The following is a 64,952-nucleotide window of genomic DNA, read 5'->3' on the forward strand; positions in this document are numbered from 1 at the left end:
CCTGGTTGTTCTTGAGAAGGGAGAGCTGAGACTGGGATTCCCAAATGGTGACATGGTGGGGGAACCCAGGCTCTAAAACCATAGACCAGTATTAGGAGGAAGGTAGAGGGGGATGAGGAAGGAAAGAGGACCAAGCGAGCTTGAGATACTGGGCTCTTTTAATTCCCAAGAGTGCTGACCTAGGCTAGCACAGGGCACAAGTGCATCTCTCTCTGTGATGTGTTCCGAGGAGTCCTTCAAGGAATTCCCATCAAAATCTATTCAGGGGCATGCACACTGCCTTAGATTCCATCATCATTCCTTTCCTTCTATTAATTAGGACAGTGCTTCTTAAAATTTTCCACTGAAGCTCTCTCAATGGCATAGGCATATAAAGGCTATCCTGGGTAGATGGTGGTTTGGAACAGAGTTCCAAGTGGGAGCTGAAAGAGAGAATTTTCTGAATCTGGTTTTTTATCTTAAAAATTAAAGCAGATTTAACTTCTTTCCCCACAATAAAGGTGTGTATTTTCAAAATGCATGTATTTTATTATAAAAATAATAATTTTTTTTGCAAAGAGGTCTGTGTATGTGTGAGTGTGTGTGTGTGTGTGTGTGTGTGCGCAAGCGCCTGTGTGATGGCTGTCCTCTAGTTTCTGCATCCCCTTGGCAAACAGATTCATTTCTCACTTTGAAAAAACAAGACTTCAGGTATTAAAGACACAGGTTAAAATTTAAAATTAATTTTTACCTGCAAATGATATTACTTTAAGTTTCTGTCATTAATTAATTAATTAATTAATTAATATAATTCTGTTATCAGATTAACCTAAGGGGGAGCAGGACACTGGTTTAGGAAGCAGAGAGGCAACAGAAAGAAAAGTTAAAAATTCTGTGGAATTGCCAGAGGATTTGAGTCTTGTCTTGGGCTTCAGCATCACAGTGATAGGCATTGTGACAGGAATAATGATTCCCCAGACTGTGATCCCCATCTAGCCCCAGACTATGAGCTACAGCAATCCGAACCTGGATCTAAAAGTCTCCTGACTATTACAACAAAAATAATCTTGATTTTTCAATGTACTGTATTTTTCAGTCATTTATATTATTTTCGGCAATTCTGGGACTACTCTTGACAAATGCAAAGTTAAAACTTTCATTGGTCTTGCTCATATCTTCTGCAACTCACCTAGTGTGACAGGGAAATCTGTAACTATGGCTGAGACCAACAAATAAACAAGCAAGCAAACAAATAACATCCCTTTCTTACTGCCCTTGTCAATATGAAAATGATTGATGATCAGGATCCTGAACTCAAAGTTCTACTACTTGTCAGTTACAAGATATAGAGGAAAATTTACTTTGAATCCACCCTAAAACACAGGAAGAATTGCATGGCATTTGTGATTTTGATGAGAACTAAAATGCAGTCCAAGTTACCCTGAAAATTTGTAATATAGACTTAATCCATATTTAAACCTCTCTGTTTGACCTCCCATATTTATTTCTTCTTCTGGATCCAATAGATTGCTGGAGCCAGAGGAGGGTCTGAAGATCATCTGTTGTCATCCAGGTTTTTTACCCTATAAATGGGGAAATGATGTCTAGACTGGTGGGGTAGACCCAAGGGCCCTCAGCTGGTTTAGGGACAGAGCTAAGGCTGCAAGCTGGATCCCTAGACTTCTGGGCCAGGGGTCTTCCTGCCACAGCCTGCTTTGGTGACACTGAGGGAAAGCAAGCTGTTTTTGTGGAAGCTACATACATTTTGGCTTAAGGTCTCTTGTCGAGGTCATTCAGATGTTAGGGATGATTGGAGTCCTCACCCCTAGGACCAGGAACCACAACTAGAGAACTGTTATCTTGAAAAGTCTTAGAGGTAGACAACTGTTTGGGAGGTTGATGGAACTCAGGGGACTGGTCACAGGGCTTCATTTGTATAGCAAGAATACTTTCTTTTAAAAAGATGTATTTATTTTTGAGAGAGAGAGAGAGAGAGCAGGAAGGACAGAGGGAGAGGAAGAGAGAATCTCAAGCAGACTCCAGGCTAAGTGTGAGGCCTGAGTTCAGAGGCTGATGTGGGGCTCTATCCCATGACCCCAAGATCTCAACTTGAGCTGAAACCAAGATTCAGATGATTAACTGACTTCAACAAGGTGCCCCAAGGACATTTTTAAAAGAGATTTTATTTCTTCATTTAGAGAGACAGAGATGTGTGCCTGGGCGGCTCAGTTGGTTAAACAACTGCCTTTGGCTCAGGTCATGAACCCAAGATCCTGGGATCAAGTCCTACATCAGGATCCGTAATCACCATGAAGTCTGCTTCTTCTGTTGCCCCTCCCCACTGCTCATGCTCTCTCTCTCTCTCTCTCTCTCAAATAAATAAAATCTTAAAATAGTAGTAGTAGGAGGAGGAGGAGTAATAAAAATAATAATAATAATTTTTTTAAAACTAGAGAGAGATTGAGAGAGAGCATGAGCGGGAGGTGGCGGTGGGTGGGCTGAGGGAGAGGGAGAGAGAGAATGACAAGCAGACTCCATGCCAAGTGCACAGTCTGATGCCAGGCTTGATCCCATGACCCTGAGGTCATGAGCAGAGCCAAAATCAAGAGTCGGATGCTCAACAGACTGAGTCACCCAGATGCCACGAGAAAGGATGTTTTTTTGCATATAGATTATATTGTTACTTTGGGAAAACAGGGGGTCTGATGGAGATTATAGCAGATGACTCACCCCTCCAAGTTCCTCCTGGCACCATCAGTACAACCCACATGTACAGTCACTATTAGCACCCTTGGGAGGAGATGGGGAATCATTCATTCTGTAAATTACTTTTCAATGTCAAAATTTTCCTCAGACCCTTATATGATAGCATCCACACTTAACCGTTCATTGGGTTTTAGGTTATTAATTAAAAGTTAAGCTTTGGAATGCAACAAACCTGGGTGCAGACCTAGGCTATGCCCCTTACTACTGTTCTGCCAGGCCTACTATAGAAACTCAATGCATGTTATTGGTGAAGATATAAAGTGACAGCCTGTGAATTCAGCTGATTCATATTTGTATTTAAAAATTACAACAGCATCAGTGTGCCTGGGTGGCTTAGTTGGTGAAGCATCTGTTTTCAGCTTAGGTCATGATCTCAAGGTTGTGAGATAGAGCCCCATGTTGGGGCTGTGTGCTGGGCATGGAGACTACTTAAGATTCTCTTTCTTTCTCCAGCTGCCTTCCTTACCCTTCACTCTTTCTCTCTCCCCTCTCAAAAAAAAGAATTACTATAACATCTACAGACAAATGACTGCTAAATATCTGCAACTGGAGTGATTTATTCAGATCACAGACAATGTTTTGTGTGCAAATTGATTGATTTGAACCTGTTGTAACAATTACTCTGCAGGGTCATCAGTCCATAGCACTAGTATCTTGGACATAGTAGGAAAGCATGGATTTTGGAATCTTATAGACCTGGGCTCAAATCCCAGCTTTGCCATGTCCTGACTGTGCCATCTTTGACAAGTTGCTTAATTTCTCTGAGTCTCAGTTTCCTCATCTCTAAAATAGGGATAATATCTATCTTACAGAGTTGTTGGAGGATTGAATGATATATGTACATAGGAACCTGATGTATGGTGGGTGTCAAATAAGTTGAAGAAATTTGAAGAAAACTTAATAAGATCCACATCAGTTTGAAGGCATTTACTTAAATTACAGAGGGCCTGGACATTAAGAGCTTCATACCTAGAAGGACTTGTAGCCCCACTATGTGAAAACAGGGAGAGGAATAAAATAGGCTTCCAATGTTTTAACAGTACTTCCAATGTTTTGTTTTTACTTTTGTTCTATAGGAGCATCTACCTAGAATCTTTTACATACTTTTCATTCTTCCTTTATTCCTTCTTCTTCCCTTCTTCTTTCTCCCACCCTGTCCTGCAGGGGAGCAGGGGTGTGGGGGGGAGGGTGGGTGGGGAGACTCATGAGCACAACGTCAATGTAATGTTGCCACTGTAACTGGTGATGGCCCATGTGTTCCTGAGGACCATGCTGGAGAAGCTGGACTCATGTAAAACCCCTTATTAAAGAGTAGCCCTCACTGCAAGCATTGATGGTGGTAGAGCCAGACCCTGCCATGAATCATTTTCATGATAGTCAAGGCAGGAACCATCATTGGTTCAGAATATCCCCACCCTTCTTCCCTGGAATGGAAGGCTGGAGGACACTTAAAGGGAAATCTATTCTACAAACAGGAAGGCAGGCAGGGCAGAAGTGAATACAATGAGGTAGTGCAGAGATCAGCTTTATGAGGGCATGATCTCCTAGAAGCTGTGGTTTATTCATGGTCAGGGAGCCTAGCAAGTTGTTTACTTAGGGCCTTCATCTTCATCACCTCCTGCTCAGTCTCTCTCATACCTGTGTTCACCTGGTGGATTTATGGAAGGATTGTGTACAGTCTTAGAAACTTCTGACACTTGTAGTAGGATTTGTGTTAGATTTCTTCCCCTTTGGAAAATGTGCTTGCCTATTTCAAGAATATCCTTTCCATTTCTTATTCCCAGGACTGCACAATGTGCTTTATCTCTTCTTTCGGACATAAGTGTGAAGAGAGAGACATTCCATCCTTGAAAAAATGTTCATCCACCGCCGAATCTTTTTTTCCCATTTCCTCAGATAGTTTGGGAAACTAGTGCTACTCTCTGGCTTTGTACTGATCTCCCAGAGCAGGTGGGCACTCTTGGCTCTATTTGTCAGAGTATAATTGGAACAAGGAGCTATGTGACATATTGGTATGCAGATCATGTGACAATGGAATGAGGAACAAAGAGCAGGAGGCTCAGCCTTCAGGCGAACAACCAATCTGGGAATGAGAGCTGCTCATATTTTCTGTTTATCTTTTTAATGCTAATTATCTGTTTCTTGTTCTCAAATTTAGAAGCTGTTGACCCAGCTCAATTTTAGATACCCAGAAACTATCCACCAAATATATGCCTCCAATATAACTTGGGGGTTCATTAGATTAATTAATTAATAGTGGTTAATAAATGCTTTGAAATATTTTTATTAAAAGGGCCACCTAAGTACAAAGTGTCATTATAATCAGGTCTAATGAGGTCAGTGGTTTAAAGAGAGGGTTTTAAAACCATATATAAAGCTCCTCCAACCATCAGTGGTACAGGATGAAGGTAAGAAGAGGCAGGTAAGTCTACGTGCAGGGATTTAGAATCTCCTCCACAGGGGCAGAGCCACATTGAAGTTTACTTGGATTGAAGCAAGGTAATCATAAATCTACCAACTAATGGGTTCTCAAATTGTTTAACTCGTCTCTTAGGACAAAAGCCACTGCTTTGTTAAAGCCTGGCGTGCAGGGTAGTGCTGAAGACGGGGGACTTTCCTAAACAGAGGGGAGAGACTTTCTCTGCAAGGTCACAAACCAGGTTAGTGCTCACCTTCTTGTATTATGTAGAACAATTAAGTTGTCTTTTGAATGAAAACAAAGATAGAGTTGATGGAGGAAGCACAGGAGAGCACAGCAAACCTTTTCTGAGCCATAATCTCTGATGCTCCTCTCAGTGGCTTATCTTGGTTTTCTAAAAAGACTACAGTAGAAGAATGGGAACAAAATTGTGATATGAGCAAGACTGGAGAAAGGATGGGCATATGTGTTAGTCTAACATATTTAAGATATTTGTAGGCTCATGTCAATATGAAATTGGATTAAAATGAGTTGGAAGATTATACTTAGGAAAGAGTGATCCAATGAATCATAATACTGAGCCTATGAGACTAATATCTTGGAACTGGCAAAAAGGTATTATACTGGAAATGATTCTATACTTTCTTTTAGTTAAAACACATTTCCTTCAGGAAACTTTTAAGTTTTAAAATTAACCAGTTTCTCTTCCAAATTATAATAGGAGCTGTAGGATAAGATTCACAACCATGCTGTCCTCTATCCTGTTTTGGGGACTTATTGCCCTCATTGGTAAGTCATTGATTGACATTTAGCATCTTTTGCAGGGTGTCTACAAAAACGTGTAGCATAGTCATGAATCAGAAAAAGCAATGATTACATGTAATCATTAGGGCTCTCCTAATCAGCCTGGCCATCAAGCAGCTGCTGACATCTATAATTAACAGTGTATTCTGCTTGCCAAGCAGGTAAAGTCACTGCTATTGGGAATTTATGGAATAGTGCCTTTGGAGGCAAGACATTCGAAGATAAAATTATTAATACCAGGCAGTAAATAAGAGTTAAATGAGTATAGACAGAAAAAGACTCTAGTCTGGGAGGAGTTTAGGATAAAGAGTTCACATCTAGTCAGGATGTTGAGACCAGAAAGTGAGAATGTAATACCTGAAGAATGTTTGGTATTATTTGATAAGAGAAGAAGAGTCTGCTGGATGGGTAGAATGCCTTTTGTATAGGGAGGCAGAAATGCATGAAGAGTATTGGGAGGGGGAACCTGGGTGGCTCAGTGGGTTAAGCCTCTGCCTTCGGCTCAGGTCATGATCTCAGTGTCCTGGGATCAAGTCCTGCATCCGGCTCTCTGCTCAGCGGGGAGCCTGCTTCCTCCTCTCTCTCTCTGCCTGCCTCTCTGCCTACTTGTGATCTCTCTCTCTGTGTGAAATAAAGAAATAAAATCTTTTAAAAAAGAGTGTTGGGAGTACAGTAAATCAGTGCAACAATACAGAAGTGAGGATTTCTGAGGGTAAGGCTAGAAAAGTAGGCTGGTGAGATGCTGAGGGACTTTGAATAAGAAAAGATTGAAAATTTGGCTTAGGAAAAATGAAAAGCCATTGTAAACAATGTTCAAGTTGTCTTTATGAATATATTAAAGATTGAGAAGAAAGTGTTTCTATAATATTTAATTCTAAATTTGAAAAAGTGAGGTTACAGAAAACTGATAATTTCTGATTATTTATATGGTCAAAGGCAGAGGAACATAGTTTTAAATTTTTATTCCTTCTTTAATTTCCAGGTAGGAGCAGAGTTATATAGCAAGTAGGCTAATTATGAGCTACTCTACTACCTATGTTTAACTGAAAGGGGACTGTCATTAAGAAGGACCTGTGTGTTTATGATGTCAACACAAGTAGTGTAAAGTTCATGGTCATATTCTAATCCCCTTAAATCAAACTTAGGTACGTAAGCTGGGAATCCTGGTTAACCTATGCCTTATACCTAAAGACTCTGATTCAATAGACCTGGTATGAGGAGTCCAGAAATATGCATTTTAATAGGCATCCAGATCACATTGATAACTGTGGTCTGTGGGCTACACATGGAGCATAGCAAAGGCCATCTCTCCAGTAAAAAGAAATTGAAATTTTTTTTTCAAGATTTTACTTATTTATTTGTCAGAGAGAGACAGAGAGAGCATGAGCATGGGGGAGCAGACAGAGGGAGAAGCAGGGTCCTCGCCAAGCAAGGAGCCCAATGTGGCACTTGATCCCAGACCTGAGCCAAAGGTAGATGCTTAACTGACTGAGCCACCAGGTATCTCAAATGTAAACTTTTGACATATGGGCTTGATCCAGATAACTTAGATAATTCCTTTACCTCTCATTCATTCATCAATCTATCCATCCATCCATCCATCCATATCCATTCACAAATATTTATTGAATGTCCACTTTGTGGGATGCCTAGGTGGCTCAGTTGGTTGAATGTCTGCTTTCAGGTTGGGTCATGATTCTGGGGTCCTGGGATCAAGTCCCACATCAGGCTCCTCACTTGGTGGGGAGTCTGCCTCTCCCTCTCCCTCTCTCTCTCTCTCTCTCTAATAAATAAATAAAATCTTAAAAAAAAAAAAAAGAATGTCCACTTTGTCCCAGGCACTATTCTAGGTGCTGAGGAGGAGATAGGATAGGGAAAAAAGTATTCTAGTGAGAAGAATAGATAGAAAAAAAGAGAGGAAGAAATATAAGAAGGAAGGAAGACATGTCAGGTGGTGACAGGTGATGTAAATAAAATAATGTAAGGTAATGAATGATAAGGAATGAGGCATGAGTGTGTTGCCTTTTTAATGTAGGTAGAAAAAAAGACTCTTTAATAAGCTAATTAAAAAATTTGTTGTAGAATGTTTCAAACACATAAAATGGGGGAGGCAACAGTATAACTCCCATGTACCGTCATCAAACATCTATGGTTTTCAACATTTTGCTTTCTTATTTTATCTATCCCTCATCTCTGCATTTTTTGGGAGGGGAGGAGGTTAGAATATTGTAAAACAACCCAAAAGATCAAAACATCTTATCTACAAATGTTTTAGTATGTGTCTAAAATGTATAAGGACCAGCTCTGGTACAAGAAGATGTTCCTGGCTCACCTGAAACATTTCCTGCCCCAGACCAGAAATGAGACTTTTTCTGAAGTGCACTGATTCCTCTGAGTGGGAAATAGTATTTAGAGACCACAGTTATAAGTCCCAGGGGTGCTCCATTGCTATGGGGTGTAATTTCTTCCAAATCTTTTCAGTGGGGAGAACTTAGATAGTATATATATATTTTTAAAAGAGAAAAATAATTATGTATTCATACTGATATTCCATATTAATACCTATGAATACAAAGGATTTACTAAAAATCCTGGCTCCTAATAACATTAACATGATTAGTTATTTACATATATTAGTTTCAAAATAACTATGGCAGTATTACCAACCCACGATGATCTTGTGCATATAGTTTAAGATTTACTTATGATTCTTCATGTTTATAGGATGCATTCCACTAGTGGTATATATTTACACTGACTTGTTTTTAAGTAGCCAGAAATAATCCTCCTCTATGTGTTAATTAAATTTTTAATTTGATATAATGTTAGATTTGTCTTTTACTTTTTAGGATTTTTTCTATTCAATTTAAAATTTTAAATTATAGAAATATTTATATGGCTCCAAAATAAAAACTATAAAAAAGGTACATTTAGAGAAGTCTCGCCTCTATCCCTGTCCCTTTTACCTCTTCTTATCTTGCCCCACAACTAACAATATTTATTAGTTTTTGGTTCATCTTTGCATTATTTCTTTTGAATATATAGGGAAATTTCTCTCTCACACACACATACATAAACACATACAATCATATTTTCTCCTTTTTTCAAACAAAGAATATAATTCTAGAAATATTATTCTGTACCTGGAAATAATGTTATAGAATGTTATAGAATCATATATCTATACAGTTCTTCCTCTTTCCTTTCTGCAACTGCATAGTAATCGGTGTGTGGAAGTGGCTTAGCTTATTCACCCCGTATATGGATGACACGTGCATTGTTCCCAGACATTTCCTGCTATAAATAGTGCTGAAACAACAGCCTATTGCAAAATCTCCTTCCACAGGAATGTATAAGACTGCCACTTCCCCCACAGCCTCATTGTCACAATACATTGTCAAATTTTTGGATTCTTGACAATTAAATAGGCAAAATGTAGTGTCTTGGTGATGTTTTATTATGGTATTCTCTTTTGAATGTGGCTGAGCACATTTTTATACATTTAAGCATTCTTTTCTTTTTTTTTTTATGAACTGTTTATTCATATCTTTCACTGATAGGTGGTCCTTGAACAGAATCCTGAAGGCAGTGAGGCAGCAAATCATGTACATACCTGGAGAAATAGCATTCTAGGCAAAAGGGTCTATAAATGTAAAGGCCTTGAGGCAGAAACCTGCCTGGGATGTTGAAGGAGAAGCAAGAAAAATGTGACTGGAGAAGAGTGAAGAAAGGGAAGGAAAAGTCGAAAGTGAGCAGAGACCAGATCAGACAGGGCTTGAAGTCCACAAATGAATGATCAGAAAACCACTGGAAGGTTAAGAAAGAAGAATGATATGATTCCATGCATGTTTCCAGAAACCAGTCTGGGTGCTGGGGAACAGACTGCAAAGGTGGGGGAGGAAGATCGATTAGGGAGCTTTTATAATAATCAAGATGAGCAATGGTTGTAGTTTGGACCCTGGTGGTAGCAGGGGTGGTGAAAAGTGGTCATATTTTGGTTATATGTTGTCAGTCTGCACCCTCACTCACAGCTTCTACACCTCCATCTTACATATGATCTGTGTCATGGAAATCTATCTATTCATTCACTCATGTGTATCTCCTACACATATTGGATGCACAAAATTCTATGCTGAGGGCCATGGAGACTGCCAATGCTATGCTCTTTGCATCACATGGAAATCCACACTACTTAGAGAAATTTAATGGCTTTGCTGATTTCTACTGGTTTTATTATATAAATAGGCTTTTTAAGTATTCTGAGTTACTTGACAGTTTCACCATCTGACTTCCTGATGCATTTATAATAGCTTTTTTTTTTTTTTTTTGTCTGTTTGTAGTTGGGAGAAAGTTGATTATACCTGTCTTTTCATTTGTTTTGATGAGCTTTGTTTTTAAAAAGTTAATCTTTAGAGTTGCTTTGTTTTCCTTCTAAAATCCATATTTATATGGAGTAGTTCCAATGATTGTGTGCCTAATTCTAAGATAGTCTCTTTATACTGTCAAGTTAATAAGAACTAGACCTGCAGTGAATGGGTAAAATCCATCTCTCTGTTAAAGAGCACCATTTACAACACTAAGTGAAACGATGTATTTACATCAAATATTTTAACAAATATATTTCTTATAACAAGTATTTGTAGTCTTAAGATATAAGTCAACAGTTCCAGGAGCTATTAGAACAAATTTTTCAATTTACAGAAAAGTTCTTTATCTCCTTTAGTAAATAGAATTGGACAGTAAGTCACTTCATAAGGACAAAATAAAAAAAATAAGAATAGGATTTAACTTAAGTTTTTATGGTAGGTTGAATTTTATTTCCAATTTTACTAATTATACTTAGAAGCTCAACTTCACAGAAACATGATATAAAATGGACACTTTAAGTTAATGGCACCCTTCTTTTTTAACTTAAGTGGTATTAGTACCCTTCTTTCTTATTTTCTTAAGCAAAGGCAATTGTTAATCCAGATGTTTACATCCCCAGATGTGAAAGTGGTAGAAGTGTTTTAAAATTTCTCTCAGAGTTCCTGCTTAAAACTCTAGTGGCAATTTTAATTCTGATCAAGATTGCAGCAAATGTTTTTGAGACCTATAAAAATTGGTTTTCATAATACTTTTTACAATGTTTAGAATTAAGTGCTTCTTTAAAAATTTTGGGGGGGTTACTGGCTGGTTCAGTCAGTAGAACATGTGAGTCTTTTTTTTTTTTTACTGATACCTGATTTTTTAGTGTCTTTTTATTATTATTATTATTATTATTAATTTATTTGTCAGAGAGAGAGAGAGTGAGAGAGAGCATAGGCAGACAGAGTGGCAGGCAGAGGGAGAAGCAGGCTCCCTGTCAAGCAAGGAGCCCGATGTGGGACTCATCCCAGGATGCTGGGATCATGACCCACACTGAAGGCAGCTGCTTAACTGACTGAGCCACCCAGGCATCCCGAGCAGGTGACACTAGATCTCCAGGTCATGAGTTTAAGCCCCATGATGGGTATGGAGATTGCTTAAAAAAAATTTTTTTTAAGGTTGGAGAAAATGGGTTGGGGGAATCTTCTGTTCTGTGTTGTCTGATGAGCTATCCTAGGGGTCTTCAAGAGCATGTTAGGAAAGAGTAAGTATGACTTCACCTTGGTGAGCCTTCACCTTGGTTTAGTAATGCTCGTTATAGCAACTTGAGCAATATTTCTCACAAGTTTCCTGAGAATTATCATTCTCTCCCCCAGGCACTTCTAGGGGCTCGTACCCCTTCACTCACTCGATGAACCCTCACCTGCATCCCCGCTTGTACCATGGCTGCTATGGTGATATCATGACCATGGAGACCTCTGGTGCCACCTGTGATATAACCAGGTTGATGAACTGTGGTAAGTGAAAAGCAAAGCAAATATTTGGCTTTCCCCCTTTCATCATTTTCATATTCTTTTTTAGGAGGTAGCTTAATTTTTAAAAGGTATAATTGCTGTTATTGCAAAAGATCAAAGTTAAAAATTAGAAGTAAGGGGTGCCTGGGTGGCTCAGTGGATTAAAGCCTCTGCCTTCAGCTCAGGTCATGGTCCCAGGGTCCTGGGATCAAGCCCCGCATTGGGCTCTCTGCTCAGCAGGGAGCCCACTTCCCTCTCTCTCTCTCTGCCTGCCTCTCTGCCTACTTGTGATCTCTGTCAAATAAATAAATAAAATCTTTAAAAAAAATGAAATTAGAAGTAAGCAGAATCTTGACAAACCTAGCAAACTACTTCTACTCATTTGCCCTCAGTCTTTCCAAACCTTACCCAAATTTGTTTATTTCTACATAATTAAATGATTGCTTACATAAGATATTAAATTCTGCCTCTATTTTTTGTTTGTTGTGTTTACTTCATATTATAGCATGAGATTTTTAAGAGAGCCTCTTGCTCTTTGTACATCCTCTCTTTTGTAATCCTGTTCCAAAGTCGTCTTCATGTTATCCCAGTATTAGAACATCAGCGCTGGAAGCAACTACCAGGTCAATCTAATCCTACCTCCCCAATTTATAGATCTGAAAACTGAGGCTCAGCAAGAAGAGACTTCTCATGGGCCTGGAGCTAGGTAGTAGCAGAACCAGACTCAAATTTAGGTTGGCTGACTTCTAGTTCGAGAGTCTTCCCAAGGCACCAATCTGGCAGGTAACAGAAGAACAAGAAAGAGAGCAGAAGTGGTACTGCCTGGGGTTGTGGACCTTTCTGGGTTTGTGCAATTAGAGATTAAAAAAATGTCCTAGGATAGTTGTCCCAAGCTGTTGGCTGTGGTCGGGGGCTGTGATTGACTTACTAAACTTTGAAAAAGGGTTCTCTTCTGGAGTAAACAGTTTATTTTCTATTGACTTAGGGATCCGTGGTTCTGAAATGTTTGCTGAGATGGATTTGAGGGCCTTACAACCTTACCAGATTCTGATCAAAGAAGTTGGGCTGAGGTACTGTGTGGACCCTGCTCTCATTGCAGCCATCATCTCCAGAGAAAGCCATGGTGGAGCTGTCTTGCAAGATGGCTGGGACCACAGGGGACTTAAATTTGGCTTGATGCAGGTACTTGGCAAGAAAATTTCAGTCAGCCCCACTTCATCCTTCCTTATGGAAGCTCAAACCAAACTAGATGTCCATTGGTAGTACTTCCAGGCTTCAAAACACCCTTGTATTTCAGATAATTTGTACTTCTGTATTTCTGTAACATGTCTTTGGTATTTAATTCCAGATTTAGCAGTTTTTGGGTATCTTCAGAAAAAGTATTTTATCAGTTTTAAAACTACAATTTGTAATTAATAATATGCAATGCACTTAAATTGAGAAAATCTTACAGAGGGCACTGATTAGAGGTGTACATTTGGGGTTCATAAAGTAGTGATTTTATCTATGGATCAAAACACTATAATTAAGCTCTACTTGAATCAAAGGGTTCTTTAGGTAAATTGGAGGAAAGGGATCCAAATTATCTGGATGTTTGAATTTTTATTTTAAATTGTCTGTGGAGACCTAAGCTTTGAACTATCTCAATTAGAAAGGAATTTTTATTTTTGACTGAAAATGTCTAGTCATTGAATGCTAATTATTTGTTTTGAAACATTTTCATATATGTATATTCGAGAGTTTAATGAAAACTATGCCACACCCATATCTCCCAAATCATACTTTGTTTATCTGACTCTCTTTTCTGTAAAAGAAGGTAGAATTGATTCTGTGGATAAAGTAAGGGGGCCGAGGCCAGTGGCTCTGCACTTGAACACAAGGAATAGAAGTCAGGAATAGTAGAAAAATGTGCAGCTTCATCCCGATGCTGACATTATTATCTGATTTTTCTAGCTTGATAAAAAAATTCATCACCCTGTTGGTACCTGGGACAGCAAAGAACACCTTTTGCAGGGTGTTGGAATTCTAGCAGACAAAATTAAGGCAATCCAGAAAAAATTCCCCACGTGGAGTGTGGCTCAACACCTGAAAGGTAGGTCATGTTTGTGGAGCTTTGCTTAAAAGAGCAGTGCGTGAGACCCCTGAAGGCCAGATGTGCCCTGGGCCTCCCTGGGAGTATTCCCAAGGGGTCAGCAGTGGGGCTGGACAGAACTGCCAAAAGGCTGCACTAATGCTTTCTGAACAACTGAGTTACTTTGAGGGGTCTTCCTCCCCAACTTCCATTTCCCCTCCTGCCAGATGTTGGTGTTTATATCATATCTCTCATCAGTTAATGCAAAAACTATTGCAAAAAGAATGTTTGCCTTCCTCTGATAGTTTTTTTCCTAATGCAAGAAATCAACCACTTTCTTTGTTTGAACAAATGTTTACTCTGAGCTGTGATACCAGGGCTTTCAGTATCATATCTAAGTGGCAATCTCTGCTTGGCTGATCACAGACCTCAAGTTCAGCATCATCCAGATTGAATTAAGTTACTAGCCTCCCACCATAAACTTGCTCTTTCTTCTGTTTTTCTGTCTCTTCTCTTTTTTCTGTCTCTGTGAATTGCACCATATATGTCTAGTCATTCCAGCCAGAAAACCAGATTTTTTTTTAGGTTCTCTGGTTCATTCGGTATTCATATCCAACCACATCAAGTCCTATTAAGTGTACCTCTTACAGACCCATGGCGTGCATATAACATTTACTGTCCTTAATTTAGAATAAACAATTTCTGTTTTCAGTTTCAAGGTCCTTGAAATCAGGGATCAGGATAAGGGGTCTTTTTCTCTATATAGCAGAGCAAAGCACAGTCATGTAAACACATAAATAACTATTGAAGATTAAAATTTTGAGGTAAAAATCACATACACACAGGCATACACACACATATCCCTACAAAAAAATGATTATGTCTTGGGTACCATTATGTACCCTGCACTTGTGTGGCACCATCCTGGCACATAGTAGGTGCATAAAAACATTTATTGAATGACTGAATGAGGCAGTGAATAAATGAGTAAATTTTTAAAAAAATGAGTAAGTTATTTAATGACTGGGAGAATGCTATAACCATTCTCAGACTGAAGATTTGCTGGGGATCAAGTTTTGCCAGGCCTGGACTACACTAGAAGCAAATATGGATTTTGCAGGAAGAAAAACAAAAGTCTTTTAAAAGGAGAGAGAAGGAAAACAATCTGGAATTTTCCCAGAGATTCTTGAGGTGGTTGAACTCTTCAGGAAGGGAGGGAGGGGGAAGGAGAATTTGGAACTGCCTGCTTTGAAAAACTTGCCTGGAGGGCTGACATCCTGGGAATGCTCATTTCTTATTTCTGCTGAAAGTTAATATTTCAATCTGAATCTCTATTTCATTTCAGGTGGTCTCTCAGCCTTTAAGTCAGGAATCGATACCATTGTCACCCCAACGGACATAGACAATGACTTGGTCAATGATCTTCTTGCCCGAGCTAAATTCTATAAAAGACATGGCTTCTAAGCAAAGCTCTGTTGACAGGTGTTCGGATGGCCCCTCTTTGTGAGTTTGATATGGATGTGTTGTAGCCAACACAAAGAAATGGTTGCACTTATGACAGAAAATTCAGTTTTCTTAATGCAAATAAGCATCAAAAAGAGAAAAAGAAAAGGAAATACACCCAGTTCATAATATGATTTCCATAAAATGTTCACAGACATATATGCACAATTATTTTATAGTAAATGTGAATATCATGGTAAGTGACATCTACATATTTCAATGAGACCCTATTTTATTCCATGATTTCAATGCCTGCTGACTCCTGTTTTACCAAATTGTTAACAGGAGAGTCTGACCTGAGCCTTTGTCCTTTTCCAAGTATTTGTCCAAGCCACTAGGGCTTTGATTGTGAGATATGCTTAACTCATAAGCTAGTCAACCTGTGGGACAATGAAGAAACTAGAGATGGAATTCTAGCTTCACAAGTAACTGAGAGCTGACTGTGGTGAAACTGATCTTCCAAAAGTGAATGCCATGTCCCTGGCTCACACCAACCTTCTGTGTCATCTTCCTCTTGTTTGCTGAAGATCCAGGGAATTGCTTCTTCTATTTTCAGGAATTTCTGCCACACACTTGTTCAAGGAGTCCACTCCCCACAAAATATGGCTGAAGATAAGCATATCTGAATGAGTTTATGGTTCTTTAATTGCAAGCAAAAGTAACTAGTTCTGGAAAGTTGAAGGAATAAAAGGCAATTATGAGAAGGCTATCAAAAGACTCATAGAAACAACAAGGTCAAAGACATGAAGAGAGACCAGGCAACTCTGTGCAGCAGGAACCAGTTGATAGCATCTTCAAAGCATGAATGAATTAGCACTCTCCTTGCATAAATGTACTCCAGAGAGTTTTTCTTCCATCCTTTCATCATTCTGCTTCACTTTTGTAGTTCCAAGAGAGAGACTCTGATGGGCTTATCTTGGGTCAAATACATACCTACGCCTTGGCTACTCTGCTCTTTGGTCTTGCCCAGACTACTCACAATGGAAAAAAGTTCCCTAGAATGAAAAACCTGGTGCAGTTTGTGCCTTTACTACCATCCTCAGGAGAGGGCACAAATAATAATGTTGGAGCGTAAAACCCTCAAAGTCCCTGCCGACATTTGCTCCTGCTTGGCTTTTAGCTTTTGGGGGGAATATTTGATAAAAATTTCTACCCATTACTTTTCTTTCTGAGAAGGAATCAAAATCAAACCCACCTACCTCCGAGTGCCCACAGAGAAAGCTGGGCAAACCTTCTCTGCACAACAACCTTTTAACCTAGCCTGAAGATTTGACTCAGGCTGAACTGGAACCCTGTATTACACTGGGCAGAGTCAATGGTCAGCTAGTATGGCAGCCCTGCAGAATACAGTCCAACATCTCTTATACTTGGTTGAAGACCATACTGTACCAGTTGTTAAAGATTTTGACATCCTCCCTGCATGTCGCAATCCAGAATGTTTACTTTACTTAAAAGTGATTTTCTCCAGGCTTTCCACCACAAGCATGTATGTATTCCCCTTCAATTGCCAGCCCCTTCAATGTCACTACTAAAGCAATAAAGTACATTTAGGTGAGAAAATTTCCAAGTAACTTGAAAAACAAGAAATAGTATGCTGACTTAGATTCTGAATCAATTCCCCCAGTATTCTCTTTATGACTTGGATACCAAGAGATGTTCTATAGCAGAGTCCATATTTAAGGTGTCTAAGGTTGATTCCTACAGAAACAGACCCTGAGACAAGGAGTCAGGTCCAAGAAGCTTATTTGAGAGGTGCAGGGACTTGGTGATACAGGGAAGGGAAGAAAGACAGTAAAATGTGGTGATCGAACCAGCTACTGTGGTGGGCACTGGAGCTCAATCTTCCAAGCAAACATCAAGAAATGGTACAAAACATAGAGTTCAGAGTTATTTTACTAGGGGATAAGGAGCTGGGGTATTTATACATCTACTCTTAAGAGTCATTGATCAGGGGATCTCCCTTTTGGGGGCTAGGGGCAGGCATGTTACTTCTGTGCTCCTCTGCTCCACCATGCAAATAGGCAGCACACTTTTCTGCAATTCCAAGGAAAAGAGATTGTAAGCACAGAAATGCAGATAATGGCAATTGGAAATTACCTGAGAATCCAGGAATTCTTAGGGATATGGGAAAGGTACTGAAAGTATCTGCTTCACAAAGGTTAGATATAGCTGGAGGCTGGGGTACCTTCCAACACTGCTTGCTTTCCTCTGTGACCTAACAACGTAGTAAGAACAATATGGAAATAAATACAAGCCTCATTATGCCTCATGGTTTCCATGCCAAGCTTTTCCATAATCTATTAGAATTACTAATTAGATATGATAGAACTGTCCCAGTCTATTTTTCCAGTTGATACTAAGCACTATATTAAAGATGTTAGATTCAAATGTGGCTCCATTAAATATTCTTTCAATCATCCTCAACTTTCTTTATAATATTTTTTGCCTATGTCCTCTTCAGTGATAATGAATGGCTCTGTTTACATTCTAGTGTGTACAATGTCACTTCTTTTTGTTGTCTAAAAACTAAGCTCTCTCTGGAAAATGAAGAAAGATTGTCTTATAAATAGTTTTGAAAGCAACAACAACAAAAATTCTCATCCTTTCCTTTCTGGGCAATCAATACCTCACGGGACTTTAAACATCAGTGCTAAGAACATTATTAGAGGTCACAGATATGGAAGAACTTCCTTCCCTTACTTCCTCTGCATTATGCTAAAGGAACATACATGACTAAGGGTCCTAATAAGACTAACCTCGAGTATTGTGGAGACTGAAGGAAAAAGTATTTGAAAAATTACTAAGCAGTCATTGGTGGTGTTGTGATGGCAGCATCCCCAGAATGAAAGGCTTTGCAACAGGGTGGGGGTCATGAAGACACAGGATTCCTGGGAGAGAGGGAGCTCTGAAAGTTAAAAGACTCTAAAGGTAAAGTGACTGAGTGACTGACTGCAGTTTTCTTCTTTGCCAGCCCCACTGGGTGGGTATAGCCTGTGAGGCAGCCCTTAGTTTGTCTGCCTAGTGAATACAAAAGGGAGTGGAGTTATCTCTCAGTTACTTCTTTTTAGTTGTCATTTGGACGTTTATGTGTATTCAATTTAAAATCCACTTTTTTTTAAAGATTTATTTTAGAGGGAGAGAGCATGCATGCACACAAGTGGGAGGGGCAGAGGGAGAGGGAGAGAAAAATCTCAAGCAGACTCCATGCTGAGCGTGGAGCCCAACCTGGGGCTCAATCTCACAAACCCAGAGATCATAACCTGAACCAAAACAGTCAGACACTTAACCAACTGCACCACTCAGGCACCCCTAAAATCCTCTCTTTAAAAAAAAAAAGCTTTTTTAGGGGCACCTGGGTGGCTCAGTTGGTTAAGCAACTGCATTCAGCTCAGGTCATGGTCCTGGAGTTCCAGGATGGAGTCCCACATTGGTCTCCTTGCTGGCCAGGGAGTCTGCTTCTCCCACTGACATCTCTCCTCTTGTGCTTTCTCTCTTTCTCTCTCTCAAAATAAATAAATAAAAATCTTTTAAAAAAACTTTTTAAAATTGTGAATCAATATACATACAGAAGAGTTTATGTAATAACAAAACTGTTTAGCACAATAAATTATTAAAAAAAGACTAGCCACAGTGTCAAAAAAGACTAGCCACAGAACAGAAGAAGGTATTTCAACAAGTAAGTAAATATTTTATTGTAGTCTAATGAATCAATCTATTCCCTTTTTATGGGACCCAAAGTGATATTTTAATTGGTTTTTATAAAGTTTTTTTAAATGAAGTTTCATTAATATTTTATTCCAGGTCTCATGAAGGAAAAAAAAAAACCCCACTGGAAATTCAAATCCTACAATTCACATGTTAAATTATGCACTTATTGTCCTGCTTAATTTTTTTCTTGATTTTTTTTCAATTTTTAAATTTTGGTAAAATACATAACACAAAATTTACCATTGTAACCATTTTTAGGTGTACAGTTCAGAGGTATTAAATACATTCATAATGTTGTGCAATCATTACTACCATCCATTTCTGTAACTTACTTCATCTTATAAAATCCATACTCATTAAACAATAACCCCCAACCTGCCCAGCACCTGGCAATTACCATTCTGCTTTCTGTCTCCATGATTTTGACTATTCTAAGTACCTTATATAAATATTACCTTATTCTTAATACTTCTCATGTCCCATTTAAGGAGTATTTTCCATCATCAGATTATGAAGATATTCTCTTACCTTACTTCTGAATGCCTGCTTTGTATTTCACATGTGGGTTTACACAACACTGGATTTTTGGTGTGATTTAGAGATCCAATTTAAATATTTTTCTTTGTAGATATCTAAAATTGTCTCAAAAACACTTATTGAAAAGATCGTCTTTCCCTCACTGCCCTGCATTACCATCTCCATTTCTGATCTCTCTCTTCTGCTCATTGTTTACTTATTTCTACTAAGAAGAAACTGAGTTAGTATAGCTTAATTGTGAGTCTTGATTCCTGGTAACACAAGTCTTCTAACTTTGTTTTTCTTCTTAAATTTTTATATAAATTTTACAATTAGCTTGTCAATTTCCAGAAAAATAACTGTTAGGATTTTTTTTAATTAATAAATTTTGGTTTTTAGGGAAGTTTTAGATTCACAGAAAAACTGAGCAGAAAAAGTACCAGAGTTCTCTTCTACTCCCCAATCCCACATGTGCACAGCTTCCCCCAATATCAATATCCAACACCACAGTGGTATATTTGTTATAATCAAAGAACCTAAACTGACACATTATCATCTGAAGTCCATAGTCTATATTGGGTTCATTCTTGGTGTTGTACATTTTATGGGCTTTGGCAAATGTATAAGGACATGTGTCTGTCATTAGAGTATCATACAAAATAGTTTCACTGCCCCTAAAACTCCTATTCATCCTTCCCTCTGTCTTCCCCCAGCCATTGATTATTTTACTGTCTCAATAGTTTTACCTCTTCTAGAATGTCTTAGTGTGTACATACAGTGTGTAGTCTTTTCAGACTGGCTTCCTTCACTTAGTAATATGCGTTTAAGTTTCCTCCATATATTTTCAAGGCTTTATACCTCATTTCTTTTTAGCACTGAATAATATTGCATTATCTAAACGTACCACAATTTATTTTTCCATCACCTGCTGAAGACATCTTGGTGGCTCCCAATTTTGGGTAATTATGAATAAAGCTGCTATAAACATTTGTGTGCAGGTTTTTCTGTGGGCATAGTTTTCGGTTCATCTGGGTAAATACCAGGACCATGATGGCTGGATCACATGGGAAGGGTATGTTTTGTTCAGAAACTGCCACACTATCTTGTAAATTGGCTGTACCATTTTTTCCCCATTAACAATGAGTGAGAGCTTTTGTTGCTCCACATCTTTGTCAGGATTTCATATTGTTGGTGTTCTAGATTTCAGCCATTCTGGTAGGTATGTAGAGATCTTGTCATTTTAACTTGCAATTCCCTAATGATATATGATGTTGGACATCTTTTCAGATGCTCACTTCCCATCACATATCTTTTTGGTGAAGTGCCTATTAAGGTCTTTGACACATCTTTTAATTACATTGTTTATTTTCCTGTTGTTGACTTTTAAGAATTCTTTGTATGTTTTGAATAATAGTCCTTTATCAGATGTGTATTTTGCAAATATTTTCTCCCAGTCTGTGTTTTGTCTTGTCATTCTCTCGACACTATCTTTGACAGAACAGAAGGTTTTAGTTTTAATGAAATCCAGCATATCAATTTTTTCTTTCATGGATCATGTCTTTGGTGTTGTATCTAAAAAGTCATCAATATACCTGAGGTCACATGATATCTTCTCCTATGTTATCTTCTAAGAGTTTTAGTTTTGCACTTTGCATTGATGTATAGATTCATTTGGACTTAATTTTTGTGAAGAGTGTAAGGTCTGTGTCTAGATCTCTCTCTCTCTCTCTCTCTCTTTGGATGTGGATGTCCAATTGTTCCAGCACCATTTGTTGAATACATGATTTTTGCTCCCTTGTATTGCCTTTGCCTCTTTGTCAAAGATCGGTTAACTGTATTTATGTGTGTCTATTTCTGAGCTGTCTCTATCCTGTTCCATTGATCTATTTGTCCATTCTTTCTCAAATACCACTGTCTTGATTAATGTAGTTTTGTAGTAAGTCTTGAAGCCAGGTAATATCAGTCCCTCCAACTTTGTTCTTTAATATTGAGTTGGTCATTCCTGGGTCTTTGCCTGTCCATATAAACTTTAGAATCAGCTTGCTGATATTCAACAAATAACTTGCTGGGATTTTGATTAGGATTACTTTGAATCTATAAATGAAGTTGAGAAGAACTGACATCTTGACAAATTGAGTCTTCCCATTAATAAAAATGAAACATCTCTTTACTGATTTAGTTTCTCTTTGTTTTCTTTCACAAGAGTGTTGTAGTTTTTCCCATAAAGATATTATACATATTTTATTAGATTTATACCTAAGTATTTCATTTTTGTGTAGTGCCAATGTAAATGGCAATGTCTTTTTTTATAAGATTTTATTTATTTATTTGACAGAGAAAGAGAGATCACAAGTGGAGAGTCAGGCAGAGAGAGGGGGAAGCAGGCTCCCTGCTGAACAGAGAGCCCAATGTGGGACTCGATCCCAGGACCCCAAGATCATGACCTGAGTCGAAGGCAGAGGCTTAACCCACTGAGCCACCCAGGTGCCCCATGTCTTTTTAATTTCAAATTATACTTTATTCATTGCTGGCATATAGGAAATCAATTGACTTTGGTATATTAATCTTGTATGCTGAAACCTTGCCATAAATGCTGATTTATTTTAGGAAAATTTTAGTTGATTCTTTAGGATTTTCTACATAGACAACATGTCATCTGAGACAAAGACAGTTTTATTTCTTCCTTCACATTCTGTACACCTTTTATCTCTTTAGTGCATTAACTAGGACTTCCAGTACAATGTTGAAAAGCAATAGTGAAAGGGGACATCCTTGCTTGCTCCTGATCTTACTGGGAAAGTTTTGAGTTTCTCACCATTAAGTATGTATGTTTTTTGTGGCTGTTTTTTTAATCAAGTTGAGAAAGCTCCCCTCCATTCTTGGTTTGCCAAGAGTTTTTCCTGTGATGTGTATTGGATTTTTTGGATGATTTTTCTGCATCTATCAATATGATTGTGTGGTTTTTCTTCTTTAACTTGTTGATGTGACTAATTACATTAATTAATTTTCAAATGTTGAAAAGGAGAACGCTCTTACACTGTTGGTGGGAATGCAAGTTGGTGTAGCCACTTTGGAAAACAGTGTGGAGGTTCCTCAAAAAATTAAAATAGAACTACTCTATGACCCAGCAATTGCACTACTAGGTTATTTACCCCAAAGATACAGATGTAGTGAAAAGAAGGGCCATATGCTCCCCAATGTTCATAGCAGCAACCTCCACAATAGCCAAACTGTGACAAGAACAGAGATGTTCTTCAACAGACGAATGGATAAATAAGATATGGCCCATATACACATCAGAAAGGATGAATGCAGCTTTTGCATCAACATGGATGGGACTGGGGGAGATTGTGCTGAGTGAAATAAGCAAAGAAAGTCAAATAGCATATGGTTTCACTTACTTGTGGACCATAAGGAATAGCATGGAGGACATTAGGAAAAGGAAGGTAAAAATGAAGGGGGGGTCATCGGAGGGGTAGACGAACCATGAGAGACGATGGACTCCAAGAAACAAACTGAGGGTTTTAGAGGGGAGGAGGTTGGGGGAATGGGTTGGCCCAATGATGGGTATTAAGGAGGGCACATATTATATGCAAACAATGAATCTTGGAACATTACATCAAAAACTAATGATGTACTGTATGGTGACTAACATAATAGAATAATAATAATAATAATAATAAGTTTTTTTTTCAAATGTTGAACCAGCCTTGTGTATCTGTAAATCCCACTTGGTCATGGTGTACAATTCTTTTTATATGTTGTTGGATTTCACTTGCTAACATTTATCATTCTGAAAACTGAAATTCTTAGGGGTTCTTAGGAATTATGCTAAATCTACTCTCCTTATTCTTCATAAATGGAATGACAAGGTCTGGATGACAGTGCATTTGTTTACAATATATTTCACTGCATATTTTAGGCCCATGATTGAGACCTACTGCTCAGGAAAAAAAAAAAAAAGATTCCTTTCAAAATATTACTATGGGGATCGTGGCTGGCTCAGTTGGCAGAGCATGTGACTCTTGAGGTTGTGAGTGTGAGCCCCACATTGGCTGTAGTGATTACTTAAAAATAAAATCTTTTTAAAAATCCCAGAAAATATTACTATTCATTGACAATGAACCTCAAGAAATGGGAATGCAAATTGGTTCAGCTACTATGGAAAACAGTATGGAGGTTCCTTAAAATGTTAAAAATAAAACTACTATAAATCCCACTTCTGTATATATCCAAAGGAACTGAAAGCAGGATACCAGAAATATATGCACTCCTGTGTTCATTGCAGCATTAGTTGCAATAGTCAAGATATGGAAACAACCTAAATATTTATCAACAGATGAATGGATAAAGAAGTTGTGGTGTGTATATATAATGGAATATTCTTTAGCCATGAGGGGAAAAAAAAGAAATCCTGCCATTTGCAACAACAAGGATGGACCCTGAGGGTGTTATGCTAAGTGAGATAAGTCAGCAGAGAAAGACAAATACTGTCTTTTATATGTGAAATCTAAAAAAGCCAAACTCATAAAAGTAGAGTGTAACATGATGGTTACCAGAGACTTGGGAGTGGAGGAATTGGGGATACATTGTTTAAGGGTACAAATTGGGAATAGGTAGATAAGTAAATTCTGAAGAACAAATGCATAGCATAGGGATTAGAGTCAACAATATTGTATTTTAAACTTCAAACTTGCTTAGAGTTCTAGATCTTTATTGTTTCCACCACACACACAAACAATGATACTTAATGTGACATGACATAGGTGTTAGCTAATGTTCCAGTGGTAATCATATGACATTATACAATAGGCAACTGTATGACAATATATAAATGTATCAAGTCAACACATGGTACACCTTAAAGTTACACAATGTTATATGTCAATTATACTTCAATTTAAAAATTAAAAAAAAATTTAAAAACCTCAAGACAATCCATAAAATTTTACCCCTTACTTCACAGTAGTACCTAATGCAAATACCCTGTCATTACTTCTGCCTGAAGCCACTTTCTTTACTGTACTGGCTCTTGCTCTGCCTTTTTCAGAAAAGGCAGCTACCTAGATCAGAAAAGTCAATACCTTCTTGCCCTGACCTGCAGAGCTCAACAAAATACCTGGACAGCCATGTCCCAGAGGTTCATTGAAGCCTCCTTTGCTTTCTTCAGAAAACAAGTAAGTCTGTAAAAAACAAAAACAAAAACAAAAACACTCCATTTACTTCCTCTAAGAATTAAAAGGAAAGAGACATAAACTTTCAAAAGATAACTTACAATTTTGTGAAACCACAGTATGTGTGGACCACACACATGATCTACCTATTCAGGGGATAAAAAAAATTCTCTCCTGACTCACTAAAGACCATCTAAATGTACCTAGACCACTCATAAAATGACAGTGGAGAGGATTTCTGGCTTTAACCAGGCATTGCAAACCATGCATGCCAAACTTCTCTGATATTGTGATGCCCAAATATGAACCCAAATACGAACAGGTATTCTGCAACCTGAAGAGGACTCTTCACTAGTTTCCTTCCCTAACTATCCCTAACTACAAGAAACTCTTTTATTTGTGTTATCTGAACAAGCCCAAGAGGTTTTATCTCAATTTCATGGGAACTATCAAATCATCTCTTACTAAAGTCTGACCTCACCCTTAGTTTCAAAGCCTTGCTTTCTTTATCTTAGAGCAATAGCTGTCATTGAAAAACTTAATGCTTGATGAACTTATTCTAAACTGCCTGCTTAAGCTCACTGTCCTGCTTGCAGGGGATCTATACTAATAAACTAAAAGCTTATGTCTATAGCATTAAAACAGAATTTATCAGTATATTGAATATGTAATTAATATACCTTCTTTAAATTATTTATAAGAGATAAACAGTGTTAACATTATGTAATATTGTGGGGGGTTTTGGTTTTTGTTTTAGTTTCAAGTTTTTATTTAAATTCCAGTTAGTTAACATATGCTGTAATTTTTTTTTCATACAGTGTAATATTAGTTACAGGTGTAGAATTTAGTGATTTATCACTTATAAACCACACCCAGTGCTCATAAGTACCTTCCTTAATACCCATCACCCATTTAACCTATTCTCCTGCCTACCTCTCCTCCAGCAACCCTATTTGTTCTCTGTAATTATAAGTCTGTTTCCTAGTTTGCCTCTCTCTTTTCCCTCCCCCCATCTTCATCTGTTTTGTTTCTTAAATTCCACATATGAGTGAAGTCATATGTTGTATTTGTTTCTCTGATTAACTTATTTCGCTTAGCATAGTACTCTCTAGCTCCATCCACGTCATTGCAAATAGGAAGATTTCATTCCTGTTAATGGCTGAATAATATCATACCACCTTTTTTTAAATTTTTGCTTTTTAGTTTTTTAATTAACATATAGTGTATTATTAGCCCCAGGGGTACAGGTCTGTGAATCTCCAGGTTTACACACTTCACAGCACTCACCATAGCACATACCCTCCCCAATGTCCATAACCCCACACCCCTCTCCCTACCTCTTTTCCCCCAGCAGCCCTCAGTTTGTTTTGTGAGATTAAGAGTCTCTTATGGTTTGTCCCCTCCTGATCCCATCTTGTTTCATTTATTTTTTTCCTACCTCCCAAACCCCCCATGTTGCATCTCCACTTCCTCATATCAGGGAGATCATATGATAGTTGTCTTTCTCCGACTGACTTAGTTCGCTAAGCATAATACCCTCTAGTTCCCACATCGTTACCCATCCACATCGTGGCAAATGGCAAAATTTCATTTCTTTTGATGGCTGCATAGTATTCCACTATATATATATATATACCATCTCTTCTTTATCCATTCATCTGTTGATGGACATCTAGGTTTTTTTCCATAGTTTGGCTATTGTAGACATTGCTGCTATAAACATTCTGGTGCACATGCCCCTTCAGATCACTACATTTGTATCTTTAGGGGAAATACCCAGTGGTGCAATTGCTGGGTCATAGGGTAGCTCTATTTTCAACTTTTTGAGGAACCTCCATGCTGTTTTCCAGAGTGGTTGCACCAGCTTACATTCCCACCAACAGTGTAGGAGGGTTCCCCTTTCTCCGCATCCTCGCCAGCATCTGTCATTTCCTGACTTGTTCATTTTAGCCATTCTGACTGGTGTGAGGTGATATCTCATTGTGGTTTTGATTTGTATTTCCCTGATGCTGAGTGATGTGGAGCACTTTTTCATGCGTCTGTTGGCCATTGGGATGTCTTCTTTGCAGAAATATCTGTTCGTGTCCTCTGCCCATTTCTTGATTGGATTGTTCTTTGGGTGTTGAGTTTGATAAATTCTTTATAGATTTTGGATACTAGTCCTTTATCTGGTATGTCATTTTGATTTTGTTAACTGTTTCCTTTGCTGTGCAAAAGCTTTTGATCTTGATGAAGTCCCAATAGTTCATTTTTGCCCTTGCTTCCCTTGCCTTTGGCAATGTTCCTAGGAAGAAGTTGCTGCGGCCGAGGTTGAAGAGGTTGTTGCCTGTGTTCTCCTCTCATACCACCTTTTCTTTTCCGTTCATCAGCCAATGGGCATTTGGGCTCTCCCCATAGTTTGGCTATTTGTTGTGTTGATAATGTTGCTATAAACATTGGGGTGCATGTGTCCCTTTGAATCAATATTTTTGTATCCTCTCGATAAATATGTAGTAGTACAATTGCTGGGTTGTAAGGTATTTCTATTTTTAACTCTTTGAGGAACCTTGACACTGTTTTTCAGAGTGGCTGCACCAGTTTGCATTCCCAACTGTACACAAGGGTTCCCCTTTCTCTGCTTTTTTGCAACCATCTGTTGTTTCCTGTGTTGTTGATTTTATCCATTCTGATGGTGTGAGGTGATATCTCATTGTGGATTTGTATTTCCCCAATGCTGAGTGATGTTGATCATCTCTTCATGTGTCTATTAGCCATCTGGATGTCTTCTTTGGAAAAATGTCTATTCACGTCATCTGCCCATTTTTAACCTAGATTATTTGTTTTTTGGATGTTGAGTTTGATAAGTTCTTTATACAATTTGGATACTAACCCTTTATCAGATACATCATTTGCAAATAACTTCTCCCATTCTGAAAGTTATCTTTTAAGTTTTGTTTCCTTCACTGTGCAGAAGCTTTTCATCTTGATAAAATCTCTTCATTTTTGCTTTTGCTTCCCTTGCCTCAGGAGACCTATCCAGTAAGAATTTGCTATGGCTGATGTCAAACAGGTTACTGTCCGTGTTCTCCTCTAGGATTTTGATGGTTTCCTGTCTCACATTTAGGTCTTTCATCTATTGCAAATTTACTTTTGTATATGGTGTAAAAAAATGGTCCAGTTTCATTCTTTTGCATGTTGTTGTCCAGTTTTCCACACCATTTTTGAAGAAACAATCTTTTTTCCATTGGACATTCCTTTCTGCTTTGTTGATTAGTTGACCATATAGTTTTGTTTATCTCTGGGTTTTCTATTCTCTTCCATTGATCTATGTCTGTTTTTGTGCCAATACCATACAATAGTATTATAGTACTATAGTATAGTATTGATAACTATAGTTTTGTAATATAACTTGAAGTCCAGAATTGTGATACCTGCACCTCTGCTTTTCCTTTCTTCTGCTGACTTTAGCCTTCATTTGTTCTTTTTCTAGCTCCTCTAGATGTGAGGTTAGATTGTTTTTGAGATTTTTCTTGCTTTTTGAGGTAGGCCTATATTGCTCTCTTATGACTGCTTCTGCTGCATTATGACTGCTGCAGCCCAAAGGTTTTGGACTGTTGTGTTTTCATTTTCATTTATTTCCATGTGTTTTTTTTTAATTTCTTAATTTCCTAGTTGACTCATTCATTCTTCAGTAAGATGTTCTTTAGCCTCCGTGTATATGTGGTCTTTCCAAATTTTTTCTTGTGGATGACCCAAGTTTCATAGCATTGTGGTTGGAGAATATGCATGGTGTAAACTTAATCCTTTTGTATTAATTGAGGCCTGACCTGTGACCTAATATGTGATCTATTCTGAGGAAGGTACTATGTGCACTTGGAAAGAATGTGTATCCTATTGCTTTAGGGTGAAATGTTCTGAATAAAACTGTTAAGTCCATCTGGTCCAGTGTGTCATTCAGAGCCATTGTTTCCTTGTTGATTTTCTGCTTAGATGATCCATTCTTTGATGTAATTGGGGTGTTAAAGTCCCCTACTATTATTGTATCATCAATGAATTCTTTTATGTTATTGTTTTATATATTTGGGTGCTCCCAAGTTGGGGGCATAAATATTTACAATTGTTAGATCTTCTTGTTGGAATGACCCCTCTATTTTTTAAAAAGATTTTATTTATTTATTTGACAGAGAGAGACACAGAAAGAGAGGGAACAGAAGCAGGGGGAGTGGGAGGAGAAGGTTTCACGCTGAGCAAGGAGCCCGACACAGGGCTCAATCCCAGGACCCTGAGACCATGACTGAGCTGAAGGCAGACGCTTAACAACTGAGCCACCCAGGTGCCTGGGAATGACCCCTTTATTATGATACAGTGCTGTTCTTCATCTCTTGTTACAGTCTTTGGTTTAAAATCTAGTTTTTCTGCTATAAGTATTGTTACCCTGGCTTTCTTTTGACATCCATTGCCATGTAAACTGTTACTCCCTTCCCTCACTTTCAATTTGCAGGTGCCTTTGTCTAAAATGAGTCTTATCTGGCCTGCCAAGTTTCTGTGGAAAGATCTGCTGCTACCTTTGTCTTCCCTTGTAAGTTAGGGACTTCTTTTGTCTTGAAGCTTTTAGGATTTTTTCTTTATATTTTGGAAATTTATCTATAGGTCTTGGCGTTGGCCTACTTTTGATTCTGATGGGAGTTTTCTGTGCTTCCTGGATTTGGAAGCCTGTTTTCTCTCCCAGATAAGGGAAGTTTCCAGCTATAATTTCCTCAAATAAACATTCTGCTCCCTTTTTCTATTTTCTTCTTCTGGGACTCCTATGATAGGAATGTTACTATGTTTCATGGAATTACGGAGTTCCCCAATTCTACTTTCTGATCCAAGATTTTCCTTTCCCTTTTTTGATCAGTTTATTTTCCATCATTCTATCTTCTGTATCACTTATTCATCCCTCTGCTTCTTCCATCCTTGTGGTCATTATATCCAGTCAGTTTTGAATCTCAGTTATTGCATTTTTCAATTTGGCCTGATGGGTCTTAAGCTCTTTTATCTCTGTGTTAAAGGGGCCCCCTCATGTCTTCTATGCTTTTCTCAAGTCCAGCTTGTATCCTTATGATTGTTTTAAATTCTAGATCAGGTGTATTACTTATATCTGTTTCCATTAAAACCCTGGTCGTGACCTTTTCTTCTTCTTTTGGGATAAATTCCTCCACCTTGCCACTTTGTCTCAGTCTCTGTCTTCTACTGTGTGTTAGGAAGCCTATTATGTTTCCTGCTCCTGACAGTAATAGCTTTATGAAGAGGTCGTATAATGTTCAGGACCTGGTGCTTTAGGAAATGTCTGTGTGTATGCTGTGTGTACTCTGTTGCTGTGTTATGGCTCCTCTCTCCCTCAGGTCAGTCCTCTGCAGGGCTTTTGTCTGCAGTGGGGTGTTTGGACCTTGGCCAGAGTATGGCAAAATTTTAACTAGGTGTACTCTGGTCCGCTTGTTAAAAGAGACATGAAGCTATTCCCACTAGAGCTGAAGTTTCACAGTGCTCTATGATCAGTAGACTTGGTATATGCTGGTGTTTGTGCTGGTCTTCTGAGGGAAGGGCCAATGTGCTTGTTCTCAGACACACTTGCCTGAGGAAAGCAGTAACAGCAGAGTGCAGGGCAGCAGGTTTTTGTGTAAGCAATTTAAGCATCCAATATTGGTGCTGTGTTGTTAACCAAAGACGGTTTATGCTTAGATGTGGGGAAGCTAGCTCCTTTATTCCTGGAGAAGGGAGTACCTGCTCACTGCCATCAGGGAAGCTGTCCCTGAACAAATAATTTATCCTTGTATGTTGTAGGTGTTTTTCAGGTCGCTGTTTTCACTCTGTGTCTGGGTTGCTTGCCCACTTGAGCAGCATAGTGTACTTTGGGCTCTATTCCAGTCAGGCTGGCTAAGTTTAAAATTTTAAACTTTAGGGATCTGGCATGGTGGGGATCTGCACTGATCCTCTGGGGAAGGGTCTTGTGACACTAGGAACAGATGCAGGTTTGACCCTGAAGGGCAGTTGCATCAGAGTGCAGGAGCATGGGTTTGGAGCAAAATGCACTAAGGAGCCAGTGGCCAGGACACCTGCCCTCAGCAGGTATCTCTGTGCCTAAGCTGAGGGGTAGAGGAGAATGAGAGAACTGGTATGGTACTTAACGTTAGAGCCAGGGGTGCCTGGGTGACTCAGCTGGTTGAGCATCCAGCTCTTGATTTCAGCTCAGGTCATGATCTCAGGGTCCTAAGATCAAGCTCCACATTGGGCTCTGCACTCAGCGAGGAGACTGCTTAAGGATTCTCTCTCTTAAGGATTCTCTCTCTTCCTCTGCCCCTCCTGTGTTCTCTCAAATAAATAAATCTTTAAAAAAAAAAAAAAGGTAGTGCTAGTGCTTGGGTAACTTCATCTCCTTGAGCTTGATCAAATGCCAATGGTCACCAATGAGAGGTCAGACAAAATCTGAAACAAAGCAGATGAATTCTTGGAGACCCAAAGACATGAGCAAGCAAGAACTCCTTAAAAGGTTTTGAAAATGATATGAGGCCAAGGGAGGCCTCATATCAACCTGGGTAGAGCATGGGGATGGAACTTATCGTACTTCACAGGTAAACTTTAAGGAGGCCCCCCAAGATCCTTGCCTCCTGCCAGTTATACATTTGCAAAATTCCCCTTTCTTGAGTTTAGCCAGACTTATGACTTGCTTCTAACCAATGGAATGCAAAGGCGATGGGATATACATGACTGAATTTGCATGAATACCTAGGAGTGTAGCACCCATCTTGCTGGAGTTTCTCTCAATACTGGGTTTGAAGAAGCAACTTGCCATAAATCCTACAACTACAAGGAAATGAACTCTGCCAACAATCTGAGAGCTTGGAAGCAGATCCTTTCCGAATCAACACTCCGACAAGAACTCAGCCTTGTGAAACCCTAGGCAGACTAAGCCCTGCTAAGCCCAAACTTCTTCTTCTTTGTAATTTATTTTATTTAAATTTTTGTTAACTAACAGTACAATATTAGTTTCTGGAGTAGAATTCAGTGATTCATCCCTTACATACCACACCCAGTGCTCATCACAAGTGACCTCTTTAATAATCATCACCCATCTAGCCCATCCCCCACCTACCTCCCCCCATTAACCCTCCAATAACCCATGTTGTTGTTAAGATTCTCTTATGGTTTATTTCCCTATATACTTTTCCTCTTTTCCCCCTTCCCATATATTCATCTGTTTTCTTACATTTCACACATGAATGAAATCATATTTCATGGTATTTGTCTCTTTTTTCACTTAGCATAATACACTATAGCTCCACCCATGTCACTGCAAATATAAGCCCAAATTTCTGACCCAAAGAAATAGTGAGTTAACTATGTGTTGCTTTAAGCAACTGAGTTTGTTGTAATCTGTTACTCAGCCAAAGAAAATTAATGCACAGCTTATGCCCATGTTCGCCCTATAGACTTTTCTTCTTCTAGACAATTTTTACTTCTAAATATTCAACTTAACATTTAGGTCCTTTTTTCTAGTCATGGGCTGTTGAGGTTAAAATTACTTACCTAAATTTTATTAGACTCTTCGGGTAAAAATTAACCAATGTTCTTTTCCCCATTTTAAACAACATTAATATCAGTACAGTGAAAGAGATGGCAAAAAAAACTAGCAGTGATGAGCTTTTACTTACACAGCTACCCTCAACCTGCCTGCAGAAAGGACACATTTTGTTGTAGCACAGAGGTCTCTCTAATGAGAATAAGCTCCCTGAAGTTATTTAGTGTCCTTTGGCTTTATAGCCCCTCTAGGATTTACACATATGGGATATTCAGTAACTGTTGAATTAAAACTGTTTAAGCTTAGTAATTAATGATACCTGGGGTGCCTGGATGAAGCAGTTGGTTGAGCATCTGACTCTTGGTTTTGGCTCAGGTTATGATTTCGGGGTCACAGGATTGAGTACCTTGTTGGGCTCCACGCTCAGTGGGGAGTCTGCTTGAGATTCTCTCCCTCTCCCTCTGCCCTTCCTCCCTGTTCTAATAGATAAATAAATCTTTTTTTAAAATTTAAATTCCATTAGCCAACGTAAAGTACATCATTGATGTACAGATGCAGAGTTCAGTTATTCATCAGCTGCATATAACACCAATGCTCATTACATCACATGCCCTCCTTAATGCCCATTACCCACTTTCCCCATCCCCTACCCAGTTCCCTCCCAGCAACCCTCCATTTGTTTCTTAGAGTTAAGAGTCTCATGGTTTCTCTCCCTGATTTCTTTCCCTTCAGTTTCCCCTCCCTCCCTCCACAGTCCTCTGCACTGAATCTCAAGCCTATATAAGGAAGAATCACACCATGTTTAGCCAGTGAAAAGGACCAGTATTTAAAATATATTTTAATGAGAACACAATGATTTACATTTCTTAATACGAAACTGCTCTGGCCTTAGGACTTAACTTCTTCTTGGTCTATGGGGTTTAGATGCCACCGCACTAATTCCCCAGTGCTCTTGAGGCACATGTTGGACATGTCCTCCTCTGTTGGAAGTCCTTGGGGTAACTTCAGGGGCTTGATCCTGTAACATAAAAAAATGCTTTTAGAATTATACCAGGTAACACATTTTTTAAAATTGTTGAAGTAGCAAACAACAAACCTTATCAAATGTTTAACCACTTTCAGTTTTGCATTCACTGAAGGGATATTCTTGTGAACTTGAGGAGTATGTGCCTACAGAGAAAGGAAACCATGTAATGGATTGGATTCAGAACAGATGGTCCCATATTTCACCAAAATGTGAAAATGAAGGCCTGTTATGTCTAAATCAAAGTTTCAAATAAATTACACTAAATAATATATTTAAACAAAAGAAATAGTAAAAATACACCTTAAAGTTTAAGAATTATACAATTTAAAGCAAATTTAAACCTCTCATAAGATGACTTAAATAGTTGCATACTTTTTCTAGTCCAAGCATCTTTATTGTATCTTTTTCCCAATATGGACGTCTTTTTGTACTTTTTATTCTGGTAACAATATGCAGTTTATGAGGGTGCTGTGGATCCCCACCATATTTTTCATGATCTGCAGGTGAAGGCTGAAATACCTAAGAAGGAAAAATTATAAATGGTAAATTTTCAACTTCTATGTATCTATGTGTCTAAGTATCTTTTTTTTCTTAAAAAAAAAAAAAAATGACTACATAATGATCTCATCCCAAATCTTTCTGTAATCCTAGCCTCAAACTGAACATTTATACCCATCTGATTACTTAGATAGACAAAGTCTAATAATTTCATACTCTGAAAAAAGTATCACACAAAGATTGTTTTAAGACTGAAGCAGGAGCAATCAAAAGACACTAAAAAGTTCAAATGCCTGGAGACTGTATTAGCACTAAAAAAGCTCAGCACAGCTGCATCCTCCACCCCATTCAAGCAGGGGAACAAAGATAAGCTTACAATGACAGTAACACATGAGGATCATTAAAAAGTATGTACAAAGCACCAGAAGAGTACAAATGATTGCCTATGAAGGATTAGAAATGGGTCCACAGAACTGACTCTCTAAGAATCAAAAAGTTCCAGTAAGCTATCCCATGGAAAACTTCCCTACGTACATAAAATGTACTGAATAAGGATGTATATGGTAATACTATTTGTAATACTGAAAAATTTAAAGGTCACATCCGTGTTCCTCATAGGATAACTATATGAATTACAATGCATACATTCTAATAAAACTAAAATTAACAATAACAAAACCGAACAAAATATGATACGACTAAATAATGATGTATCCAATAGGATACAATGCTGCCATTAAAATAAGGTCTACTATCTTAGCAGCTACAAACTTTGAAGAATGGCCACAAAACATTCTTAAGCAAAAAATAATAATAATAATAAATAAAATCCATACAACCATGAGTAATAGGATTTTTTAAAAAAAGATTTTATTTATTTGAGAGAAAAAGGAGAGATAGAGAGCATGAGCAGGGAGAAAGGACAGAGGGAAAAAGAGATGCAGAGCCCCTGCCTGACACAGGACTCAAACCCAGGACCCTGGGATCATGACCTGAACCAAAGTCAGACACTTAACTAACTAAGCCACCCAGGCACCCCTGTAGTAGGCTCTTGGATTTGTTTCATCTGTACCAAAATACATAGGTTTGTATATATGATATATTACATAAATACTGATTCTAAGAAATCATATTATACACACACACACTTAGGTACCTATAAGGGTTTCAAAGATACTAGATTAAGAATCATACCTCCTGGGAATCACACACACAAAAGACGGCACTTTAATCAAAAAGCCTGTAATTCAGGGGCACCTGGGTGGCTCAGTTGTTAAGCATCTGCCTTCGGCTCAGGTCACGATCCCAGGGTCCTGGGATTAAGCCCCACATCGGGTTCCCCGATCAGCAGGAAGCCTGCTTCTCCCCCTTCCACTCCCCCTGCTTGTGTTTCCTCGCTCACTATGTCTCTCTCTGTCAAAAAAAGGGGCATATAATTCAATCATGAAAATAATATTGCAGAAACTTATCTGCTGAGAGGTTCCCACTATATTGCTAAATGAAGAAAGCAACTAGAAAAACATTATACATGAGATTATTCATATCTTTAAAAATATGAAACAGAAAACGATGTGGAAGATATTAACAGTAGCTGTGGTAGGTGGGATTAAGTATGCTTTTCAGTTGTTTTTGCTTGTTTGGATTTTCTAGGCGTTTTGAAGAGACCCAGGGTGAGAAGAATGGTGGAAGACAGAGGATGGGGCAGGCATCCCAAAGAAAAGGAGAGAAGAGAGAAAGAAACATTGTAAAGAGCATGGAATACTTGGGAAAATCAAGTGATTCTATGTGGCTAATGTAGGAAAAAAAACACGAAAAGCAATGTAGCTAGTATTTTCCGAAAGAATGGTATGTACAGATAAATCTAGCAGAGAAAACTCAAAGATCCCAAGTTGCAATATTCGATATAGAAGTGAACACAGAGCCACATGTCTGAGCAGGAAGAAGACTCACAGTTTTCTGAGGACAATGGTAATATGAAAACACAAAATATTAAGGCAAAAAACCATAAGCAGGAATAAAGAGATCCCAAGATGATAAAAACCTACTACTACAAAGGCCAGTAGTACATTTAAAAAGAAAAAAAAATCATTATTTAGATAAATTCCACCATGTTTTATTTAAACTCTACCCTGCCACCAACCTCCCCAAATTACTTAACATAAAAGTTATCAATATTACAAAAGCAGGTACCTTTTAAAACATCACATGCTTAAATAGTAACGTTAACCCCCCGTCTCCCAACACTTATTCTTACTTTATCTGGAATTCTTGACTTGGTAAATTTGTGACGAATCCAATCCATGTAAATAAGAGACTCCATACCTTTTGTCATCGTCTAAAACATGATATAAAACATTTTTTTAAAGAACTCTGTCTAGTGCAGAAATCCATACCTACCAATTTTTAGGTGACAAGTCTGTTTTTACTTAACCTATAATTATCAAACATTTATCTCAGCCCCTTAGCTGAAAGAATATATTTACCTTACCACTAACATTAGAAAGCAAAAAGCACATACAGAATTTGTTTTTTTCCCAAGATTTTATTTAAATTCCAGTTTGTTAACATAGTGTACTCTCAGTTTCAGGTGTAGAATTTAGTGATTCATCACTTACCTACAACAGCTGGTACTCATTGCAAGTGCCCTCCTTAATTCCCATCACCCATTTAGCCCATCCCCTCCCCTCCAGTAACCCTCAGTTTGTTCTCTAGAGTTAAGAGTCTGTTTTCTGGTTTGCCCCTCTTTTCTCATTTCCCCTATGTTCTTCTGTTTTGTAACTTAAATTCCACACAGGAGTGAAATAGAGACTTCTGACCAGGGGTTGCAATATTTTTCGGTAAAGGATCAAACAGCAAGTTATTTCCAGCTTTGGGGCTGCATGGTTTCCACTGCCAAATCTCAACTCTGATAATGGGGGAAAAAAAGCAACCCGGAACAGTATGTAAATAAGTGGGCGTGGCTACTTCCAATAAAGCCTGATTTACAGAAGTAGGTGGTGGACTGAATTTGACCTGCAGACGGTAGTTTGCCAACTCCTGCTCTATACAATGTGGAATAATAATCTTCAACAATACTCTGTAAAAAGAAATGAGTTTATGGTTTTCTTTCTAATCCCTATAATGCCATCACTCCTAGTTCCTATCTCTTTTTCCCCTTCAGCAATCTTCCGTCCTGTTGCTCTCAGTTGGCTAAAGTGAAAGGATTCACTGCCAATGCTTCATATCTGGAAACTCCTCTCTGGATGGGCAATATTCACTCCCTTCATGCCTTCTCTGTCCTGCAGAGACCCACACATAATTAAAGAGTAAAGTAGGAGTGAATGAGAAATGGAAAGGAAAAATATGGGCTTCTGATTCTGTGCTTATCATCTGTGAGAAATGAGACACTTATCCTCTCAGAGAGTCAATTGCCTCAGCTATTTCAAAAGGAAATAATACTAACACCACAGATTAATCTAAGGTTAAGGTAATGTATGTAGAGCACCTAACATTATTATCTATAGCCAGCAGCACACCTGTATCTAGACTCTGGTCCTCATGAACAGATTAGGCTGAGCTGCTTAATTTCTGTAAGAAAGACTAGAAGGAAATACATGAAAATACAAGCATAAATGGTTTCTGGAGAGTGCATTTCTTCTTTCTGCTCTTCCATAGTTTTTTATTTTTCTATGATTGAAAATATAATGTTTTCATAACTGAAGACAATAAACCCTTAAACTTTTAAAAAGATTAAAGGGAAATCAACATTGGACATTTTTTTACCAGCATGTTCTCTAGGAAAAGACCTTTTGTGATGTCAAATCCTTAGTGATAAAACAGCAGATAAATCATAAATAAAACTGACCCTCAACATTAAAAAAATACATATATAAAAAAAGGAACTTGTGCAGTTTAACTTGCCTGTTTTGTTAATTACAAAAGAGAAAGAAACAGTTCTTAAGGAATTTAAAAAAGAGAGAGAGAGAGAACTTGAAAAGAAACACTTACTTGGAGTCTGCCTGGGGGCCTCTGAACTATTGAGCGCAAAATCCCCGCCATGAGTGTGGTGACGGTTTTCTTCTGAGGCTACGACAAGCAGAAAATAGATCCATGGGTCAAATGTGTCTTGGAAATTGACAGTTAATTAAATTGGAAATCAAGTTAATTATAAACTTGATTTAAGTTTCACAGTGAAATCTTATTATTTTAATAAAATAAAGGTAAGAATTAAGTTAAAATAAATATGTTACTCGGAGTTCAGCAAAACCATAGGTAGTAACTATACATTAACCACATCCCATTTTTGCCAGATGAGTTAGAACCTAAGTTGACTCAACAAAAACGGGTAAAGGAGGTTATTATTATTTAAAAATTTTCTTCAACAATGAGCACAAAGAATGCTTTGTTATAGAATCAGAAAATGGAAGGGCTAGAAGGGACTGAAGAAATCCTGACTCCTAGAACTAGAGTGAACAACCTTCTTATGTGGAAAATGAATAATCAATCATTTACCCAAGGGCATCCAGCAATCCAAGGAGTATACGGTCTAGAGCCCAATTCTAGTTCCTAGACCAGTGCATTTTCACTAAATCATAACCCCTTTCTGATAAAAAGCAAACCATAACTTCCTTTTTTGCATATTTGTATTTTTAAACTATTCTTAAATTTCTATGATGTGAAGTCATGTTAATTTAGACACAAATAATTACAACTACTATACTGATATATACTGAAAACAGAAAAGATTAGGTTTATGAAGTACATGTATATTTTGGATAGGTTATTTAATTTGTGTGCTTCAATTTTTTCCCAAAAGAAAGAATATAATACCTAACTTGCAAATGAGTTATTCTAAAAACTCCTAAAACAGTATCTAGCACATAAGAAGCCCTCAATAAATGGTAGCTTTTACTATAACAAAAATATTAAATTATTACAAAACCGTAATAAGAATACTCTAACACACCAAAATAGGATATAATGCTGTATTTCAGTGAATCCACCAGATTGTGACTCATTCAAGCTCTGCAAGTCTTTCCTGTGATGTGGACAAAGCAATGAAGTTGTGGGAATCAATACAAGTGTCCCATTAAAAGAGCCAGACTTCAGAAAAATTTTTAGCTACTGAACCAGTCTCTCAAAATTAATTACATATTCAGTTTTAGAAGAGTTAACTACCAAATCCTTAGAACCATGAAAGCAGAATTTTGTCTTGTTCACTTTCTACTCTCAGCATCTAGCATAGTATCTGATCAACAGTAGGCACCCAGTGTTTGTTTCTGAATGTCTGAATCAAATAATGGGTTAGAGCTATGGTCTGTTCAACTCAGAATTCAGTACATCAAAATATCTTGACTGTCATTCCGACTTCAGACCTCAAACACTATCACACAGCATAACAATTTCTAGTTCAAATCAGCATCTAGTTCAAATCATCAGCCACTGCTTGGCTGGTGGTTTATATATATTTTGTATCAAGGCTCTTAGAAGAGATGCTTATTTAATCCTCCCACCCTTCAATCAAATAGGTTATGATAAAGTATTTACTTTACCATACTTCTTCCTCCCAAGTTAAACAATATACTAACCCAACTCATCTGGCTTCACACTTTGTTACTTTTTTATCACTTAAATTTCAACAAAAGCCTCCTCAATGGCCTTCTGGCTTCCATTCTAACTTCCCTAAGATCTCTTCTCCATGGCAGCAATCATCTAATTAAAATCCTAAATCAGATCATGTCAACTCCTTTTCTCAAAACCTTCCAGTGAGCCAGCCTTTCTCACCATTGGATTAAGAAGTAACATATAAGCAAGAGAAAAAGCCAGAATAAATCCATGTGATCCAATGACACAGATTAGAGTTTAAGCTCATGTTTAGCTAAATATAGTGATGGATAAAGAAATAATCACAGACACGTATGTACACATGGGTTAGCTCTGTTAGCTAAAAAGACCAAAAAGCAATGGCATCCCGGTAGCAGTAAGCGTACCCAGCACCCTGATCTTAGCATTGTCTAATAAAAGAAAAAATGGCTGATTGGAGGGCTACAGCAGGGAATATACAAACAAGAGCATCTTGTAGCATTAGAAAGGAACCCATCAAAAAATCAAAATGATGGGAGCATGTCAAAGGGACATAGGAAAAGAGCTCCCAGTGACTAAAGCTAGACCAATATAAGCAACAAAGTAAGTAACAAAGTATTGGCTTATAATCCAAACTATAAAATAACCATTTCCATACTCATATAAATGAAGAAGTAAATTAATGGGAGAGAACAAATCTCCCTTAGAGAATTCCAAATAACTTATGCAGATATTTCCCTCTCAAAAAGGTGGAGAAAAACCACTCATCTCTTAAGTATAAGCTATGCTTAATAACTTGCTCCCTGAGTACAGTATAGAAAGGGGGAAAATAACATTGTACTAGAGAAACCTCACAAACACTATGTCTGCCAGGTGATCATGGTTAATATCAACTGTTATAAAAGTCAAGCTAATAGCATGCACACTCGATAGGATGGAATGAGAATGGCACTTCTTGTCTGTGGTTTTCTTCCCCAAGACCCCTAACACAACACATCTGAGAGAAAAACATCAAACTTCATTTGAAGGACATTGTGAAAAATACTTGACCAGTACCTCGTCAAATACCTGAGTGCCTTAAAACTGTCAAGGTCACCAAAAACAAGGAAAGTGAGATACTACCATAGTCAAGAGGAGCCTAAGGAGCCATGACGACTAAATGGGATTCTGGAACAGTTAAAGGACATCTAGTAAACACTAAGAAATCTGAATGAAGTATGAACTTTGGTTAATGTTGTATCAATAGTAATTCATCAATTATAACACATATGTACCATACTAATGTAAGATACTAATAAAAGGGGAAATCAGGTGTGGAGTATATAGGAACTCTGTACTATCTTCATAACTTTCCCATAAACCTAAAATTCTTCTAAAATAAAAAAGTTAATTTATTAAATACCCAAAAGCTTTAATGCATGAGAGTGACAGCCAGTCCTTAACCCCCACCTCTAGGACTTCATCTCCAATCACTCTTAATCAATACACACATGGCCCCCTTACAGGTCCTCCAAGTTGCCAGGCAGCCAGGCTCCTTTGGACAGGCTGTTCTTTCTCCTGGAATGCTCCTGATATTCATACTTAAATCTCTTAGTTCCTTCAATTCTTGGCTCAAATCTTTTTCCAGTGGGGCCTACCTTGATTCCATTATTCAATATTTTGACGGACCCCCATATTGTCAGACTTCTTACTTCCCTTGATTTTCTTTCCATAGCACTTATCTTCTAACACAGTTTATTAGGTTTGTTGTTTACTGTCTGTCTCCACCCAGGAACATGTTAATGCCACAAGGACAATAGTTTTTATATTTTATTTTGTTTTTGGTCTGCTCTGTCTCTTCACAGAGGTATATCCCAAGTATATACCTAAAGCAGCACATGTCATGGACTATGCACACAATCGGTTTTTGTTGAACTAAGTTTAATTCACCGACTTCAAAAGGAGTAACAGTCAAAAGTTCTAAGTTCTAATAAAAAGTAAAGATTATTGTTAATAATAAGGCACACAACTCTTGGACCTTGAAGTAACTATACCATCTTCTACTGTACAATAACTTCTCTTGCACCGGTGCAAAAGAAGAATACATACGTCATGAGAAGTATGATCCCTTTTCCATTAAAAAAGGGAAAAAAAAATGTGTGTATATAGAGAAAACCTCTGGAAGGCTATCAGTAAGCAAAATGTTAACATACCCCTGCGGGGAAGGCTATCAAGGCGATTTTCCGCTCCCAGTTAATGTCTGAATAGTTTTAGACATCTATTTAACGACAAATGGAGGTTTGGAAACAAATGAAAATGCACAACACAGAATATCCCTTTCAATAAACCGAGATCTCTGAAGGCAATAAATGTCTCTTCTTGTAATTCCTCATGCCTATCAAATAATAGGCAGTCCTCCTCCTCATCCGCGCCTCCTGGCAAAAAGACACAGAACAGGCCGCTGTGGCTAGGTGGTGATCAAAACATGGTTGCAAAATTACAGGTTTTGGTAAAATGGTAAATTTTTTAACTGCCAACCCTGGAAGTTTTTGCCTTCTAAAATGCAATTAGGTAAGATTTTATCTTCATTAACAAAAATCAAGTTACGCTGACCCCCAGTGGGAAACCGAAATAATAAAACAGAAGCAAAGAACTGCTCAAACCAACCTGAATCCCCTGCCTCACTAAGCTATCCTGCCTAGGCGGCCCGGCCCTCGGGCTCCAAGAGTCGGGCTCAACAAACCGAGGGGCTCGGGAACTGGGAAACAGCATCCGGTCAACCACTGGCTTTTCGCGAGGCCGTGGGACAGTACATGGGCGCAGGGCCATTTAGGTTCCTGCGACCCGCAAACTCAGAATCCAACAGGAAAACCAATCGGCATCTCCATAGCGTTCCCACGTACCTACTCCAAGAAAAAATGCAAAATTTTCCGTCACTCATTCCCCTCTCACCAGCCACGGCTCAATCTGGTTCAAACCGAACCTACTCACCTAGTGTAAAGTGAACAGTGTTAAGAAGAGCAAGCGCTACACTCAACCCCTGCAGTCACAGCGCGCACCGATGCCGAAAACACGCACTTTTAGTTCCGGCTTTGTCCCGCCCACTCACGGGCCATAAAAAAGAGCGCAGGCGCACTGGTGTCACGTGCTCGCCCCCGGAAGCGCGACCGGCTGCCTGGGCTCTGGTTGGGTTTGGGGGCGAAGGAGAGTTTCGGAGCTATGGCGAAGTCCAGAAGGGAGGTGGATTCCCAGAGCGTGGCTGCGTTCACCGTGTTAAAGCGGGCGGTGGAGCTAGACTCGGAGTCCCAGTACCAGCAGGCTCTGGTTTGTTACCAAGAGGGGATAGACCTGCTCATGCAGGTTCTGAGAGGTGAGCAGGAAGCCGTGGAGAGAGGATTAGAAGAAAGGAACTGGATCCCCGTGGTATCTGGGGCGGAGTGAAAGTTGAAGATCCTTTCTGTGAAAGGAAATAAGTGCAGAAGGTTGATATTCTACAGAACAAGTGGACTGGTTTCTTTTATATCTTTAATAGATGTTATCAAATAAGAGGGACAGTACTCTCGATTTTTAAGAGACAGAATAAAATGTAATATATAAACTTTCATAGGACTAGTTTTGAGCAAAATGTAAAAGACATTTTTGGATCAGTTTGGAAAGTTTGAGTAACTTGGGTACTCAAGATTGGGTAACACTCAAATTACTGACTTTGTTAAGCAGTATGGTATTTTTGAAAGCTGTCTTTGGTTTTTAGAGATGTAGACTGAAGTGTCCTGGGAAGAATTTGTCATGATGGCTGAATTTAATTTTAAGGAAAAAAAAAAAAAAAACGGAGCAAATATGGCAAAATGTGGCAAATCTACATGATGGATAATAAGGGTGTTCATTACACTATGATTACTTTTCTGTTTAGACATTTTGGTTAGAAGTAAACAAAAATAAAATCATGTAGCAGTAAAAGAAAAGAAAAAACATTTGTAAGAAACGTGTGTACTGAATTTCAGCGGGAGAAATGCATAGGATTGTGGGTGGGGCAGCCAGACTTTATCTGTCCTGTAGTTACTCAATTTTGAGAAGTACCCAAACAACCATTAACAGCTAGTACAATTCCTGGCCTGTAGTAGACACCCAGTAATTAGGTATTAAACTGATTTTAGACTGGCCCCTGCTCCACACCCTCTGGGGCTCCCATTCTGGCCTAAGATCTCCCCATTGTGCCTTTTAGGGTAAGTGTTACAGAAGCTTTGAAAAGACAGCAGAGAGTGGGGTGATTTGGTCAGATCTGTAAAACTACAGGAGCATCTGGGTGACTCAGTTGGTTAAGCATCTGACTTCAGCTCAGGTCATGATACTGGAGTTCTGAGATAGAGCAGCCCACTGGGTTCCACACACAGCTAGCTGAGACTCTGCTTCTCCTTCTGCCCCTCCCCCATACTCATACCCCTCACCCATCCTGCGTGCCCATACTCTCTCAAAATCCAACCAAAAAAAAAAGAACTATAAAACTGCTTTGGGAAAGCTCATTTGATGATGATAATGATGGTGATGATAAGAGTAATTATCATTTATAAGTGCTGAGTGGTGGCACTGTGCGGAGTACATCAAAATCATGATCTTGTTTCATCCCTACAATTGCCCTATAAAGTAGGAGGTGATATCATTCTCATTTGCAGCATAACATTAAGCTTTTCAGTTCTACCACAATTAGTTGGGTCACAATTGGAGCCCAGAGTTTTAAAGACTCAGGTATACTGACTGCCAAAATGACAGTGTACCCTGTTGGTCAGGTGGAGCCCTGCTAAAGTTCTGGTGTTTTAGGATTTGTTTGTTGGAACACTGCTCAAGTTCTGGCACTCTGGGAATCTGAATCAGGAGAATCACAGTTTTGCTCCAGTGTGCTCTGCTGATTCTATGTGGAATTTAAGAAACAAACAAGCAAAAAAAAAAAAAAAAAAAAAAAAAGAGGGAGGCAAACCAAGAAACAGACTCATAACTATAGAGAATAAACTGATGGGAGTTTAAAAATGAAATTATTATGGAAAATATAAGCAATATCAAAAGGACGGAATGAAGAAACTAGAAGTGAGTTGGTGACTGGGTTTTGGGGGTGGGGCTTGGGGTAAGCTTTTATTGATAATGTATATTTAAAAAATACCTTACATTTTTGGGGTGGTTGGGAAAATGATTGAACATGAACTATAATGGGGAAGTCTGAAAGAGAAGCTGGTTTTGTGGAAGAAAGATAGATATTGTTTGCTGTGTTTTGATTATGCTAAGATTTCAGGCTTGTGGCTTATTAGACAAAATAGTTATCAGACTCAGGTTTGACATGTAATAAGCCCCCTTTGTCACCTCTCCAAATTTGGGGTCCCTGCCAGTGAGGCACAATTTCAGAATCTCGACTCCTATATAAAGCTGTTTCAGAGGCTTAGTGTAAAAAATGAAGGTCTTGTGTGATCAGGGCAAATTTGAGCCCATTTGTGCATTTTAGGACTGAGGCAAACCATGTCTAAGGATAGGAAATTTGTAGAAGACTTGAGAAACTGGAAATAATGCCTGTACTAACTAGAAAAATTCTTTGGAAATTTGAGAATGTATTTTTAAATTTGTAGGTACCAGAGATGACACAAAGAAATCTAATCTCAGAAAGCAAATTACTGGCTACATGGATAGAGCAGAAATAGTGAAGAAATACTTGGATCAAGAAAAAGAAGGTAAAGAGGCTGATTTACAGAATGTGTCTATAAGCTGTTGCAACAAAGCCCATTTCCTGCCTTGTTTTTGGCTCTGCCTTTTGGAACTCTTTGTGGTCTGGACCATTTAAGCCTAGAGGTTTACTCTGCATTTCCACTTCCCTATACATAATCTATTCTTAACCTTTTTTGGGGGATCCCGGGGGGAGGTGGTTTTCACATACCCTGTTGAGAATCTGACGAGAGCTATACATACTGCAAACTCTGCATGCTCCTTTAAGGAATTCACAGATCCCCATGAAGCTTAGTGTGAACTGCAGTTGAAAGAATACTGCACAGAAATAGGGAATGTAAATCCTATATTTTATTTGTATTTGCCTTTAGAAAAGGACCAAAATGTTGAAGTAGCTAAAGAAACTCCTGGGACCTCTTTAGGATTTTGCTGTGAATCAAAACATTTCAGGAGTTAAGTATTCCTAACGACTAGAGATGCCGTAGGTGTTCTTCTCTACTTAGTAGTCTTATTCTTGGCTTCAGCTCAGGTCTTGATCTCAAGGTTGTGAGATTGAGCCCTGTGTTGGGCTCTGTGTGCAGGCAGCATAGAGTCTGCTTAAGATTCTCTCTCCCTCTGCCCCTCCCCGCACCCTGCTCTAAATAAATAAATAAATAAGTAAAATCTTCAAAAGATCCATTTAAAAAAAAACAAACAACACATCAGTGGCTCCAGCCCTCAGCTGTTCTTCTTCACTGTCCTTATACAGCAACCCCCCACCCACCTTCCTAGTATTCTGTATGGGCCCATACCATGGGTATCTCCCTCCCGGAGCTCATCTGTGGGTTGGAATAAAATAGTGTTTTCTTCACCCTAAATTGAAATGTACAATGAAATTTCCTTTTAGAACATGGGTGAAATATAGTACCATCAGCATTGTGTTTTGAATACATTGGCTTGAAAACTGATGCATAGTTGCTAATATTATATTTGTGGAAACATTAGGAACAGAATCCAAACTTCTGGTTTTTAAATAAACTTTAAATATGCAACCATCATATAAATTAGGAACTGCCATTAGGGGTCATATTGTTAAAAAATCTTAAGGGTCTGTGATAATGAATTAATAATTGTTCATTTGGAAGGAACAAAAACAGTGGAACTATTTTACTGATCCTGTGGCATCCTAGTCATTGGCTTGGGTTGTTAAGAAGTGCTATGAATTTCTGCGTAAAATATTCTCTGTAAGTTCTAAGAAAGACTTCTAAACTCCATATAATACTGCATTTACATGTTTCGTACTTTAGCTATTAAATTGAGGATATAAAAAGACTTAAATCTGAAGAGGACAAGGTAGCCCCTGAGTTCTAGCTTATGGTTCTACTCACGGTGACAGAATGTCAGCTGTCATACATCTAGGCTTCTCTTGAATCAACTGCCTGGTCTATAGGATTCGACTCAAGAACATGTTCCAGGAAATCTCTGGAACTTTCCTACTTGGCATCCATGAAGATAGAAGTCACTTACGGAATTGTTTGCGTTATTTATCTCTGTGTATAGCATCTTATATTATCCCTCGTATATCTGTAGTAGGTATTCAGATATGTTTGCTGAGTGGAGAAGTTAAGAAAATGAACTCGTACCTGATCCTGATTAATCACTGTATGTAAATATGTGTAAAAAGAAAATAAGTGGTCGCTGATTTTATTATTATTTTATTATTGATCTTTATTATTATTTTATTATTGAAATTATTATTGAAACAATTATTGTTTTGTAGATGGAAAATATCACGAGCAGATTAAAATAGAAGAGAATGCAACAGGTTTCAGTTATGAGTCGCTTTTTCAAAAATACCTTCATGAAACAGTTACAGAAGTTTGGATACAAGATCCTTATATTAGGCAGATTCATCAGGTAAGTGAAGTGTACAAAAGTATGATGAAATGTTATTTAAAATGTATGAGTTAATAATAACCTATCCCAATGTCTTTCAGCTATATAACTTTCTTCGATTTTGTGAGATGCTTATTAAGAAACCATGTAAAGTAAAAACTATTCATCTTCTCACCTCTCTGGATGAAGTAGGTATCTGGAAGCATTTACTTTCTTTGTTAACTTTATTCAGTTACGAGATGTAGTTTGAGTAAGGAAAATGTGGACACACTTCAGCTAGAACTATTTCTTTGGGAATTATCTAACAATAGGCCTAAAATACCTGCCAAGAAATATTGTTGATTTTTTTCTGATTTTGTTTTACCTTGGTTTGGCCACTTTGCTAAACTCTCAGATTCAAGTAGCTTGTCAGTTTAGTCTCTTATATGTTCCAGGAGATGATCACATGCCTGCACTATAGGTAATTTTGTCTCTTCTTTACCAGTGATTATATCTCTTTTTCTTGATTTATTGTATTGGCCTTTGGGTGGATCATAGCATGATAGTGAGCATTTCCATCTTGATTTTGACTTAAATAGGAATGCTTCTAAATAAACCAGATTCCTAGGATTAATTTGAAAAGAAAGCAGCCCCATCTGAATAACTAAACAGCACTACTAAAACACATTTTAGGAGAAGGGACAGAATGGTGTTATGTACACATTAGAAAAAAACATTTTCATAAAAACAAGTGCTATTAAACTGCTTCATACTCCAGTTAATAGACTTTGAAACTAGTATAGAATCTTTCCCATTTTAATTCATCCATGATACACATTGCACAGCTTAATAATAATTTAAAATACTAATAACTGAACAGAAAATTGTATTTTTCCTATTAACAGGGTAGTGGGAAACAGCAGCAAAGTAGTGGTCTGCAAGAAATAAAAGAGTCACTCCAGAATCATGGGGTGCTGTTGGAAATAGAATATTCTTCTTCAGTTCATGACCGAGAAATTAGGTTAGTGTATTCCAATATTTTAATTTTTATGCTGTTGAAAATACTTATTTTTATTTCTTTTAATACCTTTATATAATTGTATATAAATATTCAGTTTATTAAAATTTTAAGTAAAGCTCAATTTTAGTATCTTTTCACTTTTGAGAAAAAAAAATCTGGCTTATTATGTCTGAGTTCATAATGGAATTCATAATGGAATAAATTTTATGTGTTCTATTTCATGTCAGAAGAGGAAGTACTTTTCTATTCAAGTACGTAGTGTTATGGTATTGGAATGATTTTCTGATGATAATATTTAATATTCTGATGATTTTAGTATTCTTACAATTTATTCAATAATCTCATAGGTGTGATAGTATGCAACAGTGTCTAGAAGGAAACAGTATATGCAGGTATTTTAGTAGTGTGTTCCTGTATTTAGCACAGTGGCTTTCATACATTTATAGTAACTGCACCCTTAGTTTTAATGAAAACTTAAGCACAACCTAAATGCAGAGCAGGTGAAAATGCAGTGCTGTGGTTGAAGCAGAGGTAGGATACAGAGCTCTTCTTGCTTATGTCCTCCATCTCTAGGTAGGGAAACCCCTGTAACACATTATAGTCTGCCTGAATACATGTAGCGAAACAGGAAGGTTTTGTCAGAAATCTGAAATTCAAGAGTAAGATTTAATTGAATTGTCACAGTTGTTACTGGCTAATCACATCAATTAATGGTTTCTTTGGATATTTTTATTTCATTGTAGACATAGTCCATGAGTAACCCCTGGTTTGGTTCAACTCATGGCACTGCAGAAAGTGATTTTCTTTGTTAGGAGGAAATGTTGCTGGTGCTTGCTACACACACCTTTGATAACTGTCTGACCTAAATTTCTGGAATATAATACTGTATACTATTTCAATAGGTTTAATAATGGATGGATGATTAAGATTGGAAGGGGACTTGACTATTTTAAGAAACCACAGGTAGGATATAGTCTTATGAGTATGTTAAACTCTGTTTGTATCATTTTAACAACATGGCTGTGGGTATCTTTAATTAAAAAAAAACTCTTTTCTTCTCTTCTTAGAGTCGTTTTTCCCTTGGATATTGTGATTTTGATTTAAGACCATGTCATGAAACAACAGTGGACATTTTTCATAATAAGCACACAAAAAAAATATGATGGGTAGCAGCTTAATTTGCATTATATATTTCTATTTTAAGTGAATATTGATTTTGTTACTTTGGACAGATCATTCCTATAATTATGAGTTTAACAATAAATTTTTACATTTCTACTAATTTATGGATCCATTTTTCAGTTATGTAACCAATCCTAAATATTTTTATAAATACATTATTCAGTAGATTTACAGCATTTCCAGTCACAAGGTTAATTTGAATATTTTACTAGCTTTCTCTTATTTGACTGTTGGAGAATGAATCAATAAATAATGAGCACCAATTATGAAAATGAATTGGATGTTAATCTTGCCCCAGGAGTTTAGCATCTGGGAGGAAACATCATGGATTAGAGTATTCTTTTAAGAGGCAGATGGGCTTGTGGGTCTAATAACCAGGAAAAAAATGTTAATTTTATTACAATTATGTGTCCCTGTTAGAAATTCACCAACATTCATTTATCCAGTATCACTTTACTCCATAAAAGCAAATCAACCTGCTTAGTTATGCACATACATTTTGCTGCTTATTCAACCTTGGTTGGCACATTTGTAAAGCTTTGCAGCTTATAATCAACTGTTCTGGGTAAGCTTATCCATCCAGATGCCAGTTGACTGGTTGGGGATGAAGACTAGGTTCCATGGAGATAGGCTGGGATTGGGGATAAAGGTAGGAATAACGGGCAGTCCAGAAGCTTAAAGAATAAGCTAAGCCAGTGGAGGGAAATAGAAGTACTCATGTTGGGGAATACATGCATATAAACATCATATCTGGAGAAGACTGAAGATTACCTTCAAGATTAAATAGTGTTTGTAGGACCAAAGCCAGGTAGAAGCCATGGGAATAAGGTCAGGCAGAGTGGTCCTGGGTGACTTGGACACCAGGTTTATGTTTTACCTCTGGGAGCCAGCAGTCACCTGACTGAGTTGACATAAAAGACCAACAAGGGATTCCAGAAAAGTTCCTAATGTTTTTGTTTAATATTTTCAGGTTCAGGTGCTGATAATGCTGAACCTGAAAAGTCTCAAGCCAGTTTGTCAAGCTTTTTCATATGGAAATTCAGGGTCTCAGGAGAGCAAGTGTTGGACTTAATCAGAAGTTACTTTCTGCAAAGTATTGTAGCTTATTTTGCCAGGTGCCTATCAGGATGTGGAAGTAGAAGGGCTTTTCATTCAGGTGAGAACATGTATTAGACCTCCTCCTTTTTATGTTAAAATAACCACTCTGATTTCTTCTAGAGCATGTGAATCTATCACTATAGAGATTCAGCAGTCACAACCCTATGAAATTAACTTTGGGTTAACCAACCTACATAGGGATACTGCCTAAGAGGTACTGATATTTAAGGGAGCACCTATCCATTATTTATAGTAATGGATAAAGCAATAATGCATCCATTATTCTAGATATTTGAAATCTATCCCCAGATCCAACTAAAACATTAGAAGACTACCATATGCAAGTTACTTATTAAATATATCAAGAAATGTGCAAGAACTGTGTGAGAAAACTGTAAACTTTATGGAAGAATGTAAAAGAAAACTAGGAAAGACAATTATATTCTTGAATGGGAAGGCGTAATAAGATGTTATTTCTCCCTAATTTGTAAATTAAATGACAAATAGACTAACACTAGGAGACTTGCTTGACAAGTCTAGAGACAAAAAGTTATATATATTTTTAAAGTATGGGCATAAGAATGAACAAATCAGTGGGGTAGAGTAAAGAGTCTGGAAACACCTGAGAGAGAAAGTAAATGTGTATATGGGTCCTTAATGCACAACAAAGGTATGATTCATATTAGTGGGGAAAGAGTAGACTATTCAATAAATGTTTGGAAAGAAACATTAGATCTCTACCTCACATAGAGGTTATTCTGTTAAAGAGCTAATTAAATGAAAAAAAATTTTTTTTTTCCCTAAGATTTTATCCACTTGGGAGAAAGAGAACATGAGAGAGAGACAGATAGCAAGGGCAGAGATATAGAGGGAAAAGCAGGCTCCCTGCTGAGCAGGGAACCTGATGTGGGACTCCATCCCAGGACTCTGGGATCATGACCCGAACCAAGGCAGATGCTTAATTGACTGAGCCATCCAGGTGCCCTGAAAAAAAAGTTAATGCTCCACTAAATATACTAGGTATAACACAAAACCCAGGAATTATCAAGGAAAGGAAAAGGCAAAAGATTTGATAATGTAAATATTGAAAACTTGAGAGAACCATAAAAAGTTATGTTGACATCAAATTTATAGCATATAGAGAAAGGGTGAATAGTACTATTATATAAGGAAGATAGCCAGATTTTCCAGAAGTGAATTCAATCTTGCCTCCCTTAGCCTTACCAAGAACTTTGCCCTTTGAGTGATCTTTTCCTCTCTGCTGGATTGTTTCTGCCAGTACAGACCTGCCCAGCAGGAACAAACTCCCTAAAGTTCTCTATACAATTTTTTCCCATTTCCTTACCACGTATTAATACTTCAGTGCACTTTAACCAGGCTACCCAATCATTCCACTGAAATTCCTCTTGTCAAGGTCACCAATGACTTCCATTATTACCATATCTGGTGGGTACTTCCTAACCTTCATATTACTTGAACTTTCAGGAGTATTTGACCCAATTGGCCACTCCCTTCTTAAAGTTCTTAAATTCCATGAAACATACTTTCCTTCTCCTCCATCCTGTCTTTTAAATATTGGTATTCTCCTAAATTAGATATTAAGTAGAACCACTTTTTTTTTTTAATCTACACTCTCTCTCACGTGATTATACCAGTAATTTCTTATTGAAAAGCCACAGAAACTGTTCTTACCTGATGTAAGCAAAAAAGGGATTATAAAGATAGTGGGTAGTTCCAACCATCACCCCAAGAGTTACAGACTGGGCCTTGGAAGTGCTGCAGTGAAAAAACCCGTATCTAGAATCACATCACAGAACTAATTGTTGGTACCACTGCTGACCTTAAGGCAGCCTGAACTTTTTTTTTTTTTTTTTTAAAGATTTTATTTGTTTAGTTGACACACAGAGATTACAAGTAGGCAGAGAGGCAGGCAGAGAGAGAGGAGGAAGCAGGCTCCCCGCAGAGCAGAGAGCCCAATGCGGGGCTCGATCCCAGGACCCTGGGACCATGACCTGAGCTGAAGGCAGAGGCTTTAACCCACTGAGCCACCCAGGCGCCCCAAGGCAGCCTGAACTTTAAGTAGCCTTATTACCACTTCTATCATTTAAATTATTGGGCACTTAAACGCTGCCATGTTTAGCACCTCTATCCCAGAAATTCAGGCCCTGGTACTACTGCCAGAGAAGGGTTTTCCCCACCCTAGGTTCACTTCATCATGTTCCATTTAGAGTCTGAAGCAAGTACATCAGATTGTTCTAAGTCATGTACCCTTACCCTAGATTCAAGAGAGGCTTAGGAAGAGAGTACAGTGAAAATTTCAGTGTCCGTAGAGGGGAGTGTTGTTGTTTTTCAACCTCTGGAGTTCCCCAGGTGAAATTCAAAACTGGCGTCCATACACTCAGGGAAAGGAGAGACTAAAGAAAGAGGCAGACCACTCCAGATTGGTAGGTGGGTTTTAATAAGCAATGGAACTTACAAATGAGGCTTGTCTTGGGTGGCTACAAGATAAGTAATCTCCACACATGCCGTGGAGAGATGGTCAAGAATTCATGGAGACCTTGATGGGATACAAGTCACATACACAATCTGGATAGTCTCAGTAACATATTACTCTCTCAAAGCTGAGTCCATGAAGTGGCTTCCAGTGTGAGAGCACTGGGCAGAACACACATTCCAAGGATGGGGAGGGTGTAAAGAGCCTCTGTTTGCCCATATCCAGTTCAGGGGTCAACTGCAGTCACATCCCTTTGACATCTCCAACAGGTGGGTTCTGCCTTGCAGTAAGGTTTTTTAAGTTGGAGAATTCCTCAAAGAGTGGGGGGTCTCAGGTGTTAAACACTTATGCTTTAAGATAAATATAAAGATTCACAAGTATCCATTTTCATGACTTAAAATACTATGTATATGCTGTCACCTCCTAAATATATAAATTAAGCCAAAACTTTCCTTGGAGCTGTGATCCTATAAATTCAGCTGCCTATTTGGCATTTTTTTTCTGGCATTTCAGAAGCACACAGTCATTTCAGATACAGGATGCTGCAACCGAACTTTAGAAACACATTCCCCCACTGGGAATGGTATGGGAGCATCCATCCAGTTGCTCAAATAAGAAGTCTAGGAATCATTCTTGATTCCTCATCTCCTTTATCCTCATATGGAAGCAATCAGAAAATTCTGTGGACTCTCACTGCAAAACATACCTTTTCTATTCCAGGTGATGTTTGGTAAATTTCCCTTTTGGAACTTGAAGTCTTTATCACCTTTCACCTGATGATATCCTCGCTTTTAAGAAACAAATGGTATCAGAAAAGCATGAGTGCTTTATTGCCCCAAAGCACATCATGCCAGGTTTTTATACCTTTCTTGGAAAGCAATTTTAACACATTGCAGCAAATATAATGCATAAAAAATATGCCCATGAGAAATCTCTTCAAAATTGTTTATTTGCTATTTAGTATTGCTGGAGAAGAACAGAAGGACCTGCCTATGAACCCTGACTGAAATGAAGAATGGTTAGACTGCCAATTATGTTTGTCCCAGGAGCCCCTTGAAAAGTAAAATCCTCTTCACTTATTCCACTCCCACACTGAGAACCAGTTACAGGCAAAACCCTGTGTGTCCGCTCCTATCCCTCCCCTTCATCATAAAAAAAAGGGGTGAGATGTGGATCCACTCAGTTACAAGAAAAGAGCTCATAAGAGCTAAATTCACGCGTTAAAATCCTAACCCCCAGTACCTCAGAATATAACTGTATTTGGAGATAGTCTTCAAAGAGTTATAGAGTTAAAATGATGTCTTTAGAGTGGACCCTAATCCAGTAAGATTGGTGTCCTTATAAGAAGTGGAAATTTTTGACATAGATATGCACACTCAGAGGAAACCTAACAGCACCCCAGTTGGTGTTAAAGGTTAATGTGCTTCAAGCTTATGCACTTCTTGCTTGCTGTCGTAAATCCCAGTTTATAGCAGTACTAACCTACTTCCTTTAAGATCCTGCACACTGAGGAACTTGAGGAACAAAGAAACAGATTTTCCAGAAGGTAAGGCTTGACCACACTCAAAAACAGCCACCACTGACCAGGGCATCCTCAGTAAGAGACATATGGGAGCCTTGATTCCTGGTACAGGGGGTGGAGTCCATACTACCTTGCCAGGATAAGGCTCATTGGGCTGCAGGGGCATCCTTTACTGAGAGACACTTAGGAGCCCTGAGTATTGATAGAGCAGAGGATTCTGTAAGATTTTTAGAGCACCGATGATTAACTGCTGAGCACCAACTTCTGCACATAGCACCCCTCACCATTTCCTGCACCTTCCCTTTTAAAAATGTATTTCCCCTAGACAGGAAAGAAGGTCTTTGAGATGTTAATCTCCCATTTTTCCACGTTGCCAACTTCTTTAATAAAGCAACCTTTCCTTTTCCACCAAGACTTACCTCTTGAGTATTGCCTTTGGAGCGGTGAGTTTGGAACTGGCCCTCTGTCTGATATAAGAAAGACCATGTGAGGATACAGCAAGAAGGCAGCTATCTGCAGGCCAAGGAGAGAGGCCACAGGAGACACCAAACCCATTCAGCACTTTGATCTTGGACTTCCTGGCCTCCAGAACTGTGAGAAAATATATTTTTATTATTTAAGCCACATAATCTGTGGTATTTTGTTATGGCAGCCCTAGCAAACTAATATACACTGCTTTATTGTTTCCCTTTAAAAGGAATCAGAATGAAACCTTGTCCTGAAAATGGAAGTCATCCTTAATTTTTGACAAAGACTTAACACAATGTCAGCATCTCCCCACGGGTACTGCCAGCATTACCTCTGCTGGGATTCCTGCAGTAGTCTCCTAAAAGGCTTTCTGCTTCCTGTCTTCTCTTCCTCCAATCCATTCTCCATAGAGCAGATGGAAGAGTCTATAACAACTGCAGTATCATTGCACTTAAAATAAGATCTATGTCTACCTTGGGCTATCTGTCCCTACATGATCTGGTCTCTTTTCTCTCCATCCCCATCTTGCTCCATTCTCCCCCTTGTTCTCACACTTCAATTTGCTTATACTTCCTTTGTAATAACCTTTTACCTGCTTTAGGGCTCTCTGAGTGCTGTTGTGTGGTAGAGTATACTTTAGAAAAATGTTTGCAATAAGATCTCTCAGACCCAGTAGTAATTTTTATAATGACTTTGACATTCCTCCCATGAAGAGGTGGTTATCGATGTTCTCTCCTCTTGGATTTGGGTGCACGTGAGACTATACAAGTTGCTTCCAGGATAAGATATAAAAGGAAATCATTTCTGTTAGGCTTTCTTGAGTCACTTGTTCTGCGAATCCAGCTACCATGCTGTGAGGAAGTTCAGGCAGCCTTGATTAGGCCCAAGTGGAAAGGAATTGAAGCCCTCAACCCATAGGTCCAGCTGAGCTCCCAGGCAACTGCCAGCACCAACTTGCCAGCCATGTGAGCCATCTTGAAACAGGTATTTCCAGCTGTTTAGGCTGTCCTAGCCTATGCCACTGGATCATATGCACTATCCCCATGAAAGCTCAAATTGTAGATTTATGAATAAAATAAATGTTGTTTTAAGCCACTAAGTTTTCGAGTGGTTTGTTAAGAGGCAATAAATAACTGACAAAACTGGGAATGCTCTCCTCCCCATTCCACTCTACTTGGCTGCTTCTCATTTTTCAGGTCTCCATTTCAATGTCCTCTCCCTGATAGCTCTAGGTAGGTAGCCCCTATTATTGTCTGTTTTAACTACCTGGGCTTTTCTTGCCTTATAATTATATACTGATTTGTTTGTGTTAGGCTCGTGTTTTTTAAACTCCAGTCTTGACCTAATAATGGTGATAAAATCATTTTTAAAAGGTAAAATAAAACCAAATATAAAATGTCAAGTAAGTAAATAGTATAGGATAAACATTGCATTGTAAAACTTGTTAGGGATAGATAATATCTGTACGAGTACATTATATAAAACATATTTTTTTACTCTAGTTTTTAAGGAGTTTGATATATAAATTGTCAATTCCTGAGCTCAGTAAGTCTCTTTCACTCACCATGAACATCCAACAACTACAAAGTACCTGGCACATAGTAAGCATTCAGAAAAGACACACTAAATACTGTAGAAATCAGAAGAGTATGTGAGTGAACTATAAAAACACAAAGTGGGGGGCACCTGGGTGGCTCAGTGGGTTAAAGCCTCTGCCTTCGGCTCAGGTCATGATCCCAGGGTCCTGGGATGGAGCCCTGCATCGGGCTCTCTGCTCAGCGGGGAGCCTGCTTCCTCCTCTCTCTCTGCCTGCCTCTCTGCCTACTTGTGATCTCTGTCTGTCAAATAAATAAATAAAATATTAAAAAAAAAACTGGAAAAAAAAAACCACAAAGTGGTTGTCGGCGATGTTACTCTTTGAAGAAATTTGGCAACGAGAAGATGTAAAAACCTTAAGCAGGGATTTTGGGGAGAGAAGAGGCATGAGCATGTTCATTCACTATGTGTGAGGATCCAGTAAGCAGAGACAGAAAACGTAAGATAAAAAATATAAACATTTAATAGTAGAAGGCCCAAAAAGTTTGGAAAGGACAAACATCCAGGTACAACTAGCCTTAAGGGAAAGGTGTTATTTGAGAACGAATGAGAAATGTTGAGAGGAAATGGGGTGCAGGAGGAGCTCATTTATGAAGGCTTCCACTGTCAAATTATAAGTCAAGGTTTGTGACAAGAGGAGTAGAGTTCTGAGTTTAAGAAAAGTGGAAACACTTATGAATAAGGCCTCTGAAGCATGAGGGAGTCAATGGAGAGGAACTGAATCTGACACCAATAGAGCATAAATATAAATATGAAATTGGGTTAATTTGCATGATTATGTGAATTTTCTTCCACCATTGCCTGCCATCTGGGTATGACAGAAGTAAAAATTCAGCTGATGGAATAATAATAAAACAAAGGCCATTGTAGATCAAGAGAGGAAAGCAAATGAGAATGCTGGTAAGATAAGACCGTATACTTGAAAGAATTCAGGGTTGGATAGGAAGGGAGATGAAGCAAGAGATTTTGAGGGTTAAGGGCTTAGAAAAGTGCAATGGGTTTAATTTAACAGGAGAGGACAGTGGATGAGAAAGTACAGCTGATACTTGAATAATGTGGGGGTTAGAGGTGCTGACCATGGCAGTTGAAAATCCCCATAAAACTTTGACTCCCCAAAAAATGTAACTAGTAGCCTACTGAACAGCAGCCTTACTAGTAACCATCAAGACATATTTTGTATGTATTATATACTGTATTCTTACAATGAAGCTAGAAAAAATGTTACTTAAAAATCATAAGAGAGGGGCCCTTGGGTAGCTCAGTCAGTTGGGCGTCTGCCTTTGGCTCAGGTCATGATCTCAGGGTCCTGGGATTGAGTCCCACATTGGGCTCCCTGCTCTGCGGGAAGCCTTCTCCCTCTCACTCTGCCTCTCCCCCTGCTTATGCTCTCTCTCTCTCTCAGATAAATAAAATACTAAAAAAAAATCATAAGTGGGGGCACCTGGGTGGCTCAGTGGGTTGAGCCTCTGCCTTCAGCTTGGGTCATGATCTCAGGTCCTGGGATTGAGCCCCGTGTCAGGATCTCTGCTCGGCAGGGAGCCTGCTTCCCTGCCTCTCTCTGACTGCCTCTCTGCCTACTTGTGATTTCTCTCTCTCTCAAATAAATAAAATATTTTTAAAAAATCGTAAGAGAAAATACATTTATAGCACTGTAAAACATCTACATGTAATTGAAACCATGCAGTTCAAACCCACTCTTCAAGGGTCAACCGTATAATTAAAAGGAAGAATTTTAGATTTTAAATTATCAGAGGTGACAAGAAGCCTGGGTTATATTCCTTAGGGGTGAGAAAAAGAACTAACTCAGAGATCATAGTGTTGAGTATCATATACACCCCCATGATGGTAACAGAAAAAGGAGGAGATATATGTGTGCTAAATGAAAAAAAAATCATTGAAAAAAGAGGACTTAAGAAAACACGGACTAGGTGACAATTCCTAACAGTGAATAGTCACTGAAAGAGACTAGGTCTTTCTTTTCTTTTTTTAAAGATTTCATTTATTTATTTGACAGACAGAGATCACAAGTAGGCAGAGAGGCAGGCAGAGAGAGAGGAGGAAGCAGGCTCCCTGCTGAGCAGAGAGCCCAATGCGGGGCTCGATGTGGGGCTCGTTCCCAGGACCTTGGGATCATGACCTGAGCCAAAGGCAGAGACTTTAACCCACTGAGCCATCCAGGCGCCCCAAGACTAGGTCTTTTTTAAGAGACATATGATGAGGGTGCCTGGCTGGTTCAGTTGGTAGAGCGTATGACTCTTGATCTCTTGATCGATCTCAGGGTTGTGAGTTCAAGCCCCATGTTGGGTGTAGATATTACTTAAAAAAAAAAAAAAAAAGACATACAAGGTACCTTAAACATTTTATTTTCTCATAAAATTGTTAATATTAAGAAATTTATTTGGAATCACATTATTCCCTTAATTTTTTCACAGAGAATATTCCATCTATTGTGTAGTTCATCATCTTCTGGACATGTTCTATGTAAAATATTTGTTAGCATAGTAATTTCATTTGGGCAGAACTTACTGCCAGTAAAACTTGAATTTAATTTGTCACATATTTCCAGTGGCAACCAATGATCAGGTGCTTCAATATTACAGATTTCAATCCTTCCATCCTTTATGTCTATAAATATTTTAATTTCCAAGTGCGACTGTTCATATAATACATTAAAGGAAGTGTTTATACTAAACTTTGGAGTTTTGCCATATATCCACTCCCAGGTCTGTAGTTCTCTGGCTTTGTTATTTATTCCAGGAAAGAGGGTCTCATCTGTTGGATTTATTAGGTTGATATGATTATCAATTTGATGATAAGCAGCATACTCTGCTGCAATAGCATTCATGAGTACTTCGCAGGTCAGAGTGGGATCTTTTTCCAAAAGATTTTTTACTATGGAAGGTATGCTTGCAGTGGCATTGCTCCTGATCCCTTGGTAAGGGCTCTTCAGCAGAGATGACAATGAGGTCCTATCGGTACTACATAATAAAGTGCAATGGTGATATGCAGTAGTCCGGCCAATCTTAGAAGCTGTTCCTGAGATTTTAAACTGTCCATCTAGCAAAAGGTCACATCTTTTGGTGGCCTGTATATCCAGCTGGGGTTGGACAGCATTCAGAGCCCTCACAACTAATTTTAGATTCTGCATTCTGTTGTACTTTTTTTTGGTTGTAAAGAAAGTCAAATTGATATTACCCATATCATGGTAGACTGTTCCTCCTCCACTTCTTCTCCGAGCCAGTTTCACACCTTCTTCTCTCATCAGATTCAGGTTGCACTCCTGCCAAGGATTCTGATGCCTGCCTATTACAACAGAAGGAGAATTTCTCCACAAGAAAAGAACCGGCTTGCCTTCTAGATTCACATGGTCATGGATCCAGTCTTCTACAGCCAGATTTTGATAAATATCACTGGAAACTGACTGGAAAATGAGCCCACTTTTTACTTTGTTTTTAAACCCAGCTGCTGGGACCTTGCGGTTACAAAGTAACTGGAAGCAGTTCTTCATGGAAAATGGGATCAGCATGCTTTTAAAAATGGAAGACTCCGGCACCTATGTGGCTCAGTTGGTTAAGCATCTGCCTTTGGCTCAGGTCATGATGCCAGGGTCTTGGGATCGAGTCCGCATTGGGCTCCCTCATCAGTGGGGAGCCTGGTTCTCCCTCTCCTTCTGCCACTCCCCTGCTTGTTCTGTGAATAAATAAATAAAATCTTAAAAAATAATAATAAAAATGGAAGACAAATTAATCAATTGGGAAAAAGAAAAACTATTTTCTAGCTATTGATTCTTGGTCATTTTAGGTAAACTTTTCCAAGTATCCAGCCAGTTTTCTTGTCTTTTAGCTTTATCCTTAGTCTTTAGCAACTCTATACAGAGTACTCAAAGAAAATAAAGACAAACCTTAAGTAATTTCAGTTGAAACAAAGGGCACAGATTTTTCAAACAATAAATCTGCAAATTCATTATTTAATATCTCAAAGTGAAACCAATTATCCTGAATTCACAGGTAATACATGTTCATTGAGAAAAATGAGAAAATACATATAAAAAGCAAAATAAAAGAATCCATAATACCACCCTATGTGGATAACCACAGTTCACACTTTGGTGTGTACCTGTTTTTTTCTGTGCATGTGTAAACACACATACCACCAAATTGGAACCATACTGTTATTTCAATGTTAAAGCTATTTTTATATCAGCTTTAATGTGTAATATCTCATTGTCATATATACCACAGTTCACTACCAGATCAGTTTCTTAGTTTGTAACTTTAGGTTGTTTATAGTTTTCTGGTGTTATCAATGATATATTAATGAACATCTCTGTGGAAAGCTTTAATTTTGTCCTTAAAATACTTTAAAAAAATAATTCCTATTTGACTTTGAGACTTGGTTTACTAAGTCTCAGTATAATTCAGTTTCAATATAATTCTTTTATTTAGTTTAATATTTAATTAGAATAGACCCCCAAATTTAGGGGAAGAGGCCATTAAAGTATCCAGGTTATACGGAAAGGCTACAATTTCATTATGTTTGGACACTTTACATGTTATTTTTGTTAGCAGTGCTGATGGCAACGGGCTGAAAATACTAGCTATAATAAGTATTTTGACTAGTATGTTTGTAAAGAAACCATTCTATTCCAATTCTATTTCTTAGGATTCTCATAATTTTTCTTTAGCATAAAGAACTGGGATAAAATGTGTTACTAAAGTTCAAAACTAGGTCAAAATCTTCTGTAGTTCAGTAGTGTCCGACAAGCACAAATAAGAGAGTCTTCATATCTTCATCACTCTTCATGTATTTTGATAAATTACACTACAGAAAAGTTAATTCAATTTATATTTTCTGTGTCTAGAAAGGTCAGGAGAGGTTTATTAGAATGATACTTGAATTGAGTCTCAAAATATGATGGTTGGGGCACCTGGGTGGCTCAGTGGGTTAAAGCCTCTGCCTTCCGGTCTGGTCATGATCTCGGCATCCTGGGATCCAGCCCCGCATCAGGCTCTCTGCTCTGCAGGGTGCCTGCTTCCCCCTTCTCTCTCTGCCTGCCTCTCTGCCTACTTGTGATCTCTCTGTGTCAAATAAATAAATAAAATCTTTAAAAAAAAAAGGTGACATTTGAGTAAAGACTAAGAGAGCTCAGTGAGTTAGGCTGAGAACAAACTATGTGCTAGAAACTGTTCTAGACACCTGAACACACAAACGAAAAGGCCCCACTGAGGATGTAACATTTCAACTGAGCCCTGAAGGATAAAGAATCACACAAAGAATGGGGAAACAAAAGGATATTGGAAAAAACCCCACGTGCCAGTTTATAAATTTACTAAGAGAACTGAAGGCTATCAGCTGGATGTTCAGATCAGCCTGTCCAAATACTCTGTGTAGAACTACTGATAAGCCAACTTATCCTAAGTTTGGTAGGTGAAGACAGAACCTGAACAAAAGGACTTGAGTTATGGGACTTCAATGTCTGATGGGATGAACCTTGAAGAAGCCACCTTCACAACTTCTGGGCTCTGGAAAGATCCTGTTAAGAGCCAGGATACCCTCTTTCTCCTAGAGGAGACTTGGATTCATCTGGGACAGATGCATCTCTCCTTTTTTCAGTCCTTCAGTAATAGATCAGACCTCTAGCTGAAAGATAGTCTTTCTTTAATTGTCAGGATATAGTCCAGCCTTGAAGGCCTGGTGAAATGCTGTTTCTTTAAATCAACTCTAAGTAAACTCTCACCATTTAATGAATGATTTTATCGTTTTTCCCCAGAGAACAATCCATGTTCTAGGGGGATACTTTGCTACCACCACTTTGCATTGCCAAACATGCTTCTTCAATACTGAAAAGAAAGCAAAAAATAACAATCCTATATATCGTCCGAGGTAGGCCCGGCTACTTCAAAACACCTTATTAAGTTATTCTGCCCCATCTTTGACAGTATGTAATTTACCCAGAGTTTCACGACGGTCATGTGCTTGTTTTATTTCGCCTTCTTGGCTCCCGGTGGGAATGCACAGAGCTGGCACCCAATACGTTTTGGGTTTTTACCCTCCAATGTTGGGGATACGCCGTACCTAACCGAGAAGTTAGGTCTTTTCAAGGGCTGAGCGAAAAGCACGGCACGGACACCACCGGCAGCCGCGGCCAGGGGCGGTGTGCGCGCGGGACCCGGCCTTAGGGACCCATGCCACCCCCCACGCCCCCCCGTTCCCCGTCCCCAAAAGGCTGCCCGCTCCAGCGCCCCGCAAGCCCCGCTTCCAGCTTCGCCCACCTGCTGCTTCCGGTGGCGTCCACGGCCACTCGCGGGATCGTGCGGGAGAAGGACGCGTGTGACCCCACCGTCAGCAGGCTGCGAGCACCGCCAGCCGGAAACGCCGAGAGGAGGAGGGGCTGCGCCGGGAGCCGGGGCGGGGCTGCGCCCCTCCCGCCTAGCTCTTCTCCGGCTCTCCGCGCTCTGGCTGGCGCTGCCCGCGGGGCTCCCGAGGGGCCTTTGGAGCCGCCGGGTCGGCGCCAAGCCAGAATAGAGGCGGGGACGCAAGGCACGTTCCAATGGTAGGATGGAAAGTCAGAGCGTCCCCCGTTCCGATGGAGGTCCCCGCGTGACGGCGCAGAGCTAACGGTCACTCCGGGCGAAGGTAGGAGGTTGGCTGGGTCAAGCTGGGGGGCAGGGAGGGCGCTCGCGGAGCGAGGGCAGGGGGAGGGCGCCAGGAAGTCAGGGCAGTAAGCCCACGGGCCGCTCCAGGCCCCAGCACCAGCAAACACCTACTGAACTTGTGGCCTGGAATCAGGTCTTCACGCATCTGCTCATGGTCCAAAGGGCACGTAACAACAACTGGAAGCTGAGGAGACTGAAATCCGTTTTAAAAGATAGGTTGCATTTAAAGGAATAAACGCTGCTATTCCCAGTGGAGAGATGGTAACGGGTAGGAGTGGGTCAGAAAACACACACTTTGGGGCTAAAGAATGTTATCCATCTGCGGCTGGCAAGAAAATTCTTTCTGCTCAACCAGATGGGGGCAATTCCTCCAGCAAGCCAAAGTTTCAGTTAATTGCCGCATAACAAACTGCCTCAAACATCAGCAGCTTAAAACGGCTTATTTCTAACATTTATATGGTTTCACCCGAGCTTTATTCAGCCAGGGTTGGCTGAACTGGAAGGTCCAGAATAGTCCTGAATATTCATGCCCTTGGCAATTGACGCTTAGTGGCTTCTGGGACATCTTAGATCAGGTCTAGCCTTGGAAGAGGCACTGCAGCCACAATTCTATTGTCCAGAGCAAGAGTCAGGCCGGAGATAAAGGGTGGAGCAGTGGACTCCACCTCTTAATGAGAGGAGCCCAAATAATTTGGAGTCATCTTTTTCAATCTTCCACAGAAGGGAAAATTTTCAGTTCGAATAAAAACTACCAAGACTTGCATCTTGGAATTAGAAGCATCCAGAGTTCACAATTTGGTGACTCTGAGCGGGTCTCCCTAAAAAGCAACAAGAAAGACACAGTGGCTCCTCATTTACCATTACCCTTTTGATTGAAGTCACTCTGAGCTTCTTCCTTGTATTATGCAGATGGAACGAATTGTGTACAGAGTGAGCCCCAGTAGGAATTTTCCTAGTTATTAAAAATAGCCACACAGAACTGTTTCCCTTTGCTTATATTCTGCTTTCCTAAATTTCATTTCTCTGAAATCTGAGATGGTAGTTTTTTCCCCTATTTTCTACTGGGGTGGTTTTCAGGAATCCCATTCCCTCCTTTCTGCTCTGAGACTTTTGTCTTTTTTTTTTTTTTTAATTTTATTTATTTATTTGACAGAGAGAGATCACAAGTAGGCAGAGAGAGATGGAGAAGCAGGCTCCCTGCAGAGCAGAGAGCCAGATGCAAGGCTTGATCCCAGGACCCTGGGATCATGTCCTGAGCCAAAGGCAGAGGCTTAACCCACTGAGCCACCCAGGCGCCCCTTTTGTCCTTTGGTTATTCTTAACCCCTCTCCTACTGCACCTTCTCCACTGGTACCTTCTTCCACTGATGCTCAGATGTGAACTCTGACTCATCATAATCCTCCAGTGACCTCAATTCTTTTTCCACCTTTCATCCCACCTACTTCCCTTTAGAGAGGAGGTTCTTCAAGGACTTGCTGCACACTCAGTATCTACTTTCTTCCTTCCCATTCATAATCAGCCTACTGCAACATTTCTTCTGTCCCTATTCCATCAATAGTGCTTTTTGGAGGGATGAGGGTGAAATGGGTCAAGGTGGTCAAAGGTATAAACTTCCAGGTATAAGATGGGGATCTAATGTACAGCGTGGTGTCTATACAATATTGTCTTATATATTTAAAAGGTGCTGAAAGTAGATCTCAAAAGTTCTCGTGGTGATGGATATTAACTTATTATGTTAATTGTTTTGCATTGTATACATATAAAATATCATTATGTCATACACCTAAAACTAATACAATGTCATGTCAATTACATTTTCAGTAAAAGTAGAAATAAAGAATAAATTTCTTTAAATCATTATAGAAATTACTCAGGGTTGAGGAAGAATGTGGTCAGCTACTTATTCTCAAATGGTTGTGGGAGAGGGTCTTTGAACTAGCAACTTTTCTGTAAA

General features: G+C 38.7%; 4 protein-coding genes across 7 annotated transcripts; 2 read left to right on the top strand and 2 right to left on the bottom strand.

The window, feature by feature from the left end:
- The first annotated feature begins 5,303 nt into the window (after positions 1-5,303).
- On the top strand, positions 5,304-15,412 carry LYG2 (lysozyme g2). Its single transcript, XM_032877711.1, has 6 exons — positions 5,304-5,405; positions 5,886-5,953; positions 11,692-11,832; positions 12,815-13,011; positions 13,783-13,921; positions 15,246-15,412. The coding sequence occupies exons 2-6, from the start codon at positions 5,911-5,913 to the stop codon at positions 15,362-15,364; spliced, it is 639 nt and encodes a 212-aa protein (XP_032733602.1). The 5' UTR covers positions 5,304-5,405; positions 5,886-5,910; the 3' UTR covers positions 15,365-15,412.
- A 17,747-nt stretch (positions 15,413-33,159) lies between these two features.
- On the bottom strand, positions 33,160-42,450 carry MRPL30 (mitochondrial ribosomal protein L30). Its single transcript, XM_032877856.1, has 6 exons — positions 42,396-42,450; positions 37,851-37,928; positions 36,118-36,198; positions 33,738-33,884; positions 33,435-33,508; positions 33,160-33,356 (listed from the first exon to the last, which is right to left on the bottom strand). The coding sequence occupies exons 2-6, from the start codon at positions 37,899-37,901 to the stop codon at positions 33,227-33,229; spliced, it is 483 nt and encodes a 160-aa protein (XP_032733747.1). The 5' UTR covers positions 37,902-37,928; positions 42,396-42,450; the 3' UTR covers positions 33,160-33,226.
- Positions 42,451-42,602: 152 nt separating this feature from the next.
- MITD1 (microtubule interacting and trafficking domain containing 1) lies at positions 42,603-59,708 on the top strand. 4 transcript variants are annotated; one of them, XM_032877852.1, is made up of 8 exons: positions 42,603-42,774; positions 45,014-45,115; positions 46,867-47,003; positions 47,084-47,170; positions 47,867-47,982; positions 48,885-48,945; positions 50,135-50,320; positions 59,608-59,708. In XM_032877852.1, the coding sequence occupies exons 1-7, from the start codon at positions 42,624-42,626 to the stop codon at positions 50,234-50,236; spliced, it is 756 nt and encodes a 251-aa protein (XP_032733743.1). In that variant the 5' UTR covers positions 42,603-42,623; the 3' UTR covers positions 50,237-50,320; positions 59,608-59,708. The 4 variants fall into 4 exon arrangements, with proteins under 4 accessions (XP_032733743.1, XP_032733744.1, XP_032733745.1 ...); XM_032877853.1 differs by lacking the exon at positions 59,608-59,708 and adding an exon at positions 54,692-54,789; XM_032877854.1 differs by lacking the exons at positions 50,135-50,320; positions 59,608-59,708 and adding an exon at positions 49,050-49,817.
- LIPT1 (lipoyltransferase 1) lies at positions 58,711-59,951 on the bottom strand. Its single transcript, XM_032877851.1, has one exon. It carries the CDS (start codon positions 59,866-59,868, stop codon positions 58,747-58,749), a length of 1,122 nt encoding a protein of 373 aa, XP_032733742.1. The 5' UTR covers positions 59,869-59,951; the 3' UTR covers positions 58,711-58,746.
- Between the last annotated feature and the right edge of the window lie 5,001 nt (positions 59,952-64,952).

The sequence above is a fragment of the Lontra canadensis genome, unplaced genomic scaffold (genome assembly GCF_010015895.1).
Source record: "Lontra canadensis isolate GAN:19392208 unplaced genomic scaffold, GSC_riverotter_1.0 scaffold61, whole genome shotgun sequence".
In the NCBI taxonomy this organism is placed as follows: Eukaryota; Metazoa; Chordata; class Mammalia; order Carnivora; family Mustelidae; genus Lontra; species Lontra canadensis.

Coding starts and splice junctions, on each gene's coding strand:
- LYG2 (XM_032877711.1), top strand. CDS start 5,911: ATGCTGTCCTCTATCCTGTTTTGGGGACTTATTGCCCTCATTG. Junction 5,954..11,691: donor GGGACTTATTGCCCTCATTG/GTAAGTCATTGA, acceptor TCTCTCCCCCAG/GCACTTCTAGGGGCTCGTAC. Junction 11,833..12,814: donor AACCAGGTTGATGAACTGTG/GTAAGTGAAAAG, acceptor CTATTGACTTAG/GGATCCGTGGTTCTGAAATG.
- MRPL30 (XM_032877856.1), bottom strand. CDS start 37,901: ATGGCGGGGATTTTGCGCTCAATAGTTCAGAGGCCCCCAGGCAGACTC. Junction 36,199..37,850: donor GGCCCCCAGGCAGACTCCAA/GTAAGTGTTTCT, acceptor ATCATGTTTTAG/ACGATGACAAAAGGTATGGA. Junction 33,509..33,737: donor AGATGCTTGGACTAGAAAAA/GTATGCAACTAT, acceptor CTTTCTCTGTAG/GCACATACTCCTCAAGTTCA.
- MITD1 (XM_032877852.1), top strand. CDS start 42,624: ATGGCGAAGTCCAGAAGGGAGGTGGATTCCCAGAGCGTGGCTGCGTTC. Junction 47,171..47,866: donor TTCTCACCTCTCTGGATGAA/GTAGGTATCTGG, acceptor TCCTATTAACAG/GGTAGTGGGAAACAGCAGCA. Junction 47,983..48,884: donor GTTCATGACCGAGAAATTAG/GTTAGTGTATTC, acceptor CTATTTCAATAG/GTTTAATAATGGATGGATGA.
- LIPT1 (XM_032877851.1), bottom strand. CDS start 59,868: ATGCTGATCCCATTTTCCATGAAGAACTGCTTCCAGTTACTTTGTAAC.